The sequence below is a fragment of the Dendropsophus ebraccatus genome, chromosome 7 (genome assembly GCF_027789765.1).
Source record: "Dendropsophus ebraccatus isolate aDenEbr1 chromosome 7, aDenEbr1.pat, whole genome shotgun sequence".
Taxonomy (NCBI): domain Eukaryota; kingdom Metazoa; phylum Chordata; class Amphibia; order Anura; family Hylidae; genus Dendropsophus; species Dendropsophus ebraccatus.
Genome location: NC_091460.1, coordinates 107703170 through 107775258, shown reverse-complemented (window position 1 = coordinate 107775258; position 72089 = coordinate 107703170). Strand labels below are relative to the sequence as shown.

At 48.3% G+C, this 72089-nt stretch overlaps 5 pseudogenes; all 5 read left to right on the top strand.

Moving 5' to 3' along the window:
- The first annotated feature begins 17341 nt into the window (after nt 1-17341).
- Nucleotides 17342-17510, top strand: LOC138797997 (U2 spliceosomal RNA; annotated as a pseudogene).
- A 6149-nt stretch (nt 17511-23659) lies between these two features.
- Nucleotides 23660-23824, top strand: LOC138797998 (U2 spliceosomal RNA; annotated as a pseudogene).
- A 17991-nt stretch (nt 23825-41815) lies between these two features.
- On the top strand, nt 41816-41995 carry LOC138797977 (U2 spliceosomal RNA; annotated as a pseudogene).
- Nucleotides 41996-47799: 5804 nt separating this feature from the next.
- Nucleotides 47800-47972, top strand: LOC138797979 (U2 spliceosomal RNA; annotated as a pseudogene).
- A 1020-nt stretch (nt 47973-48992) lies between these two features.
- On the top strand, nt 48993-49167 carry LOC138797924 (U2 spliceosomal RNA; annotated as a pseudogene).
- The last annotated feature ends 22922 nt before the right edge of the window (nt 49168-72089 follow it).

Below are 72089 nucleotides of genomic sequence, written 5' to 3'. Positions count from 1 at the left end.
TGGTGATTTCCCTGAACCTAGACCCGGAGTGGACACTGTGCCTTAGCACCCCATGGGCAAACTGTATATGTCCAGTTGAGGTGTTAAATGTCTCAACAATGTTTTTGAATTGTTAAGGTTGCCGGATGGGTCCGCGTCAGCGGCTGGGGTAGGCCTGAGCTGGTCACTGGGTGGGACAATGTTAGGAAGCTGGGGTGGGCCTTAGCAGGGCTTAAGATAACTGTATATTTTCTATGCAAAGACAATATAGTAAGGGTTCTTGATAACTGATTGTCGAAATTAAACGCTCTATTAAAAAAAAAAAAAAAAAGACAAGGTAAGATAAGTTTTAATTAAAAATACAGGATGGAGACAACCATCTGCAGCTTCGGCTCGACTGCCCCTTTCCTTTGAATGGCCCCTCAATGTTCTGGAAATGGGTGGAGGACATTGTCTCCATTAGAATGGGCTCCCCTGTGATGCTGAGGCAGTTTGGACTCCACTACTAGAAGGCCTAGTGGGATGGTGATTTCCCTGAACCTAGACCCGGAGTGGACACTGTGCCTTAGCACCCCATGGGCAAACTGTATATGTCCAGTTGAGTTGTTAAATGTCTCAACAATGTTTTTGAATTGTTAAGGTTGCCGGATGGGTCCGCGTCAGCGGCTGGGGTAGGCCTGAGCTGGTCACTGGGTGGGACAATGTTAGGAAGCTGGGGTGGGCCTTAGCAGGGCTTAAGATAACCGTTTATTTTCTATGCAAAGACAATATAGTAAGGGTTCTTGATAACTGATTGTCGAAATTAAACGCTCTATAAAAAAAAAAAAAAAAGACAAGGTAAGATAAGTTTTAATTAAAAATACAGGATGGAGACAACCGTCTGCAGCTTCGGCTCGACTGCCCCTTTCCTTTGAGTGGCCCCTCAATGTTTTGGAAATGGGTGGAGGACATTGTCTCTGTTAGAAAGGGCTCCCCTGTGATGCTGAGGCAGTTTGGACTCCACTACTAGAAGGCCTAGTGGGATGGTGATTTCCCTGAACCTAGACCCGGAGTGGACACTGTGCCTTAGCACCCCATGGGCAAACTGTATATGTCCAGTTGAGGTGTTAAATGTTTCAACAATGTTTTTAAATTGTTAAGGTTGCTGGATTTGTCCGTGTCAGCGGCTGGGGTAGGCCTGGGCTGGGTGCCGGGTTGGACAATGTTAGGAGACTGGGGTGAGCCTTAGCAGCCCTTGAGCTAACTGTATATTATCCATTTAGTTTAGGTGTTAGATCTAGTAAGATGTCCCAACAATGTTTTAGACTTTTTAAGGGTGCTGGGCAGTTCTGGCCTGGGATCGGCACTGACCAGGTTCTCATTATGGGCTGGGAAGGTCCTGGAGCCTTTAAGGAGTTCTTTGTGGGTTTTTACAAACAATAGGTAAATTAATGTTCAGAATGGGGCTAGGGAGGAGGGGCTCCCTCTTGGTGCCTTCACCTTGACGTGGTGAGGGAGCTTGTGTGCCTTGGTGATCCATTGAGCTAAGCTGGTGGGAGTAGTACTCCCGGTGGGGTCACCCGTGCCAGACAGGTCAATGGGGAGAGGCCAGACTAAGAAAGGCACCTTCGCCCTGTCTATTGTTAATGACGAGCGCAAATAATGATCATGATCAATAGATGACCACTTTTTGCCGTTAAATGACGGCACATTCCTGTTGTAGGTACATAGCCTAACAATGTTATGGACTGGCCAGCGATTAAATTGCCTGTTCAAGTTGGAAAAGCACAACAATAGTAGAAAAAATACAGAATGACATTAAAGGGGTACTCCGGCGTGTCAGACACCAGGAAGCGACTAGGGACCGGAGCGCTTGGAATCAGGGAGGTGAGTGGACGTCGTTTCCCTCAGCCACCTCCTCCCCGGCCAGATCCCAAAATAGCCCTTCCGCCGGAGTACCCCTTTAAAGTGTCACTGTTGTGAATTTTTTTTTGCAGAAATCAATAGTCCAGGCGATAATGAATTTTTATCATGAAAAAGCAGTTTGAAGCTCTCCCCCCTGTCTTCATTGTTCTCCTATGGAGAGAGCTAAATAAAACACCAAAACAGGACAACAAAGAATTAATCTACAAATTTATCACCCTTTATCTCCTCTGACAGTCACCACTGACCTCTCTGAGCTCTGATTACAGCGTTCACCCAGCTCTGTGCCTGTAATCCTCTGTTATCTGCTTTCTGCTGTCGGCTAACTCCCCCCTCCCCTCTCTATAGACCAGACTGGGTACGTCTGATGCAACAAGTTACAATTTCCTCATTTTTTGCAGTGGATGAAAAAGAGGAGGGAGGGGAAAGGCTTTTTAAATGCAGATAATGGCATATTTGGCTAATAAACCCAATTACAAAGTTTCTTAAAATGGCCTGGACTATTGATTTCTGCAAAAGAAATAAAAAATACGACAGTGACACTTTAATAAATATTCAGGAGAATTTTCCTGAAACATTCAATATAGTTGGTGATTTCCCTGAACCTAGACTTAGGGTAGTAGGGCTGAGTCAAGCTAATTTGCTACCTTAGAAGAATATTACACGGCCCGATGAGCAAGTGAGCATGTATATATCTCATTAGCGATGTCCGTGCAGCCCTTGCTTTCACATAGGCAATAATAAAGTTTATACTTACTCTGGCTGTTCGGTGTCCTACTGTCTTTTCCCTGCGTTTCCTGCTCCCCGCAGCCACCTCTGACACTTCTATCTCCATGTCTGCAGTGACAGGCAGCTCAGCCTCGCAGCCAGTGATTGGCTGAGTAGCCTGTCAGTATAGATCCGGGGCCAGGGGTGTCTGAGGCGGCTGCGAGGTGCGGGAAACGTCTCGGTCAGTGATTGGCATAGCTGTTGTCACTTCAGAGACCAGCTCAAAAGTTCTAGTGGTGTCTTCGGGCACAGGACAGAAGAAAGGACACCGAAGAGCTCAGAGAGGTATGTATAGGGGGTCAGGTATTGTATGGACTTAATTAACTTCTTTACACAGTCGTCAGCCTTGCATCACTATTACATGTAGCGATACGCAATCGGCGGCTGATGATTTTAGGTCCTGATGATGGTTGTCAGCTAATGATTGTCTTTATAACACTCAGCGGTAATCTGCCAAATCGGTCAATTACTATGACAGTGTACAGGAAATTAGGCACTGTATAACCACAACAGCAGTCATTCCACTCCCTGACCTCGGTATAGAGCTGTCAGCAATTCTGATGCCTCTTTCTTTTTAAAATGACTTCATTAATTTTAGCGAATTTGTTGTATAAACTGTACTGCTGTTTAAAGGGAAAATACCATCAATACATTCACTTTAAAAGGGTACTCTGGGCTAAGGGTATTTTTACGGTATGGCTGGGATATAAACGCTGCCATCCACTTACCTCCCTAGTTCCAGCGCCGGGTCTCGGATCGCACCGCCCCATTCTGCTTCCTGGTATGAACTTGTCACATCTCAAGGCCGCTCAGCCATTTAGGGGTCGTAGCGGGGTCCCGCCTCGGCCGCTGAATGGCTGAGCTGCCTTGAGACGTCACGTCTCAAGCCGCAGCTCAGACCAGGAAGCGGCAGCGGGAAGGGGGAACAGGGCAGCGCGATCTGGGACCCGGCACTGGAACCAGGGAGGTAAGTGGATGGCGGTGTCTATATCCACCCCCTCCCTGGCCATAATGTAAAAATACCCTTGTCCGGAGTACCTCTAAGTTTTGCACATGAATAGAATGGCATCAGCATGGGGAAGACCGTGCCACAGTCCTTTTTTGATTCACGGCCTGAACTCTGGGTCTGCTTACTTGCTGGGTCTGCTTCTCGCTGAAAAATGATGAGGAAACCTTTTCCAGCTCTGAGCTGGTGTAGGTTTCCTCGGCACACACACTGGTGTGCACAGGATTTATCTAGAGGCAGTGCGCCTCTACATAAATCTGCGTACTCGCGACGCTGCGGGGACATTTTTAAGCCCAGCGCAGAAAATGCCGGACTTAATAAATGTCCCCCTATGTGTATGCACTCCGGACAGGATTCCCTCTAGCTGCAGCACTATGTAAGTTCAGTATTACACACCGCCATTGTTGAAAATCGTCAACAACGGCTGTAATTAATGCTAAACTTATGTTGTGTGAACATAGCCTAAGGCTGTATGATATGGCATCATGCCAATAACAGCTTTAAATGGACACATGTCAAAAGTGTTCAAACGTGCATCGATCACTAGAACGAGCAAGGAAAGCTTCTCACTAAGAGCGTTCTCTCCCATTTCTGTGCCATGTGACCGAGATGAACTCCAATTGTAAGTCTATGAAACTATCTTGGTTGCAAGGGGAGAGAAGTGATCCTCAATGATTAATACGTTTGATATGTCTACATTTTTAGGAAGTGACAGGTACACTTTTCAACTAGATACGAAGACAAATATTTTGTTTTTAACACCTGAAATCCATGCAGATTATTTAGTTTTTTTTTCAGAATCGGACTTGGAATTTGCTTTTTAAGCACCTGATGATATCACTGATCCAGTCCTGGATCCATCTTTTTCCAGCACCCAGGGAGGAACAGCAGTGAGCTGGGCAGACTTCAAAGCTCTGCAGCCTGATGAGCAAAATCCCGATAGGAACAAAGCTCTGTGTTCTTACTTTACATTTGCTCATCTCTTATGACCAGCTTTTTTTTTTTTTTTTTATAAAATTGTCAACAAGAGTCGTGGCAGTGTTATTTTTATTCTATTCATTTGTTTTATTTTTATCTTTTATTTACTTTACAGGCTTAGTAGTGGAAGCCGCATGATAGACGACATCCATTACTAAGTCGGAGTTTAGAGTTAGCTGGTATGAAATGGCTAACACTGTGTGTGATCTGTTTCCTAAGAGCACTCCCCCTAAGTGATCGGTATCCTATGAGCCCGCCCTCTGTGTGACTTGTGTCCTAAGAGCTCGCCCCCTGAGTGACCTGTGTCCTAAGAGCCTGCCACCTTTGTGACCTGTGTATTAAGAGCTCGTCCCCTGTATGACCTGTGTCCTAAGAGCTTGTCCCCTGTGTGACCTGTGTCCTAAGAGCTTGTCCCCTGTGTGACCTGTGTCCTAAGAGCTCACCCCGAGTGACCTGTGTCCTAAAGCCTGCCCCCTGAGTGACCTGTGTCCTAAGAGCTTGCCGCCTGTGTGACCTGTGTCCTAAGAGCCTGCCCCCTGTGTGACCTGTGTCCTAAGAACCTGATCCTGTGTGACCAGTGTCCTGAGAGCCCGCCTCCTGCATGACCTGTGTCCTAAGAGCCCGCCTCCAGGGTGACCTTTGTCCTAAGAGCCCGCCTCCTGCATGACCTGTGTCCTAAGAGCCGCCTCCTGGGTGACCTGTGTCCTAAGAGCTTGCCCCCTGTGTGACCTGTGTCCAAAGAGCCTGCCCCTTGTGTGACCTGTGTCCTAAGAACCTGCCCCTGTGTGACCTGTGTCATAAGAGCCCGCCTCCTGGGTGACCTGTGTCCTAAGAGCCCGCCTCCTGGATGATGGGGGAAAAAAATAGTTAAAAAAAAAAACTCAGTGTCAGCAACTTACCTGACCGCACTCCAGCGTCGTCTGGCCCGGCTGGAGCGCAGCGCCGCCCTCCTCGGCCGGGCCGGGTGACGTCACGGAGACCCGACGGCGTCCCTAGTAACCAAGGGAGCCGCGGGTCTCGCGTTAGTAAGCGTCGCCCGGCCGAGCAGCTGAGTGCTGTTGTACTCAGGCTGAGTGACGGATCTCTCTGCCACTCAGCCTGCAGTGCTATGTGGCTGGATTCAGGAGGCCGGACCAATCAGTCTTTGGTCCGGGCTCCTGATCCAGTATAAAGTGTTGTAAGTGCCAGTTGCAAGTCGCTGGCTATTAGTTTACCTGATCCCAGCTCCCCCTGTCCTTTTCCTGCGTATTCCATCCTAATTCCTTCTGCCTGACTACTCGTGTTCTGATCTCCACCTGACCTCCGACCATCCCTTGTGTTACCGACTTTGTACTGCGTTGCCTGTGTGGTTTTACCCGGCTTGTTCTACGATTCTTTATTGTGTTTTGTCTGTCCGTGCTGTTCTGTGTTTCACTTACGCAGTGTAGGGAACGCCTTCGTGGTTGTCCGCGACCGTTTAGGGTCAACCGAGGCAATTAGGCAGGGTCAGTGATGGGTTCAGATTCAGGGCCCACTGTCTCTGTCCTGTCTGTTCTAGCCTGCCCTGACAGAATAGCCAGCCTTTAAAACAGGTTAGTGACGTGTGCCAAGGATTGTTTATTATGGATCCTATAAAAGCAGTAGTGGAACAAATGCAGAACCTGAACACATTGGTACAGAGTCTCGCTGAACGGGTTCAGGAGGCTGCTCCCAGACAAGTAACCATGACCACCCCCTCTCCCCCTGAACCACCTGTACAGCTCCCAGAAAAATTCAAGGGGGATAGAAAGAATTTTCGAACCTTCAGGGAAGGGTGCCGATTGTTCTTTCGACTACGTCCTCGCTCCTCAGGGGATGAGTCCCAAAGAGTGGGAATTATCATGTCCCTGTTGCAGGGGCCACCACAGGAGTGGGCATTCTCTCTCCCTCCCAATGCCATAGAATTAACCTCCGTTGATTATTTCTTTTCAGCCTTGGGACTATTGTATGACGACCCTGACAGGACTGCAGTAGCCGAGCGACAATTGACGTCCTTAAAACAAGGAAAAAGGCCAGTTGAAGACTATTGCGCAGAGTTTCGCCAGTGGTGTATCTGCGATGCCCTGGCCCCTGGGGGCCACTACCGCAGTGCTGGTGTTATGAGCGGGCAATGACCGGGGCAGCTGCAGGGGTTATACTTGTCACGGTATAGGCCTGAGGGCGGCACAGCTGTAGGGCCGGTCTGTGAAATCTGCGGGTGATGATGGGCATGCGATTCTTCGCTGCACCTAGTCAGGGCACCAGTTAGTGGACACCAATGCCAGGGTTCAGTAACAGCGGTTTTATTATAGATGAGGTAACTAGTAGCAACAGTTCTGTCCGGATGCAACCGGGTATATAGCAGGCTTTGACAAATAAAGCAGGAGTGGTGCTGCATAGGCTGTGAGAATACGTGTCGGATGATGGGAGTAGGAGTATGAGAGAAATAGCGTTGCTGGGTGGATTAGCTTGAGAATAATACTTGCTGTGAATCCTTGCAGCGATGATGAGAGATAACGGAATGACACCCAGATGAGAGAGAAGACTCCGGACACTTGAGCAGGCAGATACAGCCGAAGACTTGAATATAGCAGAGCACCTGATCCACACTTCTAGTGGTGAAGTGGGAGCTGCAGAGAAGAAGCCCAACTCCTCTGAGGCAGGAGAGGGACGACACACATCCTCCTTGCTTGGAAGCAGGGGGAAGACTAACTTGTTAGGAGGAAGTGGGAGGTCACATGGTTGTTCCTGGCCAGAGCTAGTCGGCCCTTGGAGGAACCATGGTTACAGGTCACGTGATCAACAGCCTTGCATACCACTCTACAATGCAATAATACACAGGAATACATGAGAATACACATGAGAATGCACATTACCAGAGAATACTAGGGGAAAACCAGCAGCAGTTGCAGTGCAAACACTTACCAGAACAGGCATTGACACAGCAAGAGAAATGGCCATAATAGGAGTAGTCTGCATGTTCTGGGACACTGCATACCTCCCTAGCAAGTTTGAGCTGACCTTGGCGAATCTAGAAGGCAGCAAACATGAATAGACTGGACAATCAAACAACAGGAATGAATGATGAGAGTGAGTGTGATGAGGTGTGTGTTTCCCACGTCCAAGGCACAGGTGAGAAGAGAGAGAGAATGAGAAACCCTAGTGGCAGGACTTCACCTAGGGGTGCCTAACGTACTCTGGCGACCAGGTAGCTAGTGCGTGAACCATCTGACGTATAAGCCAGGACAACTTAACTGCTGGCGGGTGACCCTCAATATTCCAGCCAGTTAGACAGTAGGTTTTCTGTTAAATGTGTTACCCTACTGGAAAAGAGAACTGTGAAGACCTGTGTACTACCTTGGCGTGTCTGAGTAGTGTCTTGGATACCTGGAAGAGAAAAGAACAAAATAATAAAAGCAAACATACATGGGGAGCTCCCTTTCATACCACTCAATCACACACACAAGCACTCCACAGGCCAAACACACGAAAAGGTATCCAAGGTGCGATATGTATGGACAAGTGTGAAGGTTAGGTATGACTATGTGTGATAACTACTGTGTTGGGACAAGACAGAGGTGAACAAATACTGGAAACAAAAGGAAGGGAAACACAAAAGACAACAAATACTGCAAGGTCTTGAGGAGAACTGGCTCACATGAATCTGAATGAAACTCTGAGAAAAATCTGAATGAAAATCTGAGAAAAATCAGAATGAAAATCTGAGAAAAATCTGCATACGAACTGGCTCAACTAAATCTTTCCAGCCATAGATACGATAATAATACACAATACTGAGACTGGATGAGAAAATACACTCCTACATAAACTGGACTTTCTCTGAGGTATATGTAAACTGACTTCTCTTACTCAAAGGAGGAGCTATCTGTCTTAGACACTGGAAAAATATACTGTTTTACAAAAGAGGCACTCTACTCTGAGGCAATCTAAATAACCTTGTGCTTACTCAGAGGAGGAAATACAAAGACTTTGATAACACTGGAATGCAATAGTAGGAAAAGTGCAATAATGAAATAAGTGCAATAATACCCTGTGTGGAACACACAATCACAGGAAAGTGCATTAGGAAGGAATGGGTTAAGTGTCTCTGTTAGGTAGAGTCTCTTTTAGGCAATTAGACATTGTCCATGTAAAAGGCTCTGGGACAGGCACTAGAGAAACTTTTGTTATTGTAAGTGTCCATTAGCTCATGGCTGGTTAGTACAGGGAACTTGGTCAGGAGGACCAGGCACGAACCTTAAATGTTGCAGGAACTGGAACAAAACAGTTAGACAACAAAGTTTAACAGTTTAAGGGCTCTGGTCTCTGTAGCGGAGTGGAGGAATTCCTCTGGTAGAGCGCTCAGACTGTCTCAGCGGAGGATCCTCTTCAACAGTGATTGGTGCAGGTACAGGTCGAAGATCACCCCCAGCATCTGGTTGTAGAGATGGAGTTGTTGGAGGCACAATTGGAAGTGGAGGGGCCACTGGAATGTGTACAGGGACCGCTGGATAGCCTATGGCCATGAGGAACGGTTCAACTTGGAACATTTCTTCCAGAGAGAGAGGTTTAGCTGGAGCTGCTGGGGGAGCCGGAGGCGTGGATGCAGGTACCGGACACGGTGCTGTAAGGCCCTGTAGGTCCTCCTTAGTGCAACGTTTTATCCTATTCTGGTGCACCGTCTGTGGGGCTAGCCCTGGCTTTTTGACTTCATACACATCAGTCTCTGGGTAAGGGATAGAAGAGATGACATAGGGCTCAGGCTCCCAAACGCTTTCAAGTTTGTGAGAGCGATGATATTTCTTTAGCCAAACTTTATCTCCCACTTGTAGTGGTGTGGCATTCGCCCTTTGGTTGTAGGCATTCTCTTGGCGCTGCTGAGCTTCCCCCATCCTCTGGTCAACAATTTCCCGGGCATCCTGGATTCTCCTCTGATGCTCCCGAACCCAGTCAGTTTCAGGTAGGGGGTTGAAGGTGTCAGGAGCTTGGACTCCAAGAGCACGGTCCTGAGGAAGTTGGCCTTGGCGGCCGAACATCAGGTAGAACGGGGAGTAGCCAGTGGAACAATGAGTGGTATTGTTATAGATCTCCACCAGTTCATCCAACAAGTGGGGCCACTCTACTCTCTTCGTCACTGAAGCCGTTCGGAGCATGTTGATAAAGACCTGGTTAACTTTTTCACACAGACCATTCCCTTGAGGGTGATAGGCCGTGGTACGGAGCTTCTTACATTCGTGGTAGGCACACAGCTCCTGGAAAAGTTGCGACTCGAAGGCCGGACCCCGGTCCGTCAGCAGAGACTCTGGGCACCCATAGTGCTTTACATACTCCTTGTAAAAAGTAAGGGCGGTGGTCTTGGCGGTCAAGTCTCTGACAGGTACCACGACTACCCACTTGGAGTAATGGTCGACCATGGTGAGGGCGTAGGTATACCCGCATCTTGTAGGGGCCAGCTTCACATGGTCCAGGGCGACTAGCTGATTCGGCCGGTGGGAGGTGATTGGATGCAAAGGGGCCCTGACTTCTCTTCCCCCAGCTTTGGAGATATTACAGGCAGGGCACTCAGCACACCAGTTCTCGATGTCAGCCCTCATCCGATCCAGTAGAACCGCTGTCGGATAGTGGCCTCCGTCTTGTGTACCCCGAAATGACCGGACCGGTCATGGTAGGCATCTAGCACCATCTTAGCGTCTCGTCGGGGAATGAGGATCTGGTGGCACCTCTCCCCAGAGACCGGGTCAAGAGAGTTCCGCAGGATCAGTCCCTTCTGTAGGAAGAGCCTCTTTCTTTGCCTCCAGAGTCGCCTTAGCTCGACATCAGGATAGGGCCTCTTTATCCGCATGGGGACCCGACCAGTAGAGAGGTATTCATAGATCTCCCCCAGGACACGGGACTCTTCCTGGATGGTCTGCCACCTGGCCAAGTCTTGCGGGGCCCTAGGTGGAGGCAAAGGCGTTTCAGGCCTAGCTGCATCAATAGCACTCTGGGTAGCGAACCTTTGATAGAAGGGAGGCATTTCTACATCTTCCCAATCGCTGTCCTCTGGGGCCTCTTCGCCCTTGGGTAGTCGGGACAGGAGGTCTGCATTGACGTTAGCCTTGCCACTGCGGTACTTAATTTCAAACTGGAAATTGGCCAGTCGAGAAGCCCACCGCTGTTCCAGGGCGCCCAGCCGAGCAGTGTTGAGATGCGCCAACGGGTTGTTATCCGTATAGATGGTAACAGGGGTGGCAGCCAGGTAGTCCTTGAACTTTTCGGTGACGGCCCACACTAGGGCTAGTAACTCCAACTTGAAGGAGCTATAATTGTTGTCGTTCTTTTCAGCGCCCCGAAGACTCCGGCTGGCATAAGCTACAACTCTCTCTTGGCCATCTTGAACCTGGGACAGCACAGCTCCCAGGCCTTGGAAGCTGGCGTCCGTGTAGAGCCGGAAAGGAAGGTTATAGTCCGGGTAGGCCAGGATAGGAGGCGTGGTCAACAGGCGTTTCAGGGTTTGAAAGGCAACCTCCTGCCGTTCGGACCACTCGACGGGGAGTCGTCGGTTGTAGCTTTCTCGAGGGCAACCCCGGAGTAACTCATTGAGGGGCTCGGCCACTTGGGCAAAGTGGGGAATGAAGCGGCGGTAATAGCCGGCAAATCCCAGAAAGCTTCTCACCTCCTTGACGGTCTTAGGGGTATCCCAGTGTTCCACAGCCGAGATCTTCTCTGGATCGGGTCGTATCCCCTCAGCACTCACAACATACCCCAGATAGTTCACTTGGGGTTTGAGAAGGTGGCACTTGGAAGGCTTGATTTTCAGGCCGTGATCGATTAGGACCTGGAACACTTCAGCCAGATGATGGACGTGATCTTCGTAGGTACGTGAATAGACAATCACATCATCTAGGTAGAGCAGGACACTCTGAAAGTTGAGATGGCCGAGACACCTTTCCATCAACCGCTGGAAGGTAGCGGGGGCGTTGCACAGACCGAAGGGCATGCTGGTGAATTCAAAGAGCCCCATGGGGGTGGTGAAGGCCGTCTTCTCACGGTCTTCGGGTGCCATGGGCACCTGCCAGTACCCACTGGTGAGGTCCAAGGTGGAGAAGTAGGCGGCTGACGCCAAAGCAGCAATAGACTCTTCGATCCGGGGCAAAGGATAGGCATCCTTGTGGGTGATTGTGTTTATCTTCCTATAATCCACGCAGAACCGGATGTTACCGTCTTTCTTTTTCACGAGGACAATAGGGGCAGCCCACGGACTCTGACTTTCTTGGATAACGTTAGAGTCTTTCATCTCCTTGAGCAGTTTCTTGACCTGCTGATAGCTGGCAGGAGGGATTGGCCGATGTTTCTCTTTGATAGGCAAATGGTCCCCAGTGTTGATCCGATGCTGGACCAGATTGGTCTTCCCGAAATCGAGGGAGTGTTTGCTGAAGGCCTCGTGATACCTTTTGGCCACCTTGAGGATGCCGTGGAGGTATTCAAGTGGGGTATTGGCATCGCCAATATGGAGCTCGTCCCACCAAGGGGCGAGAGCCCTGTTTGAGTCCCTTTGAGTGCCACGGATGGATCTCTGATAGGCGATGGTCTCCTCACAGACGATGTCCTCAGGATCGAGTTGGTATAGCATGGCCACGGTGGTGAACTTGGGTAGGTCAGCTGGGGAGTCTCCAAGGTTCACCAGACGGACAGGGACCTGACCATTGGAGACGGTCACCAGGCTTCTAGCGGCCCTGACAAGAGGTTGCCCCTCAATTTCAATAGCATCCAGAAGGGCCACATAGTCAGCATTGTTGAGGCCCGGACGGACCCTGCACCAGATGAGGAACTCACTGTTAGCTGGGATGGTGATTGGACGAGCATCTATAGTGCGGACACGGCAGATTTCTCCTCGAGGATTGGCAAACTTCCGCTGAGCGGTGAGCACTTTTATGGTCTTCTGGACGGCTTGCCTGTACTGAGGAGAAGCACAAGACATAGAGGCATTCAAGGCATCCAACACTTCAGTGAATACATGACGGATAATATTCATGCCTAATACCACGGTCCCACTATCTCCCTGAGCCTCAGTAACAATGATACCCTGACGTGCTAGCTCTCGCTTCCCTATGCAGACAGTGGGTTCCCAGTAACCTAGTTGCACAATAGGACGACCATTACTAGCAATAAGTTTCAGACGGTATTTCTCAACTGGACCTAGGGTTCTCAGATCCCAATGTTCTTCAAACACATGCCTCGGGATAGTGGTAACCTGGGAACCTGTATCTACCAGAGCCTCCAGGGGAACTCCGTCCACCCAGAGAGTCACATGCGGGCATTGTGAGAGGAACCTTGAGAACCACTGTGCTTCCTGCGGGCCTGGATCTCGACCTCCTGGGTGTTGGCCCTCGGACCCAGGGGTAGCCCGTTTAACTGATAGCACTGAGAGCGGTAGTGTCCATGTCGCCTACAGTGGCGGCAATAGGGGCGCTCAGGGGATCTAAGTCTCTGTGGAGGAGGCCGATCGGGAACTGAATACTCAGGGCAGGGGTCCTGTGGTGGTGGAGGTGTTGGATAGGCCCCTTGTAGCCCCCTTAGGGCTTGGCAGAGGGAGTCAACCACTTGCGTAAGGAGAGCAAGGATCGCTGGTGAGCTAGACGGGATAGACTGTTGGGCAGCTTGTATAGCGGAAACCGGCGGAACCATAGTGAGCACTGGAGGTGAGGGTATAGGTCCCACCGGGTCCGGGGAATCTGAACCTGGAGTACAGCCGGCACAGGGATTGTCAATGCCAACCACCCTCAGAGCCAGAGTCTTGAAGTCCAGGAAAGGCATTGTAGGGTTTTGGGCAGCTAGCATACGCAGTTGGCTCTGGATGAGTCTAGAGTCCACCCCCTCTATGAAGCGGTCAGTGATCATACTCTCCACAGCCGAGGGGTCTATGGTATCAACCTGTCTCAGGGCCCGGTAGGCAGATTGGAGTGCTAGTGCATAGTCTCTGAGGGTCTCACCTGGCCTTTGTCGTCGGTCATAAAACTTAAGGCGGACCTCCGTGGGTGACTGTACCTCAAATTCTTTACTCAGCCAGGCCAGGATCTGTTGTACATTAGCTTTCTCCGTAGCTGGCCATGACCGCACCTCCTCTGCAGCGGGACCCTCAAGTTGTCCTAGCAGCAACTGCACCTGCTGAGTGGGAGAGAGTGAGACAAGTTCAAGGGTGCCGGAAATTTTTTCCTTGAAAGCAGCCAACGTGTGGGGTTCCCCTTTATAGCTGGGGAGATTGTTGGGCCCAATGAAGAACGGAACCACTGCGGTAGCCATAGCAACGGGAGCTGCGGGTGACGCCCGGGCCATCGGCGGACTGCCGGACCCGTCAGAGTCACTGTGATGGCCGGTGGACATGATGAGGGGTTCCGGTGTAAGGCGCCTGGAAGAAAGCAGAGGCGAGGAGAGCTTGTGGGAACAGCAGGCACCGATAGGCAGGGTGTCCGGGACCGGAGAGGCATAGGGCGGAAGTCAGCACCAACACTTCTGGCGGTCCGGGCACAATCTTCTTCCCTCCTGCAACAGAGGCTTGGGTACTGCAGGGCCGGGGCAGAGCTTGAGCGGAGCGCGCGCCCACGCGAAGACAGTGCGTCACCAGCTGACTTGACCCCTTAGCAGGCCGCAGCGCGCCAATAGCAGAGTCTCTGAGGATGATGAGGGGAAGCAAATATGAACACCGCGGGGTGTACGTGATCCTGTTCGTGACGCCAAAAAATGCGATGCCCTGGCCCCTGGGGGCCACTTCCGCAGTGCTGGTGTTATGAGCGGGCAATGACCGGGGCAGCTGCAGGGGTGTATACTTGTCACGGTATAGGCCTGAGGGCAGCACAGCTGTAGGGCCGGTCTGTGGAATCTGCGGGTGATGATGGGCATGCGATTCTTCGCTGCACCTAGTCAGGGCACCAGTTAGTGGACACCAATGCCAGGGTTCAGTAACAGCGGTTTTATTATAGATGAGGTAACTAGTAGCAACAGTTCTGTCCGGATGCAACCGGGTATATAGCAGGCTTTGACAAATAAAGCAGGAGTGGTGCTGCATAGGCTGTGAGAATACGTGTCGGATGATGGGAGTAGGAGTATGAGAGAAATAGCGTTGCTGGGTGGATTAGCTTGAGAATAATACTTGCTGTGAATCCTTGTAGCGATGATGAGAGATAACGGAATGACACCCAGATGAGAGAGAAGACTCCGGACACTTGAGCAGGCAGATACAGCCGAAGACTTGAATATAGCAGAGCACCTGATCCACACTTCTAGTGGTGAAGTGGGAGCTGCAGAGAAGAAGCCCAACTCCTCTGAGGCAGGAGAGGGACGACACACACCCTCCTTGCTTGGAAGCAGGGGGAATATTAACTTGTTAGGAGGAAGTGAGAGGTCACATGGTTGCTCCTGGCCAGAGCTAGTCGGCCATTGAAGGAACCAGGGTTACAGGTCACGTGATCAACAGCCTTGCATACCACTGTACAATGCAATAATACACAGGAATACATGAGAATACACATGAGAATGCACATTACTAGAGAATACTAGGGGAAAACCAGCAGCAGTTGCAGTGCAAACCCTTACCAGAACAGGCATGGACACAGCAAGAGAAATAGCCATAATAGGAGTAGTAGTCTGCATGTTCTGGGACACTGCAATTATCTACTTACTTATTTATTTATTTTTATATATAGCTTTATACGATGCACAGGCACTTTAAGGGATTTTCTTATATTATTATGTTTTCTTTGTAAGTAGGAGATAGTATTAGATGGATCATGGTACTTTTTATAATTTTGAGATTGATTCTAGATGGAATACACTGTGATTGATATTGACACATGATTATATGATTGAGTTGGCCTTTTCTAATAGTTTTTATGTATTTTTCTTAGGCACTTTAGGAATTTAAATTTTACCTAATGAATTTAATTTAAAAAAAAAAAATATATATATATATATATATATTGCGGTTTCCATGGTGACCGTTATAGTGTGTGGATTGGTAATCGCACTATTATGCAGCGTCATACATAATCATGTGACTTCTGACAGAATCAGGTGACTCCGACGTAATTATGTATTTATTTATGCGCATGCGCTATTGATTTTTGAAGTTCATGATTTTTATCAGTTCCTCTTTCTAAGGTAAATGTGGTGGGGTGTAAGATTAATTGGTCACTTATATGCCCCAGGACAGCCGATTCAGTTTTTCCTGCGAATGATCTATGTTTTATTATCATCATGTGACAGAAGCTTTGTGATCATGTTAGGGTACTATAACACGGAACGATAATCGGCCGAATTGACAACGATCATCGGCTGATCGTTGATATAGGTTAGACCCTATTTTTGTCGGGCGCCGACCGCGCACCAATGCGTGGCCAGCGACTAACGATATACATTACCCATCCACGTTCCAGGGCTGCTCCTGCCGTCCGCTTCTCCCGGGGTCCTGCGCACGCTCTAGCTTCACAGCGGCCTGTCAGCTGATAGGCCGCTCAGTCAATGACAGGCCGCTGTGAAGCTAGAGAGCGCGCGGGACCCCGGAAGAAGCGGACAGCAGGAGCAGCGGATGGCAGGAGCAGCCCTGGAACGTGGATGGGTAATGTATGCCAGTTTAGCAAGGGCTGCAAGGACATCGGTAATGATGTCCTTGCAGCTCTTGTCAAACGATTATCGGGCCGTGTAATAGGCCCAGTAAACCAGCAACGATCTAGCAGATCGCTGCTCATTTACAGGTATTATCGGCCCTGCTCGGCCCGTGTAATACCACCCTTACTCCCAGTAATTACCGGCTCCCCATGTGATCCTGGTAAACATGACGTGTACATCATATGATCGTTCTTAGAATAGGCACTGTACTTATCAGATTACACATTAAGGTAACATATTGGATTATTTTGTAACCCCCGTTGTGCAGTCGCTGATGTATATACTCTTTTGCACTTTTTTGGATCTTTTTTTACATATTTCTTTTTGTTTGATATTGCGCACATGTGACCGGACTTGGCAGCACGTCACTTCCGATTCCGTGCGTTCCACCGTGGCGTGCGTTCCATGGCCGTGCGGGATCCGCAGCAGGTATCCATTTAATTAATTATGCAGTAACATATATATACTGTATACCGACTCCAGCAGTTGATCATCACAACTCCTGATGAAGTTATGGTGGCATAACAGAACGCGTGGGGTGTAGGTGCTGTGTGCCAGGGGAGGTCCTGCCATTGCGGTTACTATTTTTTACATTATGATTTAGGTTATTGTGGTATGATTTGACATATATATATATATTTATTTTTTTTTGAACACGTGTTATATATATTTTGGTATCTTTTGCTTTCATAATGTTTTTCTCTATGTATAGTGCATTATTGGCAGGACATTTATTGTGAGGGTTTTCCCTCGTCTGGCACATTACTTGTTGCCCTAAATATTGTAAGGGCACCTGTGTACTCACATCTTGGCCTATTAGGCCCTTTTAAGTGGTTTCAACAATTTTGCTGTTGTTTGTTGGTTATGAATAAACTATCTTTGATAATTTGATATATTGAGTGTGCATTACTTTTAGTTAGTCTAGCCGCTTTCTTCTCTTGTTTTTTTCATGTCATATTTTGGCTAGCTATTGTTTTGCACCCCTTTTTGCTATTGATATGAGATTGGCAGTGCCCACCACACTTACATACATAGTAAACAGAGACAGGCAGACAGAGGCAGACAGAGACAGACTCTAAGTAATAATAAAAAAAAAATTGTTCTTATTAGTACGTCTCCTATCTGGGGACCACATATTAAATGGAACTTTAGAACAGGGAGATGGTAAAAGAGCTTGCTGTGTCCTCTCCAGGCATTGACCTGGTATTGCAGTGCTTCCAGGTTCAGTGCACCCGCCAAATGTGTTGCCTAAAAACAGAACCCAGACAACCTACAAAGTCCTGCCTACAATATTCTACAGTACAACGAATACACAAAACCAATAACCAAAGAAATTGCACAGTTAGATAGAAGTATACAAAAATCTTTATTACAATAAATCAATTCATATTATTTACTGGGCTTCTTTCTAATTACTTGCTATGAGCCCCCCCCCCCCTTTTTGCCATACAAACAATGACCACTAGATGGTAGTGTTTCATTAACTTCTACCACAGTATATGTATTTCTAATCTCTGTTATACCACACTGATGTCTTCCTCCCCCTCTGGTTTTGACCTCCCATACTTCGTTTTATCTGTTTTTATGAATTGATTTATTGTAATAAAGATTTTTGTATACTTCTATCTAACTGTGCAATTTCTTTGGTTATTGGTTAAAAACAGAACCCCTCAGGGGTGCGCAGCCGCACCTCCAAATAAAGTCAGCAGCACCCGAAACAGCATTGCAAGAAACACCCCCCAAGAGTGGTGCACAGCTGCACCCCAAGATTTATGGCTTGGCATTGTTAATAAAAGTTTGTTTGGTAAACACTTGTTTGTCTCTGGCAGCCTGTTGCCTTGGCAACAAAGTTGTTTACCACTAGTCTGCCAGGGCAGGGCTGGTGATGTCATCAAGGCTGACAGAAAGGCTAGCAGCTCATTTGCAGGCAGGAAACCAAGCAGGTAGGCTGGTTGGTTGCTTGGTTGGTTGCTTGCAAGCAAGGAAGACGCAGGTAGGTGGCGTTTAAACCATGACTTGGTTATAGCTTAACTGCGCCTGACCCTACACCACCCCTTCCCCCATTAAAGAGACGACACATTAATGTGGTGCAAAGGCCACAGCGGCCCAATTTTATTAACAAACATATACCAACAAGATATATATAACCTTTTTCTTTATGCAGTATAAATAACCTTAACCAACATGGTCAGCAATATTACAAATAAATTCCTGAGCTAGTTAAACCCAGTGGGAGAAGAATTGGAAGGACCCTGTTCTTTCCACCTTTTCCATAATCGACCAGGACTTCAACTTGCCCTTGGTCGCAGGAACCTAACCCAAGGGCACCACATGTTGAAGTCATAACCATCCCCTGTGACATTGGCCACAGGATATATCCCCGAGCCGGGTACCCCCCCAGCCTTCCAAATACTGTTCTCCAATTTTAAAACTAACTGTAACCTTAAAGCAGTCACCAATTCTACAGGGTCTCCTCCAATTCCCCTACCCACTCCAGCCACAGCGACCACGTGTGATACCTTACGCGTGGTCGTCCCTCCACAACCTAAGGGCCAGATCCATGGCGAACCACCAACCCGACGTTCCTGGCCACAAAACGACCCACCGTCTTATTAATCTTAGCGCGGGCCCTGTTCAAACCCCTCACTGACCTCCCCTGACTCCACGTTTTCCTGGCCACAATATCTGACCATACAATAATTATGCCAGGATATGCAACCCACAACCGAAGCATATCGAACTTGATATCCCGCACAATTGCTCGAGAAGTGCGTACGCCCAAGTCATTGCCCCCGGCATGCACGACCAGGACATCAGGTGCTCTGTCCATGATCGTGTAAAACTGTACTAAGGGCAACAACCTGGACCACACCAAGCCCCTTCGCCCCCACCACCTGATCTGGGCTTCCCCTCTGGAAACCCGAGCTGGCGCCCTGCCGGCAGCACGTCCGCTCGCAAGCCTCCCCAATAGACATACCAGTGGCCCACGATCCATATCAGGCAAGGGGCGGCATCTGAAAGAAAACAAAGACACAACATCACCAGTAAAGGTTCTTCAAAGCCACCTACTCGAACCCCCAAAAAACCGTTACAACAGCTGGGGCCTAACATAACTACGGAACCGCTCCGACTCCCATCGCCCTATCCTCCGAATGACATCAGGCCCCAAGCCCCAACCAGCTGCCTCAGAGGCCGCCCCAATCCGGAACGAGTGTGAGCTATATTCCGATGCCCGTTCCCCCACTGCTGACAAAAATTTTCGAAAGACCTGAATGAACTGGAATCTAGACAAAAACTGCCCATTCAAGTGTACTAACAATCCGGCCGCCAACCCATAAAAACCCGAAAACACTCGACAGGGCACACCGAAAACCCAGGCAACGCGGCTAACCGCACTACACACCCCCTACACGCCTGGTCAGTCTTGGAGCAACGTAATCTACATTCCAACAACCCCTCCCAGAAACACACATCAGACCCCAGCAATCCCCCCCTTTCTGCCTACTTGAAGACAACAATTTGGAAATCCTAAATGCCTCAAAAAAGGCAAGAGAAAAAGCCAGGTGGAACAAGCTGAGCTCATACAAGGACACACAATTTCCTTTCAAACCGTCCCCCAACTGCAACAACAACTGAAAGGACACCGGCCTACGGGTATCCTTGCGACAGGCCCCCCTCCTAAAACCCTTCAAGGCCTGTCTTACCAAAAAGGACTTAGTGAAGTCCTGCATCTCCCTCAACCTAAACCAGAAAACCAAAGCAGCAATGCGCTGAGCCATACCAGAAGGGGTACCCCCAAGCCAAAAGACCTACCCACATAGTATAGGACATACTCATCCCAACTCCCTAGCTCTCCTCCCTGCGGCAACTCACTCAACACCGTTTCCCACTCACGCCACCACCGAGCATATGCCGACCATGTACCTTGCGACACTGACTGCTGCACAAGACCCAGTGCCACCTCTACACCCACAGCCACAGACTCTCTGGACACGGAACCCCGAGCTCCTCCACCTTCGGTGCCAACTCCAGGAACCGATGCCACTGAAAACGAGAGAGAGAGTCAGCCAAAGCATTACGAACACCCGGGACATGCACAGCGCTGTCTGCGCGTTTATGGCCTGAACCACCCCCAAATTGTCACAGAAAAACTGCACCCGCTTATTGGCCAAAAGTTCACCCCGAATCACCGTGGCCACTATGACAGGAAACAGCTCCAGTAAAGCCAAATTCCGCACTAACCCACGAATCATGCCACGCCGGAGGCCACGCTGCTGCACACCACCGCCCTTGGAGAAACGCCCCAAAACCATGACCCCCCGAGGCATCTGTAAAGAACTCCAGATCAACTTTGACACAACCCTATCCATAACCATTGACCAGTTACGTAACCAAAAACTCCCCCCAAACCGTCAAATCGTCCCGCAACTCACACATAATAATGCGGAGACCGCGCCCCAACTGTGGCAGCAGCCAACCGCCTGCAAAAAACCCGGCCCATCGGAATAATCCGACAGGCAAAGTTCAAACGCCCAATCAATGACTGCAACTCACGCAACCGAAGCTTCCTACACCGGATAGCCGATCCCGCTGCCACCCGCAGTTCCTCCAACTTGTTCTCGGGCAGCCTACATTCCATCCTGTCCGTATCTATCACAATGCCCAAAAACTTTACCACTGTAGCCAGCCCCTCTGTCTTCTCTGGGGCCAGAGGTACCCCAAAGTACCAACAAATCCATTCCATCGTTTGCAGCACAACAGCACACACCCGAGACTCCCCTGGACCCAAAAACAAAAAATCATCCAGGTAATACAACACGGAATCCACCTGAGACTCTGTCTGCACCACCCACTCCAGGAAGGCACTAAACTACAAAATACTGCCCCTGCCACTTACACCCGAAGAACTGAAAAATATCCGGATGTACCGGCAGCAAGCAAAAGGCGGCTTCAATGTCCGTTTTTGCTAACAAACAGCCCCTCCCATATTTCCTAACCCCCTGAACAGCCACATCAAAAGACATATAGGAAACCGCGCACAAGTCAGGCACGATTCCGTCATTAACAGACCCGCCTGCCGGGAATGACAAGTGATGGATAAGTCTAAACTTACAAAACACAACAATCACTGAACTCAGGGAGAACAGTGAAAAATTCCAATGGAGTACTCATTTACGAGCCTCCATTGATTGTCCCATACAAAATTTGAATATGCAAAAAAGGGGTCCGTGGAGCCTCAGTTACAAGTCTCAAAACACGGGAATAGCCAGATATCCCTCTCTCCAGAGAAGGAAGCCCAATGCCAAGGGGTGCCTCCTAGTGGGGAGAGCAACAAACCACCCTGATACGTAGTCCCTCAGGTCCTCACTCTGTTGCGAGCTTTGGGACCTAAATAGGAAAACACCAGGGTGGCCCCTGTGAGTCAAAGTCTAACTCTGTGGCGAATATAACAACATAAGACAAGGGTTATCAAGGCTAGGCATCCATCCACAGACTGCAGTTTCAAGGTATTTGCCCCTCATCAGTGTGGAGCAGGATTCTGGCTACTGGGGCAATGATAAATAGACCAACAAAACACAACAATCACTGAACTCAGGGAGAACAGTGAAAAATTCCAATGGAGTACTCATTTACGAGTCTCCATTGATTGTCCCATACAAAATTTGAATATGCAAAAAAGGGGTCCGTGGAGCCTCAAAACAGTAGCCCCAGTAGCCAGAATCCTGCTCCACACCGGAGAGAGGGATATCTGGCTATTCCCGTGTTTTGAGACTCGTAACTGAGGCTCCACGGACCCCTTTTTTGCATATTCAAATTTTGTATGGGACAATCAACGGAGACTCGTAAATGAGTACTCCATTGGAATTTTTCACTGTTCTCCATGAGTTCAGTGATTGTTGTCTTTTGTTGGTCTATTTATCATTGCCTCAGTAGCCAGAATCCTGCTCCACACTGACGAGGGGCAAATACCCCGAAACTGCAGTCTGTGGATGGATGCCTAGCCTTGGTAACCCTTGTCTTATGTCGTTATACTCACCACAGGGTTAGACTTTGACTCACAGGGGCAACCCTGGTGTTTCCCTATTTAGGTCCCAAAGCTCGCAACAGAGTGAGGACCTGAGGGACTACGTATCAGGGTGGTTTGGTGCTCTCCCCACTAGGAGGCACCCCTTGGCAATGGGCTTTCTTCTCTGGAGAGAGGGATATCTGGCTATTCCTGTGTTTTGAGACTCGTAACTGAGGCTCCACGGACCCCTTTTTTTGCATATTTAAATTTTGTATGGGACAATCAATGGAGACTCGTAAATGAGTACTCCATTGGAATTTTTCACTGTTCTCCCTGAGTTCAGTGATTGTTGTGTTTTGTTGGTCTATTTATCAATGCCCCAGTAGCCAGAACCCTGCTCCACACTGATGAGGGGCAAATACCCTGAAACTGCAGTCTGTGGATGGATGCTTAGCCTTGGTAACTCTTGACTTATGTCGTTGTACTCGCCACAGAGTTAGACTTTGACTCACAGGGGTAACCCTGGTGTTTCCCTATTTAGGTCCCAAAGCTCGCAACAGAGTGAGGACCTAAAGAACTACGTATCAGGGTGGTTTGGTGCTCTCCCCCCTAGGAGGCACCCTTTGGCAATGGGCTTCCTTCTCTGGAGAGAGGGATATCTGGCTATTCCCGTGTTTTGAGACTCGTAACTGAGGCTCCACGGACCCCTTTTTTGCATAAGTCTAAACTTACCCTGCTCCCTCTACGGGACCAACTCCAACGGGGATATGCGCAGCCCAGGAACAGAAGGAGACTCAAATGGGCCTGACATCCGCCCCAAACCTACCTCCTTTATCAACTCTTCTGTCACCAGTTCCGGGCGGGCGAAGGACGAGGAGAGGTTGCGCACATCCCCGGCGGAGGGCCCCGGAGAACAAGGAATCTTAAAGCCTGCGGGGAAGCCATCCCGCAGCGACCTGGCAGCCACCCTATTTGGATAGCGGTCCAGTTCCCCTCTCCCCCAATCGCAGCAAGCCCCCACTCTTCCCCGAACACGCACACTACACGTGCTTGCCCACCTCCCCTAGTCATGGGCTCCCTGCTCTGTTGCACATCGCTCCGGGGCTTGCTTTTAATTTGGATTCTTTGGGGGCCAGTGTATGCTTTCGTTAATACGGCTGCACCGATGAGAATTCACCATAGTTTTTCTTTAATAAATAGTTATCAATGTGTAGCTATCCATGCATAGATTAGATACATAGATGATAATCATGTAGACTGATGGATGCATGGAGAGGCAAACAGATGCAGGTAGACAGAACGAGGCAGGACGACAGACAGGCAGGCAGACAGACAGAGACAGGCAGACATAGGCAGACAGAGACAGACTCTCAATAATAATAATAATAAATAAAAAAAAAATCTGTTTAATATCTGATACATCCCCTATCTGTGGACAATATATTGAATGAATTTTTAGAACAGGGAGATGGTAAAAGATCTTGCTCTGGCCTCTCCAGGCATTGACCTGGTATTACAGTGCTTCCAGGTTCAGTGCACCCGCCAAATAAGTTGCCTAAAAACAGAACCCCTCAAGGGTGCGCAGCCGCACCTCCAAATAAAGTCAGCTGCACCCGAAACGACAAGGGGGGGGGGGGGGGCGCTGCTGCACCCCAAGATTTAAGGCTTGGCATTACTAATAAAAGTTTGTTTGGTAAACACTTGTTTGACTCTGGCAGCCTGTTGCCATGGCAACAAAGTTGTTTACCACTAGCCTGCCAGGGCAGGGCTGGTGATGTCATCAAGGCTGTGCTGACATATACAGCTGACAGAAAGGCTAGCAGCTCATTTGCAGGCAGACAACCAAGCAGGTAGGCTGGTTGGTTGCTTGGTTGTTTGCCAGCAAGGAAGACGCAGGTAAGTGGCGTTTAAACCATTTAATTCGCATTCTTTGGGGGCCAGTGTATGCTTTCGTTAATACCGCTGCATCAGTGAGAATTTACAATAGTTTTTCTTTAATAAATAGTTATCAATGTGTAGCTATCCATACACAGAACGAGGCAGGAAGACAGACAGGCAGGCAGACAGAGAGAGGCTGACAGAGGCAGACAGAAGAGAAACAGATTGCTGAACTCAGGGAGACCAGCCAAACAACAACACTGCTGGCTGCTAGTGAAAGCGTTCAAAGCAGTGAAGTCCTGGGTGCATTGCCCCCTGGGAAACATGAATATGCAAAAGAAGAGCCCATGGAGCCTCATCAAAGAGTCTCGAAACACAGGACTAGCCAGATATCCCTCCAGGAAGGACCCAGCCAAGGGGTGGCTCCTGTAAGGAAACCACCATATTAAGTGGCCCTTAGAGATGAGCGAACCTGGAGCATGCTCGAGTCCATCCGAACCCGAACGTTCAGCATTTGATTAGCGGTGGCTGCTGAAGTTGGATAAAGCCCTAAGGCTATGTGGAAAACATGGATATAGTCATTGGCTGTATTCATGTTTTCCAGACAACCTTAGAGCTTTATCCAAGTTCAGCAGCCACAGCTAATCAAATGCCGATCTCTCGGGTTCAGATGGACTCAAACGCGAACCTGGTTCGCTCATCACTAGTGGACCTATAGGTCAAAGTAATGACAATGGAAAAACCAAGGCCAGGTAACCATCCACATACAGCTGTTTGGGGGGGTTGCCCCTCATCAGTGTGGAGCAGGATTATGGCTAGGTGGGAGCAATGCCTACTAGAGCCATAAGAGAAACAGATCGCTGATCTCAGGGAGACCAGCCAAACGACAACACTGCCGGCTGCTAGTGAAAGCGCTCAAAGCAGTGAAGTCCTAGGTGCATTGCCCCCTGGGAAACATGAATATGCAAAAAAGAGCCCGTGGAGCCTCATCAAAGAGTCTCGAAACAAAGGACTAGCCACATATCCCTCTGGGAAGGACCCAGCCAAGGGGTGGCTCCTGTAAGGAAACCACCATATTAAGTGGCCCTATAAGTCAATGTAATGACAAGGGAAAAACCAAGGCCAGGTAGCCATCCACATACAGCTGTTTCGGGATGTTGCCCCTCATCAGTGTGGAGCAGGATTATGGCTAGGTTGGAGCAATGCCTAGTAGAGCCATAAGAGAAACAGATCGCTGATCTCAGGGAGACCAGCCAAACAACAACACTGCCGGCTGGTAGTGAAAGCGCTCAAAGCAGTGAAGTCCTAGGTGCATTGCCCCCTGGGAAACATGAATATGCAAAAGAAGAGCCCGTGGAGCCTCATCAAAGAGTCTCGAAACACAGGACTAGCCAGATATCCCTCCGGGAAGGACCTGGCCAAGGGGTGGCTCCTGTAAGGAAACCACCAAAACCACCATATTAAGTGGCCCTATAAGTCAATGTAATGACAAGGGAAAAACCAAGGCCAGGTAGCCATCCACATACAGCTGTTTCGGGATGTTGCCCCTCATCAGTGTGGAGCAGGATTATGGCTAGGTTGGAGCAATGCCTAGTAGAGCCATAAGAGAAACAGATCGCTGATCTCAGGGAGACCAGCCAAATGACAACACTGCCGGCTGCTAGTGAAAGCACTCAAAGCAGTGAAGTCCTAGGTGCATTGCCCCCTGAGAAACTTGAATATGCAAAAGAAGAGCCCGTGGAGCCTCATCAAGGAGTATCGAAACACAGGACTAGCCAGATATCCCTCCGGGAAGGACCTGGCCAAGGGGTGGCTCTTGTAAGGAAACCACCATAATAAGTGGCCCTATAAGTCAATGTTATGACAAGGGAAAAACCAAGGCCAGGTAACCATCCACACACAGCTGTTTCGGGGTGTTGCCCCTCATCAGTGTTGAGCAGGATTCTGGCTAGGTGGGAGCAATGCCTAGTAGAGCCATAAGAGAAACAGATAGCTGATCTCAGGTAGACCAGCCAAACACAGCACTGCTGGCTGCTAGTGAAAGCGCTCAAAGCAGTGAAGTCCTGGTTACCTAGCCTTGGTTTTTCCCTTGTCATTACATTGACTTATAGGGCCACTTAATATGGCGGTTTTGGTGGTTTCCTTACAGGAGCCACCCCTTGGCTGGGTCCTTCACGGAGGGATATTTGGCTAGTCCTGTGTTTTGAGACTCTTTGATGAGGCTCCAAGGGCTCTTCTTTTGCATATTCATGTTTGCCAGGGGGCAATGCACCTAGGACTTCACTGCTTTGAACGCTTTCACTAGCAGCCAGCAGTGTTGTCGTTTGGCTGGTCTCCCTGAGATCAGCGATCTGTTTTTCTCATGGCTCTACTAGGCATTGCTCCCACCTAGCCAGAATCCTGCTCCACACTGATGAGGAGAAACACCCCGAAACAGCTGTATGTGGATGGTTACCTGGCCTTGGTTCTTCCCTTGTCATTACATTGATTTATAGGGCCACTTAATACGGTGGTTTTGGCTATCTGGCTAGTCCTGTGTTTTGAGATTCTTTGATGAGGCTCCACGGGCTCTTCTTTTGCAGAGGCAGACAGAGACAGACTCTCAATAATAAGAAAAAATCTTTTCTTATCAGTTTAATATCTGATACATCCCCTATCTGGGGACAATATATTGAATGGATTCAGGGCCGGACTGAAAATTAGCCCTGGCACTCACACTCCTCCAGCCCACACACCATATCACACTTAGGTCGTATTGTGTTGTGTTGTATTGCAACTCATTTTTATTTAAAGAAATGGTGCCAAGTCTATCTATCTATCTATCTATCTATCTATCTATCTATCTATCTATCTATCTATCTATCTATCCATCTATCTCCTATCTATCTATCTATCTATCTCCTATCTATCTATCTATCTATCTATATATCTCCTATCTATCTATCTCCTACCTATCTATCTCCTATCTATCTATCTATCTATCTATCTATCTATCTCCTACCTATCTATCTATCTATCTATCTATCTATCTATCTATCTATCTCCTATCTATCTATTATGCAACAACAGGCTACAGCAGTGATAATATATATAAGTAGGGTCCTAGGGAAATTTTTAGGATATGTAAAATAATATTACACATTTCCTGTATAATGTTAGCACTGGTAAGACAATTTTCTATGCATGATAATACTGTATATCTCTAAATAGCTATTATAGTTACCAAAAACACCAGTATACAGGAAGCGAATATCATCATTACTGTTACTGGCCAATCTATTATAAAGAGACTGATACTACCATTATTACAGTATACAAGTAAAAGATAATACCTCAACTATCATCATCACTACAACATGACTAATACCACTATGCTGTCACTGAACAAAATCCACTACACGAACACAAGTATTACCAATAAAATGAGTATACACAGGACAAATACTACCAGCACACCATGACCACTGCCGTCATCACCATACAGTGACTGGATAATACTGCTGTACTGTCTATTAATATTCCCTTTATACCATCAATATATAAAATGCAATATTCTACCTCAGCATTGACTAGAGATGAAGTTCAGAGCATTTGGGTTCATGTGAACCTAAACTTACTGTAAGGTCTCTCATCCAGGCTCGGACTGGGCCACCGGGGAGCCGGGGGTTTCCCCGGTGGGCCCCTCCCTCTCCCTGCTTGTTGGTGGGCCCCTGCAGAGCAGCGTTAGGCAGAGCAGCCTTAGGTGTGTGCTGCTGTCATCTGACTGGGCCCTGGGTGATGTTTCCCAGCCAGATGACAGCAAGTTCCAGGGCCCCCTGATACAGGCAGATCCGTGGGCAGCTCTCCTAGGGCCCTCAGTGGGCCCCAGCACGCTGGTCCTCCTCACCCTGGGCCTGCCATAGATGCTGGTGTCAGGCTGTGCAGGAGGAGCAGGAGGCTGCAGCTATGACAGGAGCTCTGGCTGCGCTTCTCCTCACCAGCCTCCTGCTCCAACTAAAGGGAAAGAAGACTGCCGGCATCCCATTGCACCTTGGCTATCTTGCCTCTGAAATGCAATAATCCCAACTTATGCTACTTAATTACACACTGACAACTTTGTTCTTTTTAAATGCGTGGGGGTAGGCCACAGCTTTTTTAATTTTCTTAGAACTATTTAAAACTTTTAACATATATTTTTGTACTGTGAGGATAGGACCTTGCGCTGTCGCCTTCCTGGCGAGGACACCGGAATGCCAGGCCACCGCTCCGGCGGTGGGCATGTCTTAGTTGTTCTGCCGGGTGCCTCGCCGATGCTTCTCCTTCCTCCTCTGCAAGGTCCCCCCCAGCGCCAAGCTGTGACAACAGTATTAAACAGTCAATAAACACATACAAACAAATAAACTTCTTTCACAGAAAAAAACATTAGGGAGGGTGGGTGGGAAAGCTGTTTAACCTCTGCCTGTCACGCTGGTGTGGTGTTCTGCCACTTCCTGCCAGTTACTTTTGTTAGGCTATTTCCCCGCCCCCAGACCGCCCCCAACATGGACCGCCTTCTAGGTGCTTGCTACGCCCCTGTCCCCGTCAGTCACAGTCACCGGCTGCTTAGCCAGCACCAGTGACCCAGATCTTATCAGCAGCGTCCAGGAGGTCAGATGTGGCTGCCACTGAACAGTCAGGCAGAGGTCAGTCAGCTCCCCCTCCCTCCTCTGCTGTCCTGGGTTCTGAAGAAAAAAAGCTCCACAGGTATAGTGGTAATGGGAGGTCTGACTGGAGGTGCAGGGTGACTATACTGTATGTGTGATGTGTGACTGACTCCGCAGTGTGTGTATATGGATATAATAGTGTGTGAGGTGCAGTGTGTGGGGGGTGCAGTGTGTGTATATGGATATAATAGTGTGTGGGGTGCAGTGTGGGGGGGGTGCAGTGTGTGTATATAGATATAATAGTGTGTGGGGTGCAGTGTGTGTATATGGATATAATAGTGTGTGGGGTGCAGTGTGTGGGGGGTGCAGTGTGTGTATATAGATATAATAGTGTGTGGGGTGCAGTGTGTGGGGGGTGCAGTGTGTGTATATAGATATAATAGTGTGTGGGGTGCAGTGTGTGTATATGGATATAATAGTGTGTGGGGTGCAGTGTGTGGGGGGTGCAGTGTGTGTATATGGATATAGTGTGTGGGGTGCAGTGTGTGTATATAGATATAATAGTGTGTGGGGTGCAGTGTGTGTATATGGATATAATAGTGTGTGGGGTGCAGTGTGTGGGGGGTGCAGTGTGTGTATATGGATATAATAGTGTGTGGGGTGCAATGTGTGGGGGGTGCAGTGTGTGTATATAGATATAATAGTGTGTGGGATGCAGTGTGTGTACATGGATATAATAGTGTGTGGGGTGCAGTGTGTGTATATGGATATAATAGTGTGTGGGGTGCAGTGTGTGTATATGGATATAATAGTGTGTGGGGTGCAGTGTGTGTATATGGATATAATAGTGTGTGGGGTGCAGTGTGTGTATATGGATATAATAGTGTGTGGGGTGCAGTGTGTGTATATGGATATAATAGTGTGTGGGGTGCAGTGTGTATATGGATATAATAGTGTGTGGGGTGCAGTATGTGTATATGGATATAGTGTGTGGGGGGTGCAGTGTGTGTATATGGATATAGTGTGTGGGGTGCAGTGTGTGTATATAGATATAATAGTGTGTGGGGTGCAGTGTGTGTGTATATAGATATAATAGTGTGTGGGGTGCAGTGTGTGTGGGGTGCAGTGTGTGTATATGGATATAATAGTGTGTGGGGTGCAGTGTGTGTATATGGATATAATAGTGTGTGGGGTGCAGTGTGTGGGGGGTGCAGTGTGTGTATATGGATATAGTGTGTGGGGTGCAGTGTGTGTATATAGATATAATAGTGTGTGGGGTGCAGTGTGTGTATATGGATATAATAGTGTGTGGGGTGCAGTGTGTGGGGGGTGCAGTGTGTGTATATGGATATAATAGTGTGTGGGGTGCAGTGTGTGTGGGGTGCAGTGTGTGTATATGGATATAATAGTGTGTGGGGTGCAGTGTGTGGGGGGTGCAGTGTGTGTATATGGATATAGTGTGTGGGGTGCAGTGTGTGTATATAGATATAATAGTGTGTGGGGTGCAGTGTGTGTATATGGATATAATAGTGTGGGGGGTGCAGTGTGTGTATATGGATATAATAGTGTGGGGGGTGCAGTGTGTGGGGGGTGCAGAGTGTGTATGGATATAATAGTGTGTGGGGTGCAGTGTGTGTATATAGATATAATAGTGTGTGGGGTGCAGTGTGTGGGGGGTGCAGTGTGTGTATATAGATATAATAGTGTGGGGGGTGCAGTGTGTGTATATAGATATAATAGTGTGGGGGGTGCAGTGTGTGTATATAGATATAATAGTGTGGGGGGTGCAGTGTGTGTATATGTATATAATAGTGTGTGGGGTGCAGTGTGTGTATATGGATATAATAGTGTGTGGGGTGCAGTGTGTGTATATGGATATAATAGTGTGTGGGGTGCAGTGTGTGTATATGGCTATAATAGTGTGTGGGGTGCAGTGTGTGTATATGGATATAATAGTGTGTGGGGTGCAGTGTGTGTATATAGATACAGTGTGTGGGGTGCAGTGTTTGTATATAGATATAATAGTGTGTGGGGTGCAGTGTGTGTATATGGATATAATAGTGTGTGGGGTGCAGTGTGTGTATATGGATATAATAGTGTGTGGGGTGCAGTGTGTGTATATGGATATAGTGTGTGGGGGGTGCAGTGTGTGTATATGGATATAGTGTGTGGGGTGCAGTGTGTGTATATAGATATAATAGTGTGTGGGGTGCAGTGTGTATATAGATATAATAGTGTGTGGGGTGCAGTGTGTGTGTGTATATAGATATAATAGTGTGTGGGGTGCAGTGTGTGGGGGGTGCAGTGTGTGTATATGGATATAATAGTGTGGGGGGTGCAGTGTGTGTATATGGATATAATAGTGTGTGGGGTGCAGTGTGTGGGGGGTGCAGTGTGTGTATATGGATATAATAGTGTGGGGGGTGCAGTGTGTGTATATGGATATAATAGTGTGTGGGGTGCAGTGTGTGGGGGGTGCAGTGTTTGTATATGGATATAATAGTGTGTGGGGTGCAGTGTGTGTATATGGATATAGTGTGTAGGGTGCAGTGTGTGTATATAGATATAATAGTGTGTGGGGTGCAGTGTGTGTGTATATGGATATAATAGTGTGTGGGGTGCAGTGTGTGTATATGGATATAATAGTGTGTGGGGTGCAGTGTGTGTATATAGATACAGTGTGTGGGGTGCAGTGTTTGTATATAAATATAATAGTGTGTGGGGGTGCAGTGTGTATATGTGTGACGGAGTCTGCAGCGTGTGTATAGGTATAAGGTGTGGGGGTGCAGTGTATATATATGTGTATGTGACTGAATCTGCAGCGTGTGTATATAGGTATAAGGTGTAGGGGTGCAGTGTATATATGTGTGCTTGTGTGACTGAATCTGCAGTGAGTATATAGGTATAAGGTGTGGGGGTGCAGTGTATATATGTGTATGTATGACTGACTCTGCAGGGTGTGTATACAGGCATAATGTGTGTGGGGTGCAGAGGGTATATATGTGTGCATGTGACTGACTCTGCAGGGTGTGTATATAGGTATAGGGTGTGGGGGTGCAGTGTATATATGTGTATGTGTGACTGACTCTGCAGGGTGTGTATATAGGTATAATGTGTGTGGGTGCAGAGGGTATATATGTGTGCATGTGACTGACCCTGCAGGGTGTGTATATAGGTATAGGGTGTGGGGGTGCAGTGTATATATGTGTATGTGTGACTGACTCTGCAGGGTGTGTATACAGGCATAATGTGTGTGGGGTGCAGAGGGTATATATGTGTATGTGACTGACTCTGCAGGGTGTGTATATAGGTATGTGTGTGGGTGCAGAGGGTATATATATGTATGCGTGACTGACTCTGCAGGGTGTGTATATACAGGTACATACAGCAATGTAGTGCTGGCCGATATATATATATGTATGTATATATGTACATACAGCAATGTAGTGCTGGCCTATACAAGCATATATGTACCATGCAGCCTACAAACAGGATACATATATGCTTGTATAGGCCAGCACTACATTGCTGTATTGGAGTAGTACATTGGTAATAACATTGGTCTTTTTTTATTTTTATTTGGTCAGTAACAGTGTGACTGTATGGTCATAATATAGCAACAAGATTATATATATATGTAAAATATGTGTGTGTGTGTGTGTGTGTGTGTGTGTGTGTGTGTGTAATTTTTTTTTGTTCTATCCCCTATTAGTGCTATTAGTGCTGGGGTCACTTCCATACACTCAGCCACCACAGAGCTATTCTGTGTATTCTGGTCTCCCACTCAGCATCCAGTGTACAATGCACCCAGGATCCTCCTACTACAACAGCTGCAAACACTACAACTCCCAGCATTTACTGACAGCACACAGTCCTCAGGATATGGTAGGAGTTGTAGTATATCTGAATAGAAAATCCCCTAATAGCTGGTGCTGTAGATTTATTGATGGATCTTCAGTTGTTAAAGGATTCTCCTCTCTGGAACTACAACTTCCAGTATACCCTGAGAGCTTCATAAGTGTAGGGCATTCTGAGAGTTGTAGTTTGACTAGTTGTGGACACGGATCAATCAGCATAGAATTGGGTCAGCACCAATGGTTCTTCATTGGTGGGCCCCCAGGATAATTTTCCCTGATGGGCCCCAAGTAGTCAGTCCGACACTGCTCTCATCTCTAGCAGTGACCAAATAGAGGTAGAGATCCAGCTATACAAAGGATCTACAGACCTTAAAGTGTCACTGTCGTGAATTTTTTTTTTTTGCAGAAATCAATAGTCCAGGCGATTTTAAGAAACTTTGTAATTGGGTTTATTATCCGAAAAATGCATTTTTATCATGAAAAAGCAGTCTGAAGCTCTCCCCCCTGTCTTCATTGTTCTCCTATGGAGAGAGCTAAAGAAAAGACCAAAACAGGACAACAAAGAGTTAATCTACAAATCCCTCACGGGATATCTCCTGTGACACTCACCAGTGACCTCTCTGAGCTCAGATTACAGCTGTCACCCTGCTCCGTGCCTGTAATCCTCTGTTATCTGCTTTCTGCTGCCTGCTAACTCCCTCCTTCCTCCTCCCCCCTCCCCTCTCCCTAGAGCAGACAGGGTACGTCTCCTGCAACAAGTCACAATTTTCAGATTTTTCAGAGTGGATGAAAAAGAGGAAGGAGGGGGGACCTGGGAAAAGGCTTTTTACATGCAGATAATGGCAGATTTGGCTAATAAACCCAATTACAAAGTTTCTTAAAATCGCCTGGACTATTGATTTCTGCAAAAAAAAAAAATATGACAGTGACTCTTTAAGAGTACGTTCACACATACAGGATCTGCAGCAGATTTGATGCTGCAGATAGCTTTGTTACTCAATGACGGAACCAAGCATCAAATCTGCTGCAGATCCTGTACGTGTGAATGCACCCAAATTTAAAAGTGATTTTGCACGTTGTGCAGTTACATCCAGTGACTTACAGGAGGCGTCTTCCTACATGAATCATAAGTGACTTTTTGGTAGTCAAAGTTGTCTGTTTTTTATTTTCTTTCCATCTGGCTCAGCCCATCATGAAGATTTCTCCAGCCATGACTTGTCTCCCCAGAATCTGCGAGACAAACACTTTAGGCTCCATGCTCCAGCATCATCCTAACCTTATACCTCATCATAACCTTATATTCCCCATTGCTTTACACAGTAACAGTGCCCCCTCTGTGCTCCAACATAAGCAGTCAGGCCCAATATGTGCCTCCAAATAGTAGTCAGGCATATAGCCCCCCCACAAATAATATAGATGCCCTGTGCAGTCCCACATAATATAAGCCCCCCCACATAGTATAGCCCTTCCCCCTGTGTAGCGCCCATAGTATATCCCCCTTTGTAGCCCCCACATAGTATAGCCACAACATATTATTCCCCCCTTCTTGTATCCCATCCCCCAAATAGTATAGGTCTCTGTGTAGCCAGCCCCCACATAGTATAGTCACAACATACAGGGATGTCACTCAGTATATGCACAGTGTACAGGGATGTCACTCACTATATACACAGTATACAGGGATGTCACTCAGTATATGCACAGTATACAGGGATTCCACTCAGTATATGCACAGTATACAGGGATGTCACTCAGTATATGCACAGTATACAGGGATGCCACTCAGTATATGCACAGTATACAGAGATGCCACTCAGTATATGCACAGTATACAGAGATGTCACTCAGTATATGCACAGTGTACAGGGATGTCACTCACTATATACACAGTATACAGGGATGTCACTCAGTATATGCACAGTATACAGGGATTCCACTCAGTATATGCACAGTATACAGGGATGTCACTCAGTATATGCACAGTATACAGGGATGCCACTCAGTATATGCACAGTATACAGGAATGCCACTCAGTATATGCACAGTATACGGGGATGTCACTCAGTATATGCACAGTATACAGGGATGCCACTCAGTATATGCACAGTATACAGAGATGTCACTCAGTATATGCACAGTATACAGGGATTCCACTCAGTATATGCACAGTGTATAGGGATGTCACTCACTATATACACAGTATACAGGGATGTCACTCAGTATATGCACAGTATACAGGGATTCCACTCAGTATATGCACAGTATACAGGGATGTCACTCAGTATATGCACAGTATACAGGGATGCCACTCAGTATATGCACAGTATACAGGAATGCCACTCAGTATATGCACAGTATACGGGGATGTCACTCAGTATATGCACAGTATACAGGGATGTCACTCAGTATATGCACAGTGTACAGGGATGTTACTCAGTATATGCACAGTATACGGAGATGTCACTCAGGATATGCACAGTATACGGTGATGTCACTCACTATACGCACAGTATACAGGGATGTCACTCAGTATATGCACAGTATACAGGGATGCCACTCAGTATATGCACAGTATACAGGGATGCCTCTCACTATAAGCACAGTATACAGGGATGTCACTCAGTATCTGCACAGTATACAGGGATGTTACTCAGTATATGCACAGTATACAGAGATGTCACTCAGTATATGCACAGTATACGGGGATGTCACTCACTATATGCACAGTATACGGGGATGTCACTCACTATATGCACAGTATACGGGGATGTCACTCACTATATGCACAGTATATGGGGATGTCACTCACTATATGCACAGTATACGGGGATGTCACTCACTATATGCACAGTATACGGGGATGTCACTCAGTATATGCACAGTATACAGAGATGTCACTCAGTATATGCACAGTATACGGGGATGTCACTCACTATATGCACAGTATACGGGGATCTCCCTCACTATATGCACAGTATACAGGGATGCCACTCACTATATGCACAGTATACGGGGATGTCACTCACTATACGCACAGTATACAGGGATGTCACTGACTATATGCACAGAATACGGGGAGGTCACTCACTATATGCACAGTATACAGTATTGCAAGAAACACCCCCCAAGAGGGGTGCGCAGCTGCACCCCAAGATTTAAGGCTTGGCATTGTTAATAAAAGTTTGTTTGGTAAACACTTGTTTGTCTCTGGCAGCCTGTTGCCATGGCAACAAAGTTGTTTACCACTAGGCTGCCAGGGCAGGACTGGTGATGTCATCAAGGCTGTGCTGACATATACAGCTGACAGAAAGGCTAACAGCTCATTTGCAGGCAGGCAACCAAGCAGGTAGGCTGGTTGCTTGCTTGCTTGGTTGCTTGCAAGCAAGGAAGAGGCAGGTAGGTGGCGTTTAAACCATGACTTAGGGATAGCTTAACTGCGCCTGACCCTACACCACCCCTTCCCCCATTAAAGAGACGACACATTAATGTGGTGCAAACGCCACAGCGGCCCAATTTTATTAACAAACATATACCAACAAGATATATATATAACCTTTTTCTTTATGCAGTATAAATAACCTTAACCAACATGGTCAGCAATATTACGAATAAATTCCTGAGCTAGTTAAACCCAGTGGGAGAAGAATTGGAAGGACCCTGCTCTTTCCACCTTTTCCATAATCGACCAGGACTTCAACTTACCCTTGGTGGCAGGAACCTAACCCAAGGGCACCACATGTTGAAATCATAACCATCCCCTGTGACATTGGCCACAGGATATATCCCTGAGCCTGGTACCGCCCCTGCCTTTCAAATACTGTTCTCCAGTTTTAAAACTAACTGTAACCTTAAAGCAGTCACAAATTCTACAGGGTCTCCTCCAATTCCCCTACCCACTCCAGCCACGGTGACCACGCGTGATACCTTACGCGTGGTCGTCCCTCCACAACCTAAGGGCCCGCTCCATGGCAAACCACCAACCAGCCGTTCCTGGCCACAAAACGACCCACCGTCTTATTAATCTTAGCGTGGGCCTGTTCAAACCCCTCACCAACCTCCCCTGATTCCACGTTTTCCTGGCCACAATATCTGACCATACAATAATTATGCCAGGATATGCAACCCACAACAAAGTATATCGATCTTGATATCCCGCACAATTGCTCGAGACGTGCGTACGCCCAGGTCATTGCCCCCAGCATGCACAACCAGGACATCAGGTGCCCTGTCCATGTTCGCGCAAAACTGTACCAAGGGCAACAACCTGGACCACACCAAATCCCTCCGCCCCAACCACCTGATCTGGGCTTCCCCTCTGGAAACCCGAGCTGGCGCCCTGCCGACAGCACATCTGCTCGCAAGCCTCCCCAATAGACATACGAGTGGCCCACGATTCATATCAGACAAGGGGCGGCATCTGAAAGGAAACAAAGACACAACATCACCACTAAAGCTTCCTCAAAGCCACCTACTCGAACCCCCAAGAAACCGTTACAACAGCTGGGGCCTAACATAACTACGGAACCGCTCCGACTCCCATCGCCCTATCCTCCGGATGACATCGGGCCCCAAGCCCCAACGAGCTGCCTCAGTAGCCACCCCAATCTGGAACGAGTGCGAGCTATATTCCGATGCCCGTTCCCCGACTTATGACAAACATTTGCGATAGACCTGAATGAACTGGAATCTAGACAAAAACTGCCCATCCAAGTGTACTAACAACGGGCTCTCGACCTCCGGCCGCCAACCCATAAAAACCCGAAAACACTCAACAGGGCACACCGAAGACCCTGGCAACGCGGCTAACCGCACTACACACCCCCTACCCGCCTGGTCAGTCTTGGAGCGACATAATCTACATTCCAAAAACCCCTCCCAGATACACACATCAGACCCCAGCAATCCCCCCCCCATTCTGCCTACTTGGAGAGACCAATTCGGAAATCCTAAATGCCCCAAAAAAGGCAAGAGAAAAAGCAAGGCGGAACAAGCTGAACTCATACAAGGACAAACAAATTCCCTTCAAACCGTCCCCCAACTGCAACAATAACTGAAAGGACAGCTGCCTATGGGTATCCTTACGACGAGCCCCCCTCCGGGCCCCCCTTCAAGGCCTGTCTTACCAAAAATAACTTGAAGAAGGGGAATCCTTCATCCCCCTCAACCTAAACCAGAAAACCAAAGCAGCAATGCGCTTAGCATACCAGAAGGGGATACCCCCAAGCCAAAAGACCTACCCACATAGCATAGGACATACTCATCCCAACCCCCTTGCTCTCCTCCCTGTGGCAACTCACTCAGCACCGTTTCCCACTCACGCTCACCGAGCATACGTGGACCATGTACCTTGCGGCGCTGACCACTGCACAAGACCCAGTGCCACCTCTACACCCACAGCCACAGACTCGCTGGACACAGAACCCCGACCTCCTCCATCTCTGGTGCCAACTCCCGGAACCGATGTCACTGAAAACGAGACAGAGAGTCAGCTAAAGCATTACGAACACCCGGGACATGCACAGCCGTAAGATGAGCGTTTAACTCCAACCCCCGCAGGACCAGCTTCCTCAACAACCGCACCACCGGCGGGGACCTCGCCCTCTGCGCGTTAATGGTCTGAACCACCCCCAAATTGTCACAGAAAAACCGCACCCGCTTTTTGGCCAGAAGTTCACCCCAAATCACCGTGGCCACCACGATAGGAAACAGCTCCAATAAAGCCAGATTCCACACTAACCCCGAATCATGTCACATCGGAGGCCACGCTGCTGCACACCACCGCCCTTGGAGAAACGCCCCAAAACCATGACCCCCCGAGGCATCTGTAAAGAGCTCCAGATCAACATTAGACACAACCCTATCCATAACCATTGACCTGCCGTTGTACGTAACCAAAAACTCCCCAAACCGTCAAATCTTCCCGCAACTCAGCCGAAATTCGCACATAATGATGCGGAGACCGTACCCCAGCCGTGGCAGCAGCCAACCGCCTGCAAAAAACCCGGCCCATCAGAATGATCCGACAGGCAACGTTCAAACACCCAATCAATGACTGCAACTCGTGCAACCGAAGCTTCCTACACCGGATAGGTGACCTGCCGCTGACCCTGTACCGACGGCTAACTCCCGAAAGGGCTGTCCCCCGCCCGCTCCCTTTGGTGCAGATTTAAGCTTTACACAGAGGCTAATATCTTTGTGATCCCACCGGATAGACGGGAAGATCGCCTTGCGCTGCCGAAATTGTTCATCGTAGCGCAACCAGGCATTCCCCCCGTAAACCCGGTACGCCTCACAGATGGAGTCTAAATAGCAAAGTAACATCAGGCTTGAGTCAATCGAGATTAAATTTCTCAAGGGGGAGTAGGGAAAAAATTTCAAAGTACTCCCCCTTCCATATCTTCTTGCGAACTTCCGGTTTCAAGTGCGCGCCCAGCAGCCCCTCAAAACACACATACACTTCCCCACAGGCAGCATCCGACAACCTCACATCCTCTACCGCCTTAGTAGAAACACCCACCACCTGCAGACTAGAACCCAGCACTGGGGACCCACCTGATGCACCCCCAGCAATCACCCCCACATCACCATCCGCTGATATACTTGCCCCCGCTACTGACTGCAACCCAGACCCCGTCCACACTGTTGCAGGCGCAACACTCCCTCCCACCAAACTCCTTGCCAACAACTCCTGCATCCCCTGAAAAAACTGCTGCAAACCCGCTATGCTACCCACAGCCGCCCCCCCCACCCCCCATGTTGGTGGAGAAGGTGGTAGACTCACCCAGCCTCGCTGAATGGGGACATCCAGTGGCCATTTCTCTGCTGCGTCCAGGAACCGACACTGCTGACTGGATCACTGCTGCTGACGAGCCTAGGTCCTGCCGGAGCACACCCACAGGCAACGTAGATGACATACTAGGCCCCTCCCCTCCGGACCGTCTTGGCTGCTGCACCTCACTGCCTCCGACTTCTGGAAATGACGTCATAAGCGGTGCAAGGGCCCCTGCTCCGCCGTCCTCAGAATCCCCTGTAGCAGCGCAGGAGGCAGGATTTAGTGCCTCGCGCCCGTACTCGGGATCCTGGCGCCGCCGAACGCGGCTCCTTCTCTCAGGCTGCTGGACCTCCCGTCCACTGGAGGCCGCAATGTCACCCCACCAGCCCGCTGGTACATGCAGACCTCCTACTAGGCGCCGGCAAAGGGGGTGGGGAAGGCGAACTCTGCTCTCGCCGCCTCTGTCCATGCCGAGCTCTTCCGCTGCCTGGGGCATCAGCAGACAGGGAGGCCGCATCTTCCACCTCAGGATGGCGCTGACCGGGGGCGAGGGAACGGGAAGGAAGTACCCCTGGAGCCTCCGCTCCCCCCCGCACCTGGCGATTCCTACCTGACCTCCGGGCCGCAGGGCAGACATCGGCCTGGGCGGCAGGGGCAGGAGGGTCCCTGATGGGGCTGCACTGGCGGCGATGGGAGCGAGGGAATTCATCTGGTCTCAGCCGAGCCAGGAAACGTGACCTGCGTGGCCGCGCCAGGACCACCTCCTCTTCCACCGGAGCCACAGGGGGAGGGGGAACCCCCTGTAGTAGCTGTTGCTGGAGCCAGCCCCGCCCGTGGACCAGAGCTGCTTCCTGGACTTGCCGCAGTAAAGCTTCCAAGTCAGCCAAGAGGTAAGGCACGCTTTGCACAGACCAACTTCTCTCTGTGCTGCTCCACTTGGTCTGACCTCCTTAGGACCGCCCAAACCTTTTAAAGCATAGCAACCCCCCACCCCCAATCGCAGCAAGCCCCCCCACTCTTCCCCGAGCACGCACACTACTCGTGCTTGCCCACCTCCCCTAGTCATGGGCTTCCTGCTCTATGTTGCACATCGCTCCAGGGCTTGCTTTTAATTTGGATTCTTTGGGGGCCAGTGTATGCTTTCGGTAATACGGCTGCAACGATGAGAATTCACCATAGTTTTTCTTTAATAAATAGTTATCAATGTGTACCTATCCATGCATAGATTAGATACATAGATGATAATCATATAGACTGATGGATGCATGGAGAGGCAAACAGATGCAGGTAGACAGAACGAAGCAGGAAGACAGGCAGACAGAGGCAGACAGAGACAGGCAGACAGAGACAGACAGAGACAGACTCTCAATAGTAAAAAAAAAAAAAAAATCTGTTCTTATCAGTTTAATATCTGGGGACCATATATTGAATGGATTTTTAGAACAGGGAAATGGTAAAAGAGCTTGCTCTGTCCTCTCTAGAGATGAGCAAACTGCTCGGACTTTTGGTCCGACGGCATCGGCGCTCTCTAATCATGCCTTTGATCCCGGCCGCATACTTGCGCTCACGAGAATATGCGGCCAGGATATTCCAGGGAATCCCTGTTGAATTCCCTGGAATATCCTAGCCACATATTCAACGGAGCGCAAGTATGCGGCCGGGATCAAAGGCATGATTAGAGAGCGCCGATGCTGTCGGACTCAAGGTCCTATGGTCCGCTCATCTCTAGTCCTCTCCAGGCATTGACCTGGTATTGCAGTGCTTAAAGGTTCAGTGCACCCCCAAATGTGTTGCCTAAAAACAGAACCCCTCAAGGGTGCGCAGCCGCCCCTCCAAATAAAGTCACCTGCACCCAAAACGGCATTGCAAGAAACACCCCCCAAGAGGGGTGCGCAGCTGCACACCAAGATTTAAGATTTGGCATTGCTAATAAAAGTTTGTTTGGTAAACACTTGTTTGGCAGCCTGTTGCCATGGTAACAAATTTGTTTACCACTAGCCTGCCAGGGCAGGGCTGGTGATGTCATCAAGGCTGTACTGACATATACAGCTGACAGAAAGGCTAGCAGCTCATTTGCAGGCAGGCAACCAAGCAGGTAGGCTGGATGGTTGCTTGCTTGGTTGCTTGCCAGCAAGGAAGAGGCAGGTAAGTGGCGTTTAAATCATTTAGTTTGGATTCTTTGGGGGCCAGTGTATGCTTTCATGAATACGGCTGCTCCGATGAACATTCACCAACGTTTTTCTCTAACAAAAAGTTATCAATGTGTAGCTATCCATACATAGATTAAATACATAGATGATAATCATATAGACAGATGGATGGATGTGGAGGCAGACAGATGCAGGTAGACAGAAAGAGTTAGGAAGACAGACAGGCAGGCGGACAAACAGAGACAGGCAGACAGAGACAGACTCTCAATAATAAAAATAAAAATCTGTTCTTATCAGTTTAATATCTGATACGTCTCCTATCTGGGGACCATATATTGAATGGATTTTTAGAACAGGGAGATGGCTAAAGAGCTTGCTCTGTCCTCTCCAGGCAGTGACCTGGTATTGCAGTGCTTCCAGGTTCAGTGCACCCCCCAAATGTGTTGCCTAAAAACAGAACCCCTCAAAGGTGCGCAGCCGCCCCTCCAAATAAAGTCAGCTGCACCCGAAACGGCATTGCACGAAACATGCCCCAAGAGCGGTGCACAGCTGCACCCCAAGATTTAAGGCTTGGCATTGTTAATAAAAGTTTGTTTGGTAAACACTTGTTTGTCTCTGGCAGCCTGTTGCCATGGCAACAAAGTTGTTTACCACTAGCCTGCCAGGACAGGGCTGGTGATGTCATCAAGGCTGTGCTGACATATACAGCCGACAGAAAGGCTAGCAGCTCATTTGCAGGCAGGCAACCAAGCAGGTAGGCTGGACGGTTGCAGTATGGTGCAGGACCAAAATATCCCATACCCCTACCCGCAAGCCCCCAAAACCTTGCCCACCTTAAATAATGACACGTCACCAGCATTTTGGCTAATTATGGCCACAGCAGCCAATATTTATGTAAAACAATAAACATACAAATATTATTAATTCAAACATTTATTAATTGTAACCTTCCTAAAGTGTACCCCTACTCTAAACCTGAGGTCCTTGTAGCTACGTAAGCCTGACGCCCACACTAAACATTGACCAATTGTGTATTGCCTCCAGCCACCCTGCCAGACTCGGAGACACCAAGCCAAATATGGCTACAATCCAAGCAGTGTTCTCTGGTGCTACACCCCTTTAATCGAGAGCTAATAATCTGCCAGACTGCCAGTAACTGAGGAGGAGGGTCCTATCCAGGATGATCCCCCCACCAATTTGACCTCCAACTAAATGGACCCCACCCCGCCAAGCGAAACAGGCCTTGACCCCCTCACCCCAAAGCTTCAGAGCCCTTTCCACACTATCCTGTAAGGCAAGGGCCCAGATATCGGTACCCACGGCGTTGAGGTACACCCCGTCCTGTAACCAGAACTCCTCCCAACCCCTATCTAGGTCTATATGTCGCACAGCCAATCCCCCATTCTGTATTACAAACCCAGACACAGCCCTGTTTACCTTATTTCTGGCTTTGTTAAGCCTGTCAACCGATCATGCTGTGCGCCTAGTTGTCCTCGGGACAATCTCAGACCACACTGTGATCAGGCCTGGATATTGGGTCCAGAGTCTTAGAAGGTCATTCCTTATGTCCTTAATTAACTGGCGCATTGGCTGGACCCCCAAATTATTGCCCCCAATGTGAAGCAGCAAAAATATGGAGGATCCTGTCCAACGTCGCAAAACGATTAATTTCTGGCAGAACCCTGCTCCAAACCCAAGCCACCTTACAATGGCCACGTACCTGGGAAAGCGGAGCTGTCTCCTGTTCGGGTGGACATCCGCTTGTTGGGCACCTCTAGCCACGTATGAGTGGCCGAATATCCACACAAGGCAGGGATCTCTCACTGAAACAAGAGGGAAGGAAAAAAAAACCAACATAATCACAACCACACCTTGGTATCCCCCAGACTCCCCATTTTTCTAAACCATGTGAGGCCGAATGTATGATCTAAAACGCTCGGAGCCCCATCTCCCAATAGGCTTAACTACATCAGCCGCCAGGGTGTAAAATTTAGACTGGTGCAAACTACCCACAGCAACCAATCACAGCTCAGCTTTAGGCAGTGCTGAAAGGAAAGCTGAGCTCTGATTGGTTGGTGTGGGCAGTTTGCACCAGTCTAAATTTTACACCCTTTGATAAATTTCCCCCAGGATGTCAAAACCTGCTACTACTCCCAAAACCACACGCCTTCCTTTCCCCGCCTGATCCGTTTTAGATTTCCTAATACAAAACTCGACACTATCCCTATGTAAAACTACATCCTCTCTAAGCAAACCGCCCACCCTACTAGCACTCGGGGCCACCAGCTTGCTCACCCATAGAGCCCCGAAAAAGGCTAATGAAAAACCTAAACGAAAAAGAGCCGCCTCGTAAGGAGAATGGCAAACGCATCCCGCTCGCTCCCCCAAACGCTCCAGCAATTGAAAACAAAGCGGTTGATGGCGATCCCAAGATAATTTTCCCCTCCTAAAACCTTTAGCTGCCTGGACCACCAAAAAAATCTTTAGTGATATCCCCCCCACATTTTCAAACCAAAAGCCACCCCCGTCAACACTTTATTTAGTTTAGCTACCGACCACCCTGAAACAGACATTTCCCCCAACCAACACAGCAAGGCCATCTTCCTATCCTCATCCATTATTACCCCTCCTAATCTCTCACACCAGTCCAACCACAAATTCCAAGCGGACTCATACGACGCCCACATACCCGTAGCCAGGAAAGCCTAAATCTAATGCCCCGCCACTTGAAGCCCAGGTCCCACAGATGTCTCGGGCATACCAGTCCGCAGGTCTCCGCTCGTGGCGCCAGCTGCCGAAAGTGATCGAACTGTGTGCGGGAGAGAGAATCAGCAATTGAGTTAAGGCTTCCCGGCACGTGCACCGCAACCACCCATGCATTCAGCTTTAAGCATTTAAGTACCAGACAACAAAGAAGTCTGACCACTGGGGGGGATGAGGCTGACAAATTATTTATGGCTGACACCACTGCCATGTTGTCGCAGTGGAACCTGACCTTCCTGTTCCTAAATTTGTCACCCCAGAGAAACACTGAGACAACTATAGGGAACAACTCCAGGAAGGCCAGGTTCCGAACCAACCCAGATCCTTCCCACTCAGCCGGCCACGGCTCGGCGCACTACTGAACCTGGCAATAGGCTCCAAAACCACAACCCCCCGCAGCGTCAGTGTATAGGTTGAAGTCAGCACTGTCCATGACCTCCGACATAACCAACGATCTGCCATTATACTGCCCCAGGAAGCTATCCCACACTGCCAGATCATCCCTATGTTCCCTGGTAAGGCGAACATAATGATGAGGGGCAGCAATACCCGAGGTGGCAGCCGCCAACCTCCGGCAGAACACCCTCCCCATAAGGATAATCCTGCATGCAAAATTCTGCTTCCCCAGTAAGGACTGCAGCTCTCTCAGTTGTACCTTCTTCTAGCGACCTACCCCCTCAATAGCCTGCTGTAAAGAATGCAACTTATCTTCTGGCAGCCGACACTCCATGGCCCTGGAATTAATGGTGATTCCGAGAAAGGACTATACCGATGCGGGGCCCTCCGTCTTCTCCGGTGCCAAGGTAACCCCGAAGCTTTTAGTTACCCACTCTACCGTGCCCAGCAGAGACCGGCAGATGGGGAAGTCAGCAAGGCCAATGCATAGAAAGTCGTCCAGGTAGTGGATGAGGGACGCAACACCTGCCACGTCCCTCACCACCCACTTGATAAACAAACTAAAAGCCTCGAAGTATGCACATGAGATAGAGCATCCCATAGGCAGACATCGATCAACGAAATATGCACCGTCTCAATGACACCCCAAAAGCCGGACACTCTCAGGGTGAACCGGTAAAAGTTAAAAGGCCGCCTCCACATCCGTCTTTGCCATCAAAGCCCCCCTACCATAGAACCTGACCCAATCTAGTGCTGCATTAAACGACGTATAGACAATGGAGCATAGCTCTGGGTCTATACCGTCATTAACTGATGCCCCCTGGGGGTAGGATAGATGGTGTATAAGCCTAAATTTATTAGGCTCCTTCTTGGGTACTACCCCTAGGGGAGAAACAATCAGGTTGTCAATGGGAGGGGAGGCCAACGGGCCTGCCATGCGTCCCAACACAAATTCCTTGCCCAGCTTCTCACTAATAACCCAAGGGTACTGGTATGCTGATTTCAAATTCTTTAAAGAGGACAGAACATGATGTGGAGGGGACAGAATAACAAATCTATCCCGAAACCCCTCCACCAACATCTCCGCTCTCCGCCTGTCCAGGAATCTACTTAGATGCGGAAGCATCGCGTGCAGATTCACCAGTGTCACCCCCATTGGTATTACCCTGTACCACGGGCCTCCCCCGACCTTTTCTAAAACACTTCACGGCTCCGTGGGAGGGATTGTTACAGATGGAGAACACATGTTTAAATCTGCAGCTAAACCCCCATTTACACTGACTGTCGTTGAATTGCCAGCAGACGCCGGACTTCTGTCCGGCCTGCTGCCCACCCTGTGAAGAGGATGCTGAGGAGCTACCATGGTCGGTTTCAACGCCCCCCCCCCCCCCCCCCCCGAAAAGGATGACCATACCAAGAAGAGGCCATAACTCGAAGCCATCGAATATTTGGTCTTATGACTTTACACTGTTTAAATTGCTCATCGTAGCGGAGCCAAGCCTGGCCTCCGTACGTACGATGAGCCTCCCCAATGGCGTCCATGTAACAGAAAAGCCCAGAACAGTCTTCTGGTGCCTTTTGCCCTATGACGCTTGCCAAGATGGCAAATGCTTGGAGCCAATTACTAAATGTCTGTGGTATCAATCGCCACCTCCTTTTCTCCTCCTCCTCTTTTTTGCTATCATCTCCCTTCCCCTTATCTAAATCTAAATTTTCCAAAGGAAGGAGCGAAAATATTTCTATGTATTCGTCCTTCCAAATCTTGTCCCGGACTTCCATCTTTAAGTGTGAACCTAAAGGGCCTTCAAAGCAAACATACACCTCCCCTTTTGCCCTATCATCTAACCGTACCTGATCTCCCTTCTCCTTCTCAGTCTGTACAGAAACCGTCACCCCACTACACCTTGGAACCACTGACATCTGACTAGTCCCCAAGGTGCTGCTCCCCCCAACCCCAACAGTCTGCTCCTGAACCCACGCTGCTACTGGGGACACCCCGACCCTCTCCCCTGATCCCTGCTCACAGCGGGTCAATAGTTCCTGCACACTGCCTAGCAGTTCACTAATATTGTCCCCATACCTGCTAGCCCCCTCCCCCAACCCGCCAGCAAACGGTACAGGTGAAGCTGCGGTAAGGCTAACATCCCCCCCTGAGACATTAAAATAGTTGGATAAGGAAATGACAATGACAAACTCTCACCAGGCTGCGCAGGTGCTGTGAGCCCGCCAGCCGGCTGAAGGGAATCCATACGACGATCCCGAAGTTCAGGCTCCTCCTGGACGGCCTTCCCTCTGAAGCTCTCACACGCTCGACATGATGAACAGGAAGATCTCCGCCCGACAGCCTCAGGGACTACAGGAACAAGGGGGTGTGGCCTGGTTCCTGAACATGTTGGTGGAAGGCTGCCCGGTCTGGCACCCCGTGCTGGGGAACCCTCATCCGGTGGACCTGTGATCTGGGCCTATCTCTCCCTTCTCTCCCCGGAGGGTCCCTAGAGGGGCTCTGCGGGCGACGCCTGGCTCAGGACTCAACCTTACCGGAGGCCGGGTCCTTCTAGTGCCATGCTGGGGGAACTGAGAGGGAGGAGGGGAGGATCCTCTTCCAGGAGACCCATCAGCCTCTCCTGCAGCCATCCATCATCTCCGGTGCCGGCAGCAGCACGGAGCTGCTCCAGGAGGTCTCCGATCGCCGACATGACCGCAGAGGGAACGCACGAGGTGACTAACTGCTACTGCTTCGGCTCCTCGCGCTGGACTGTCTTCCCGCCCAGCCCTTGACCCTTATATCACCTAAACTCCGCCTCCCCTAATGTCTCCCTGTGTCCCTACCTTCCTACAAACTCCAGTCATGCGGGCCTCCGCACATTCCCACGGTCACCGCTTCGGGCCTCCTTTTAATTATTTAATTATTAATTAGTTATCAATGTTTAGCTATTCATACATAGATTAGATACATACTGTAGATGATAATGATAAAGACAGATGGATGGATGGAGAGGCAGACAGATGCAGGTAGACTGAAAGAGGCAGGAAGACAGACAGGCAGACAAACAGAGACAGGCAGACAGAGGCAGACTCTGAATAATAATAAAAAAAAAAAATCTGTTCTTATCAGTTTAATATCTGTTACGTCTCCTATCTGGGGACCATATATTGAATGGATTTTTAGAACAGGGAGATGGTAAAAGAGCTTGCTCTGTCCTCTCCAGGCATTGACCTGGTATTGCAGTGCTTCCAGGTTCAGTGCACCCCCCAAATAAGCCTAAAAACAGAACTTCCCAAGGGTGTCAGCTGCACCTGCAAATAAAGTCAGCTGCACCCAAAACGGCATTGCAAGAAACACCCCCCAAAAGGGGTGCGCAACTGCACCCCAAGATTTAAGTCTTGGCATTGTTAATAAAAGTTTGTTTGGTAAACACTTATTTGTCTCTGGTAGCCTGCTGCCATGGCAACAAAGTTGTTTACCACTAGCCTGCCAGGGCAGGGCTGGTGATGTCATCAAGGCTGTACTGACATATACAGCTGACAGAAAGGCTAGCAGCTCATTTGCAGGCAGGCAACCAAGCAGTTAGGTGGGTTGGTTGCTTGCCAGCAAGGAAGACGCAGGTAGGTGGCGTATAAACCATTTAATTTGGATTCTTTGGGGGCCAGTGTATGCTTTCGTTAATATGGCTGCACAGATGAGAATTCACCATAGTTTTTCTTTAATAAATAGTTATCAATGTGTAGCTATTTATACATAGATTAGATACATAGATGATAATCATATAGACAGATGGATGGATGGAGAGGCCCACAGATGCAGGAAGACAGACAGGCAGGCAGACAAACAGAGACAGACTCTCAATAATAAAAAAAAAAATCTGTTCTTATCAGTTTAAAGAAGCAGTTCACCAAAATAAATTTTTGGCCCCCCTGGTAGCCGCTGGCATGTATACTCACGGAAGATGATCGATGTCCGGCGGCGTAGCTCCGTTCCCGTCCCGTGGTGCTGTTCAAATCCGGCGCATGCTCACTTCCGCCAGCGCTGTGAGTCCTCTTCTCTGAGCTGTCATTATACGCCAGAAGTCACTCGCTTCCATGCATTCTCTATGGAAGTGCGTGACTTCCAGTGTTCAATTTACAAAGGAGAGAAGAGGAGTCACAGCGCCGGCGGATGTGAGCGCGCACTGGATTTGAACGGCACCGCGGGACGGGAACGAAGCTACGCCGCGGGACATTGATCATATTTCGTGAGTATTCATGCCAGCGGCTACTGGGGGGTGGGGGGGGGGGTAGTTGGGGCAAAAAAAAATTTTGTGAACTGCTTCTTTAATATCTGATACGTCTCCTATCTGGGGACCATATATTACATGGATTTTTGGAACAGGGAGATGGTAAAAGAGTTTGCTCTGTCCTCTCCAGGCAGTGACCTGGTATTGCAGTGCTTCCAGGTTCAGTGAACCTCCCAAATGTGTTGCCTAAAACAGAACCCCTCAAGGGTGTTCAGCCGCACCTCCAAATAAAGTCAGCTGCACCCGAAACGGCATTGCAAGAAACACCCTCCATGAGGGGTGCGCAGCCCAAGATTTAAGGCTTGGCATTTCTAATAAAAGTTTGTTTGGTAAACACTTGTTTGTCTCTGGCAGCCTGTTGCCATGGCAACAAAGTTGTTTACCACTAGCCTGCCAGGGCAGGGCTGGTGATGTCATCAAGGCTGTGCTGACATATACAGCTGACAGAAAGGCTAGCAGCTCATTTGCAGGCAGGCAACCAAGCAGGTAGCAGGTTGGTTGCTAGTCCCTCCTGCTGAAAACACCCCCACAACATGATGCTACCCCCCTCGTGTTTCACAGCTGGGATGGTGTTCTTAATCTTGCAAGCTTCTCCCTTTTTCCTCCAAATGTAACGAAGATTATTATGGTCAAGCAATTCATTTTCAGTTTTCTCAGAACACAGGACATGTCTCCAAAAATTAAAGGAGAAGTCCGGCCAAAATTTATTTTTTATATGTTATTACTGATGGAAAGTTATACAATTTTCTAATGTACATTAATTATGGGAAATGCTCATATACTGCTATTTCCCTTAATTTAGTGTATCAGGAAGTGTTAGAATTATCTCTGAAGCAGTGATGTCACGACAAAAGGTGTAATTCCTATGGAGTGTCCAGCAGGGAGCGCACTATATATAGAAGTCAATGAGTACCATTGACTTCTATATATAGTGCGCCCTTGCTGGACACTCCATTGGAATTACAATGGATGTGTATGTAAATGTAGTATACAGTGTTTTTGATTGAATACATTTATGAAATACTTTGGGGAGCAAGTGTCCTTGCTCCCCAAAGTATTCCGTAAATGTAAGCAATCAGTACATAACAGTAAGCCCGCCGAACCGCCGCCGCCCGCCGCTACTGAACGCCCGCCGCTCTGGACTACTGAACTACTACTCTCCCCACCTGCTCATAGCATGAGCAGGTGATGGGAGAGTAGTAGCTGGGTTATATCTCCGAGATTGCCGCCTCCGCCGCTGATGCCGCGCAGGGGAGCCGCTAATCACTGCAGCCATCATCCCCCTCCTGCTGCTTTACTCTATCTCAGAGATATAATCCGGCTACTACTCTCCCATCACCTGCGCATGCTATGAGCAGGTGGGGAGAGTAGTAGTTGAGATCGCCGCCGCTGATGCTGCCGTGCAGGGGGAGCCGCACATCACTGCAGCAATCATCCCCCTCCGCTCCCCCCTCCTGCTGCTTCCTTACACTATCTGATGGCTGACTCCCCACACGTGTCGGCGGCCGGGCGGGGAGTCAGCCATCAGATAGTGTAAGGAAGCAGCAGGAGGGGGGAGCGGAGGGGGATGATTGCTGCAGTGATGTGCGGCTCCCCCTGCACGGCAGCATCAGCGGCAGCGATCTCAACTACTACTCTCCCCACCTGCTCATAGCATGCGCAGGTGATGGGAGAGTAGTAGCCGGATTATATCTCTGAGATAGAGTAAAGCAGCAGGAGGGGGATGATGGCTGCAGTGATTAGCGGCTCCCCTGCGCGGCATCAGCGGCAGCGGCGATCTCGGAGATATAACCCAGCTACTACTCTCCCATCACCTGCTCATGCTATGAGCAGGTGGGGAGAGTAGTAGTTCAGTAGTCCAGAGCGGCGGGCGTTCGGTAGCGGCGGGCGTCGGCGGCGGGCTTACTGTTATGTACTGATTGCTTACTTTTATGGAATACTTTGGGGAGCAAGGACACTTGCTCCCCAAAGTATTTCATAAATGTATTCAATCAAAAACACTGTATACTACATTTACATACACATCCATTGTAATTCCAATGGAGTGTCCAGCAGGGGCGCACTATATATAGAAGTCAATGGTACTCATTGACTTCTATATATAGTGCGCCCTCTGCTGGACACTCCATAGGAATTACACCTTTCGTCGTGACGTCACTGCTTTAGAGATAATTCTAACACTTCCTGATACACTAAATTAAGGGAAATAGCAGTATATGAGCATTTCCCATAATTAATGTACATTAGAAAATTGTATAACTTTCCATCAGTAATAACATATAAAAAATAAATTTTGGCCGGACTTCTCCTTTAAGTTCCCTGTTTCTGTGTGCATTTCCAAATATTAATCTGGCTTTTTTATGTTTCTTTTGGAGTAATGGCTTCTTCCTGGCACAGTGTCCTTTCAGCCCATGTCCATACAGTCCTCTTTTCACTGTGGATAGTGACACCAGCTTCAGCCAGCATCTTTTGCTTTTGTTGTTGGGTTGATATGCACATTTTGTACCAAAGCATGTTCATCTCTTGGACACAGAACCCGTCTTCATCCTGGGCGGTATGATAGCTGGACATTCCCATCTTGTTTGTGCTTGTATATAATTGTTTGTACAGATGTCAGGGCCGTCCTAACAGCATTATGGGCCCCTGGGTAGAGCACCCCCCACCCCAAACCTTAACCAAACAATGAACTGCCCCCCCCCCTTCCTTAACCAGGTCCCCAGCACACAGTATAATATGATAGGACTAAATAAAGCAATATGGTGGACAATATCTTACTGAATAGGATTAGATACACGGCTCAGCAGAAAGTATCACATTACAGGAATAGATACAGCAGGTCAGCAGACAAGATACTGAATAGGATTAGATACACATCTGAGCACCCAGTATAACATGACAGGATCAGATACAGCAGTTCAGTAGACAATATCATACTGGGTAGGATTAGATGAGATATAGTGGCTCAGCAGATGGTATCACCGTTGATAGGCTTAGATACACAGCTCAGCAAGAAGTGATACAGTTGTAGCTGGTAACATGGCTGCTGTGGAGACACTGAACCTTTGGCAGGTATGGTCACCCTCAGAGCAGCATGCAGGCTGTGGCCCAGAACTAACCACTCTACTGACTGACTATATACTGGTACTTAGTGCCCATATGATGTCACTGCATCCAATGTCATCATACTACTACCCCCTTCATCACCCTTTACCTCCATCATCATCATCATCCTGCCCCTCCATCATCATACTACTACCCCTTCATCATCCTGTCTCTCCATCATGATACTACCACCCCCTTCCTCCTCCTGCCTTTCCATCATGCTACTACCCCCATCATCATCCTGCCCCTCAATCATCAAACTACTACCCCCTTCATTCTCCTCCTGCCCCTCCATCATACTACCCCCTTCTTCCTCCTGCCTTTCCATCATACTACTACCCCCATCAACATCCTGCCCCTCTATTATTAAACTACTTATATCACCAGTCTCACATCACCAGGTACAGCTCTGATTACTAGTCTCTCCTGCCGCCTCTCACCCCGGTATATATAGCTTATTCCCCTTTATCATAATCCCCCTCATTTGGGCACCTCATTACCTGGCTGCATGCAGCACAGGGACCATCTTCAATTTCTTCAGGCTCTTCTAGCAGAGAGGTAGGAGTGATGTCCCTGCCAGGCCCTGTACAGGAGGGAGAGATTGGCCTCTAGTGGCTGGGGGCAGAATATACAGCCTCCAACCAAATCTAGCAAGTTTGCTTTTCTATAATGCCTTGGAAGCTGTTACAGGGGGAGGGCCTTGCCTTGCTTCTGGAGGTGTTTCACTTACTGGAAAACTGAAAAAGTGAAATCACACATGAGGTAAGCATTGCCGATATGTGCAGAGCTTTGGGATAAGGCCATATCAGTATTATATGTACTCGCATGCACACAATGTTCCGAGCAGGGGCGCCGCAATCATGAGGCGACCTGAGTCGTCTGCCTCAGGCGGCGCCACCAGCTGTCTTCATGGGGGCGGCATTCAGTGGCAGATTATAATATGAGCGGTTCGGGCGGCCGCCCACATTATAATCCGCCACTGATCGTACCATGTACCGGAGTCCCCCCGCGCCCGGACAGCATCTGTAATGAGATGCTGTGAGCAGGGGAGACTGTATTCATAAGCGCCGCGCTGTAATGAATCAGCCGCGCGGCGCTTATGAATACAGTCTCCCCCGCTCACAGCATCTCATTACAGATGCTGTCCGGGCGCGGGGGGACTCCGGTAAATGCATTCCACGTCCGTGATCCGTCAGGATCACGGAACGTGGGAATGCAGCCTTAGTCCCCCGGCTGATGTGCGGCTGCCGGAGGTGTCCCATCCTGTCTCCGGCAGCGCGCGCATCAGAGAGATCCCCGTGCGCCGGAAGTCACAGCCACAGGCACACGGGGAGCTCTCTGATGCGCGCGCTGCCGGGGACAGGACGGGACACCCCGGGCAGCCGCACATCAGCCGGGACCAGACCAGAGAGGCTCGACGGGGGAACGGATGGCAGGTGAGTTGTGTGCTGTTTTTTGTTTTTGTTTTATCTGCTGTGCAGGGGGGGGGGGAGAGGGGGACCATCTATAAGGTAGGGGGGGAAGGGGACCATCTATAAGGGAGGGGGGGAAAGAGGGGGACGATCTATAAGGTAGGGGGAGAGGGAAGAGGGGGACCATCTATAGGGGGGGGGGAAGGGGACCATCTATAAGGGAGGGGGGAAAGAGGGGGACCATCTATAAGGGGGGGACCATCTATAAGGGAGGGGGGAAAGAGGGGGACCATCTATAAGGGAGGGGGGAGAGGGGGACCATCTATAAGGGGGGGAAGAGGGGGACCATCTATAAGGGAGGGGGAAAGAGGGGGACCATCTATAAGGGGGCATCTATAAGGGAGGGGGGAGAGGGGGACCATGTATAAGGGGGGGAGGGGGACCATCTATAAGGGAGAGGGGACCATCTATAAGGGAGGGGGAGAGGGGGACCATCTATAAGGGAGGGGGAGAGGGGGACCATCTATAAGGGGGGGGAAGAGGGGGACCATCTATAAGGGGGGGGGAGAGGGGGACCATCTATAAGGGGGGGGAGAGGGGGACCATCTATAAGGGGGGGGAGAGGGGGACCATCTATAAGGGGGGGAGAGAGGGAAGAGGGGGACCATCTATAAGGGGGGGGGAAGAGGGGGACCATCTATAAGGGAGGGGAAAGAGGGGGACCATCTATAAGGGAGGGGGGAGAGGGGGACCATCTATAAGGTAGGGGGGGAAGAGGGGGACCATCTATAAGGGGGGGACCATCTATAAGGGAGGGGGAGAGGGAAGAGGGCGACCATCTATAGGGGGGGGGGAGGGGACCATCTATAAGGGAGGGGGGAAAGAGGGGGACCATCTATAAGGGGGGGACCATCTATAAGGGAGGGGGGAAAGAGGGGGACCATCTATAAGGGAGGGGGGGAGAGGGGGACCATCTATAAGGGGGGGGAAGAGGGGGACCATCTATAAGGGAGGGGGAAAGAGGGGGACCATCTATAAGGGGGCATCTATAAGGGAGGGGGGAGAGGGGGACCATGTATAAGGGGGGGAGGGGGACCATCTATAAGGGAGAGGGGACCATCTATAAGGGAGGGGGAGAGGGGGACCATCTATAAGGGGGGGGGAAGAGGGGGACCATCTATAAGGGGGGGGGGAGAGGGGGACCATCTATAAGGGGGGGAGAGAGGGAAGAGGGGGACCATCTATAAGGGGGGGGAGAGGGGGACCATCTATAAGGGGGGGGAGAGAGGGAAGAGGGGGACCATCTATAAGGGGGGGGAAGAGGGGGACCATCTATAAGGGAGGGGAAAGAGGGGGACCATCTATAAGGGAGGGGGGAGAGGGGGACCATCTATAAGGTAGGGGGGGGAAGAGGGGGACCATCTATAAGGGGGGACCATCTATAAGGGAGGGGGAGAGGGAAGAGGGGGACCATCTATAGGGGGGGGGAAGGGGACCATCTATAAGGGAGGGGGGAAAGAGGGGGGACCATCTATAAGGGGGGGACCATCTATAAGGGAGGGGGGGAAAGAGGGGGACCATCTATAAGGGAGGGGGGAGAGGGGGACCATCTATAAGGGGGGGGAAGAGGGGGACCATCTATAAGGGAGGGGGAAAGAGGGGGACCATCTATAAGGGGGCATCTATAAGGGAGGGGGGAGAGGGGGACCATGTATAAGGGGGGGAGGGGGACCATCTATAAGGGAGAGGGGACCATCTATAAGGGAGGGGGAGAGGGGGACCATCTATAAGGGGGGGGGGAAGAGGGGGACCATCTATAAGGGGGGGGGAGAGGGGGACCATCTATAAGGGGGGGAGAGAGGGAAGAGGGGGACCATCTATAAGGGGGGGGGGGAGAGGGGGACCATCTATAAGGGGGGGGGAGAGAGGGAAGAGGGGGACCATCTATAAGGGGGGGGGGAAGAGGGGGACCATCTATAAGGGAGGGGAAAGAGGGGGACCATCTATAAGGGAGGGGGGAGAGGGGGACCATCTATAAGGTAGGGGGGGAAGAGGGGGACCATCTATAAGGGGGGACCATCTATAAGGGAGGGGGAGAGGGAAGAGGGGGACCATCTATAGGGGGGGGAAGGGGACCATCTATAAGGGAGGGGGGAAAGAGGGGGACCATCTATAAGGGGGGGCCATCTATAAGGGAGGGGGGAAAGAGGGCGACCATCTATAAGGGGGGGACCATCTATAAGGGAGGGGCGGGAGGGGGACTGTCTATAAGGGGGGGGAAGAGGGGGACCATCTATAAGGGGGGGAAGAGGGGGACCATCTATAAGGGAGGGGGAAAGAGGGGGACCATCTATAAGGGGGCATCTATAAGGGAGGGGGGAGAGGGGGACCATCTATAAGGGAGAGGGGACCATCTATAAGGGGGGGGAAGAGGGGGACCATCTATAAGGGGGGGGGGGAGGGGGGACCATCTATAAGGGGGGAGAGAGGGAAGAGGGGGACCATCTATAAGGGGGGGGGGAGAGGGGGACCATCTATAAGGGGGGGGGAGAGAGGGAAGAGGGGGACCATCTATAAGGGGGGGGAGAGGGGGACCATCTATAAGGGAGGGGAAAGAGGGGGACCATCTATAAGGGAGGGGGGAGAGGGGGACCATCTATAAGGGAGGGGGAGAGGGGGACCATCTATAAGGGAGGGGGGAGAGGGGGACCATCTATAAGGGGGGGAGAGGGGGACCATCTATAAGGGGGGGGACCATCTATAAGGGGGGGAAGAGGGGGACCATCTATAAGGGGGGGAAGAGGGGGACCATCTATAAGGGGGGAAGAGGGGGACCATCTCCTAAAAGATCAGCACCCTCCTCTCCTGACATCCTCTGTGCTGCTGTGACCTCTCCTAAAAGATCAGCACCCTCCTCTCCTGACATCCTCTGTGCTGCTGGGACTTCTCCTATAGGATTAGCACCCTCCTCTCCTGACATCCTCTGTGCTGCTGGGACCTCTCCTATAGGATTAGCACCCTCATCTCCTGACATCCTCTGTGCTGCTGGGACCTCTCCTATAGGATTAGCCCCCTCCTCTCCTGACATCCTCTGTGCTGCTGGGACCTCTCCTAAAGGATTAGCCCCCTCCTCTCCTGACATCCTCTGTGCTGCTGGGACCTCTCCTATAAAGTCAGCCCCCTCCTCTCCTGACATCCTCTGTGCAGAAAGGGACCAAACATTATGTTTATTGGGGACAGCAGTGGGGGGGGCAGTAGTGGATTATAATGTGGGCGGATTGACGGGGGGGGGGGGGGGCGTCATTCTATAGTTCGCCTCGGGCAGCAGAGAGGCTAGAATCACCCCTGGTTCCGAGTAGCCTTGAAGTGGTTTACATCAATGTGCAGATCTGTACAAAATAAGGACAAAATACTTGGAAAGTGGCCTTGCAGAGAAAAATATAATTAACTGGAACTGAAACACCAAGTAATGTTAATTCAGTACTCATGGTTAGGATGCCTTTACACACTTTGGTATGGCGGGTTTACTAGCCTAGTTAAGAATATATCTTAAGGTAAGTTGCAACAGAATACACAGCCTGAGAACAGGTATGGTTGGCCATTTGGATGAAAACGGACATTTTTTTCTAACCCAGGATAACTTCCATCATTTTTTCTTTTTTTTAAAATATGTGAACAAGTTATATGTAACAGTTACATATATTTTATTTGGCTTTTTGATATTTATTGATATTTATTGATATTCATTTTCCCTGTAAATCACGTCCTGGTCTGGGACTTAGGATCCTATTACACGGGCCAATGGGGGCCCGATTATAACTGTAAAAGAGCGCCCGATAATCGTTTAACAAGGGCTGCATGGACATTGTTACCGATGTCCTTGCAGCCCTTGCTTAAACTCTATACATTACCTGTCCAGGCTGCGGGGCTCCTCTTGCGGTCTGCTTCTCACCGGGTCCCGCGCACTGCAGATCCAGAGCAGCCTGTCTCAGCTGATCGTTGTCATCGGCTGATCGTTGTGTTTATTACACGGAGCGATAATTGGATGACTGAGCAGCTGATGACACGCCAGAGGGGGCTGGCATGAAGGAGGGCTGGAGCGGTCCGGCCGGCCTCCTGAAGATTACGTCATTGTCCCAAGATGGCGGCCTGGGTCGACAGTAATTCGGTGAGTATAATGCACCACACTTCCGGGGGAGGAGGGAACACGGGGAAGGGGGCCATTCACTTAAATAACACACATTACAAAGTTGTATAACTTTGTAATGTGTGTTATTCAGTGAATAAATGTGTAGCACCGCACTACCCCTTTAAGTATCATAATTAGAACACGTGATGGAGGCGACTCACCAGCCAATGGACGGATGGAAAAATAAATGGTAAACAATGTCACCCTGTTGCATGATATGTCTCGTGAAGATGGAACGCCCGCCACAGTGAACACAACAGTGTGCGTGTCTGTAGACATGCGCGGGATATAGATAAGTGTCACGATGACACAGGAATATATATAAAATGATAAAATGAATAAAAAACAAAAAAGAAATTCAAAACTAGAATAGAAAAAACAGTAGCATGTGTATTACATCCCTGGAGCCAGGCAAGGTGCCACTCCTGACGAAGTCAACGGAGGGTGACGATACGCATGGAGTCTTTCTCCAGGGATGGCTGCTCCATGATCGCTTGAGTAACTAGGGCATTGTGATTCTTTATGTGACAGGTTACTTTGTGTTTTTTGCATATATGTATCACGCGTAGTTTCATTTTGGTGGTTTATTTGGTATACAGTGTATTTCATTACAATGTTTTTGTTATTTGTCTGTGTTATGGTCAGTCCTCTGGTGTTGGATATACCTTAATGTTATACAATTTTGGACATTGTGACGTCCTCATTGAGCAAATTGAAAAACGGACCAAAACGTATATTTTTTTAGCATACACAAAAATGCGGTCAACCATGTTTTTTGTGTATGCTAAAAAAACTGATGCATTTTGATCAGTTTTTTGATCTGTTTTTTGTTATGGAAGTTAATAAACGGAAAAAAAAAAAACGGACTGCCTTAGTTGCCCCTAGCAGATTTCATGTTTCACTCCTCACAGATGCTTTGGAAAATAAAAGGTGGAATCTGATTGGTTGCTAGGGGCAACTGGGCCAGTTTCATTTTACACCATGTTTGATAAATCTCCCCCAGTGTGAACCCAGCCTAAAACAGCTTGGCTACAAAGGATGGGCTACACTAGGGTAGGATTTTGCCCAAAAAACAAACATTTGCATGTGATAAATCTAATGAAAAGTTGGTAATAGAACAACCCCCCACCGTGCAAATATTGCAAAAAGGTGCAGGCAGTGGAAACTGATATAAAATAAAATGTTGAAAAATTAAGTAATTCTTGTGTATATCACTCAATGCTACTGATTTCATAGGGGTATATAATGGCCTGAGGGGGTATGAATTACCCTAGGCCAAAATATACCACAGGGTTTAATCTAGTCTAAACCAAAATATACCCGGGGTATAATCCAGCCTAGGCCACTTTAACCCCAAGTATAGTCTGGGCTGGGGTTTATTCTGGCCTGCTATACCGGAATAACAATAACTACAACTCTCACAATGCCTTACACTTATGAAGCTCTTAGAGAATGCTGGGAGTTGTAGTTTCTGAGCGGACAACCCCTTGTAGTGTTTGCAGCTGTTGTACTTGGAGGGTCTTGGGTGCATTGTACACAGGGTGCTTTGTGGGAGATTAGAATATATAGCTCAGAGTGTGACCCCAGAACAGCGCTAATAGGGGATAGAACAAATGGGCCCTTAATCACTGTTGGGGCACTGGAGGGGTATATGTACTGTATGTGGCTGAAAGAGAAAAACAACCATGCTGCAGGGGGGAGGGGGGCACAGTTATTGGCAAAAAGGCATAAACTTACAATCAAACATCAGCATTAGAGGGTGGGGGGCTCTGTGCTTTCTCTTACACAGTCCACCCTCTGTCTTACAACTTTCAGCGGCCTGACAGACACACTGACAATAATCACTCACTGTCAGAGCTGCTGCTGTTGCTTCTCTTCACTGTACTGTCCCTGGCAGCCATAACCCTGCAGGATCCCTCCAGCCCCTGTCATCACATGCACTCTCTTCTCCTCCTTACACAAGGTATGCCGGACAGTGGAGTACAGGAGGGGGAGGGGCTGTCAGCAGCAGTGTGCAGGAGGAGAGAGAAGAGCCAGCCCCAGCCGGGCACAGCATCCAGTGACTAAGTGGGCCCCGCAGGAGCAGGGGGCCTGCACTTCCCAGGTGCTGATGCCGCCTGGGGGGCCCACTACAGACATGTACCATGCTGAGCTGACACTTTTGAGTCTGAGCCTGGCAGGCCCCACTATTGGCCTGGGCCCCTGTGCAGCTGAACAGGCTGCACAAGTGATATGTCCACCACTGTCTGGAGCTGAGCAGATTGATATTTAATTTTGTTGCAATAAATTCAGTTTACCTAGTAATCTGTTAAAACATCTGGTCCTACTAATTGCTATCTGTGTCTAACAGGGAAGGCTGTCAATCACAGAATAGGACCGCCCACTGGTCTCCGAAGCCCAGGATTAGCAGATGCAGAAATAAGTAAATGACTACATTACTGCATTCTTTATTGAAAATGAAAATGTATGTGTGCATATATATATTCTATATAATTTACATGCTCTAGGTGTCAGTGTTTCCCAGTTTTCAGTGAGTGTGACTGGTGACACGTCTGCTGCTGAAAATGTCCCATAGATTTGCCATTTTACAAAATAAACTGGTATAAGTAAAAGAAAAAAAAGGAAAAAAAAATATATCTAACAAAAATAAACAAATCATCTGGTATACTAGCCAAATAAATATACTAATTTGGTGTAGCTCACTATTTCCTCAGTGCCAAGGTTAACTAGACTTGTGATTACCCCTTATAACTGGACTAGACAGAACAGTTTGTTTTGTTTCACCTATGGTATACTAGCCAACTGATAAAAACTGCAGAACTGCAGCGAACGAATGTGAAATTACAGCAAACGATTAGCGAACGATTAACAATGATTTTAGTTTCAGATCTAAATCAACAATCAACGACACACAAATGATTTTACACAGGACGATTATCATTCAAATTCGAACAATATAACGCTTTTTCACACAATAATTGTTCCGGTGTAATAGGGCCCTTAGGCTTTATTAGTATCCAAGCAAATACAGGCATTGGGTTTCTCAGTTTCCAGGCATCATGTAGGCGAATTTAATTTCACAAAAGGAATTCACCTTTTCTATGTCCCCTCTTCCATCCCTACCTTAAACCATGCACTCAGCTGTCACAGACAGCAATTACAAACACAGACACCGACATATACTCCAGTGACACAGATACACAGACAAACTGGCTGACACACAGACACGTTAAGTGTCAGCCTGGGGTACCTTGGGCCCAGAAGGGAATTTAATTCTAGGGGCCCATCCTACATGTACCAAATATAACCAGTGCCAAACCTTTCATATTACTATAGAGACACAGCGCTGCCTTAACGATATCCGAGAGACACCAGCCTCCTGCAGCTCCTCCAGCTGCAACGTCACATACGCTGCACCGTGACATTGCAGCAAAAGACCCAGGGCTGAGACGTTAACTGAACCCAAGCAAAAATTACTTCTGGCGGCTGTGAGACCCGAGAGCAGCGCACCCCCCTATCATTTACCAAGACACCTCATTTAGGGAATCTGTCAGCTGTAACTTATGTTCCAAACTGCTGCCACTGTTACCGTGTTTCCCCAAAAATAAGACATCCTCCGAAATTACGGCATGGTGAAGGATTTGCTGCACAGTTTGAAATAAGGCGCCCCCGTAAATAAGGCATTACCCTTAAATAGGACCCCCGCAGCCACTTGCCGACACTGCTACCCTCTTCCACCCTCCAGCTACCCTCTGCCACCCTCCATTGACGCAAGCATACTGCTTCCAGGCCGCAGGTCATGTCCAGGTGGCGCCAGCACGTCCAGGCTGCAGGTTCCGGCGTCTCGTCAGAGGTCTCGTCCAGGCTGCAGGTCCTGCTGTCACGTCGGAGGTCACGCTGCACATCAGAGGTCACTTTCCAGCAGCACGTCCCGGTGATGATGCGCGTTTTATTCTCTGGTACAAAGAGTCAAAGAGGTTTATCCCCTTAAGGACCCATGCCATACCCATACGTCATGGAGTCTGGTGGTGCTTTGAAGTGAGCTCAGGAGCTGAGCTCACTTCAAAGCACATGGGGAACGGCTGCTATATGCAATCAGGTCCTAACTGTTAATAATGGGCCACCGCGATCACGCCACGGCCCGCCATTAACCCCTGCAGTGCCACGGCACTGCAATGTGTGAGGAATGAAAGGTGGAATCTGATTGTTTGCTAGGGGCAACTTATGCTGCGTTTTCACGGAACGATTATCGTTCGAATTTTCGCAGAAACAATCGCATTTGAACGATAATCGTACCGTGTAAACACAGCAAACGATCAAACGACGAGCGAGAAATCGTTCATTTCGATCTTTTAACATGTTCTTAAATCGTCGTACGTCATTCGCTGAAAATTTGCAGATCGCTTCGTGTAAACAGTCTATTACCGATTTACCCTATGTAAAAGATGGGCTTAAGCGATCTTAAAAATGATCGCAATAAGGATTTTTCTTACAAATTTTCAAACGATTTTTCTAACGATTTATTCTTCTAAACGCTGATTGTTATAAAAACCAAATCGTTGCTTCAAAATCGCTAAATGATCGATTGGGCGAATTATCGTTCCGTGTAAACATAGCATAAGACAATTCTACTTTTCACCAGTTTGATAAATCTCCCCATAGTCTGCTACGATTTAAAAAAAAAAACACACTATAGCAGAAAAATGTCCTATGGGTATTTCGCTTTTCTGCATTGACTAATCCCTAAAAATGCTATATGACATATTTCTGAAAAACGCCAGTCCAGCCACATAGTACCCAAGAACATTCCCACATTCTCGTGACCACTAGAACTCGTACCAATCAGCTTGATATCCCCTATCTTGTGGATTTGGGGGGGATGAGCAGCTACCTAGGCCACACCTGGATGTATGTGTGAGGGGGCGCAATACTTTGCCTTGCCCCTGATGCTGCTCACACACACCAGAGCCACTTGGTTGTGTATATTTGATGTATATTTATGGTGGTGTCCATGTTGCTTTGATATGCTATGATTGGTGTGACCCTGTCACTTAAAAAAAAAACTTTTTACAAACCTTGCAGATGTAGGTATAAACCTTGCGATAGAATACAACAAATGATCCAGCAAACTTGATAGTAAAAATCCAGTCCCATTTATTGCACACATCACCTGGTGGTACAGACGGACATCAGCCCCCAGCACAGATAACGCCGACGCGTTTCGAGTGCGATATTTGCACTCTTACTCAACAGCCTTGAGTAAGAGTGCAAAAACCGCACTCGAAACGCGTTGGCGTTATCTGTGCTGGGGGCTGATGTCCGTCTGTACCACCAGGTGATGTGTGCAATAAATGGGACTGGATTTTTACTATCAAGTTTGCTGGATCATTTGTTGTATTCTATTGAAGTTCGCTTTCCATTGGAGTGGATCCGTGCAAGCCGATTGATTTGCAGCAATAGAGGTGAACTGGCTACTTTTTTTTTCTAATAAACCTTGCGATGTACAGTATGTTTTTCCTTTAATCCAGGGATATGCACATACATGCAGGAGTTATACTATCCACTGCTCCATCCTACTTGTGTAGGCAGATGTCCAGCTTTATGACTCTGTAATATGTAATGGATCCCCAACTCCCAAGCATAATAAGTTAAACTAAAGAATGCAAAATAAAGACACAACACATTGTAATTAGGTATCAAAGGGTCACAATTTTATTTAAAATTACATGACATCAAAAATGGCAGACCCCCGACTCACAAAGAGTCACCCTCCAGCACTCAGGCGAGGAAAAACCCCTGTGGGGGAAACCTCGAGGGAGCCATGGCTGGAGAGTTGCCCCTCCCCTGGGCTTAGAGGGTAATACCATACTATAAATATAATACACTGGATGGGAGAGAAATCTGGCTGCAGTATCTGTCACCTTATTGATGGCTAGGCGGATGTATCTCTTCTCCCTCACAGATCCAGGTCCACTTCTCAAGAAGATGGAGACTCAATGAAGGGGTAGTCTAAAGCAGACCACCCCTTTTCCCCTGCTAGAACCTCCAAATTACATAAAGGGTAGGGGGCAGTAAAGTAGTCAAGCTCAAGGTCCTCTGGCGCATCCAAGATGGCACTGATCAGGGCGCGGTGCATTGCTTTATGGAACCTTCTTTATGACATAAGCGTGTCATCACCAGGGGCAGATTAACTTTACCATAGGCCCCAGGCTGTTCACCAAGCCTGGGCCCCCCTACCCCACTGTGGCATGTAAAACTACATTTCCCAGGCTTTCATAGGAAACTAGTAATCACCCGATTAGTTGATCACTGGAGAAATTGCACTGACTGTATGAAAGGGTGCCAAAAATTTGTAATTTACTGCTATTAAAAAATCTCTAGTATTTCAGTACTTATCAGCTGCTGTGTGTCCCGCAGGAAGTTGTTTATTACTTCCATTGTGACACAGTGATATAGAGGGTTCTGTTGGGTTGTCCCCATCAATAGAGGACTTAGACGGGGATGCTTCTGTGCTGTGCAGATCTCAAATGAACGCAAGAGGGAATGTAATCCCAGAAGCCCTGTCGGCCATTGGATAGCAGGCAGCCTTAGTATACAGGGGTTTGCCACATAATATGGACCCCGGTAAAAAGTCAGGTCACTTTACTGACTATAGGCTACCAGTACACACAGGGGTAGTGACGCTGGCCAATGCTATAGTGCTATAGCAGCCAGTATGGGGTCATCTCAAAATTTTAGGTTCAACGTATAGTTCCCAACACTTGCGATTTGCCTGTACCAGTAGATCAGAGTCAGATGGGAGTCAGAGACTGGAGTGCAGCTTCTCAGGCCTTTGTGTCTTTCCAAATAATCCAAGGCACAGAAGAAGCCAGGCTCTAGGAAGGTCTCCAAGCCAGGGAGGAAGTATGGCCTTACCATCTGAGACCGAACCAAATATCGAGGCCATGACATCACCTGCGGCACTAGGCTGCAACTTTTCACCTGCCATTAAACAACAAAATCGACCCATGCAAACATTCAGGGAAGGATACTGAGCATCACTGATGTGTATTTGGGTTCAGAATGACGTGGAGTGAGAATGACGCTGAAGGGGGCTCGATTCACACGTTGTAAGAGTGCGGCTGTATTTGCGGCTGTAATTGTGCGGCGGTATTTTTGGTGGTTCGTGTGTATGCTTGGAAGTATAGGATATGCGGCTGCACAGTGCACACTATCTCTGAATCTACGGCCCTATCGTAAACGGACCCGTAAAAAATGAACAAGACCATTGTTTGCGGCTGAACATGCGGCCGAGGATTGACAGGCGGTCCGTACGGAGTACTTCAAAAATAGCCGGCAATGATGCCGAATGCCGATGCCTCTAATAGTTAATATATTAAATTAATCAAACACATTTTCTTTGTAATCAAGACACTTTCGTTGATCAATAATTTATTTCTAACGAATCCATCATTTTGCAATTAAATATACTGTTAAAAAAAATAGATATATAAATAAATGTATATTTATCTATATATTTATTTTTTGACAGTATATTGAATTGCACAATGATGGATTCGTTAGAATTAAATTATTGACCAACGAAACTGAATTTATTTCAACGAAAATGTGTTTTATTCATTAAATATTAATTAGTACAGGAAGCTCTATAAGCCGTTAATTCATATGCCGGCAATAGAGCATTCTGTACTAATCATCACTTTACTTTAATGAAAACATCAAATGTTTCTTCTAATTATGTTATGACAATAGCATTATTAGAAGAAACATTTAGAATTATATGTGCGCTCAGCTGATTGGCTGTTCGGCTGAGCGCACATATAATGAGCCGGTCCGCAGTACAGTGACTTCATTGTGCTGCGGACCAGCGAAGAGGACACATCGGGGTGAGTATAGAGCTCTCCCCACCCCCTCCCCGGCACTGCACCCCTCCCAGCAAGGAAGGGGGTCACTTAACCCCTTCCTTGCTGGGATGGGTGCAGTCTGACATCAGTCTGGCTCCCAAGGGGTTAAGGGGGATGCAATACATCCTCCCTTAACCCCTTGGGGGCCAGACTGTAAGCAGCGATCTGTAAAGATGCTGCATACTGTAAGGAGCACAACACCGCTCACAATGATGGGTGTTGTGCTCCTGTTTGTGTGTTTTTTGTGTGTTTCTCCCTTTTTGTTTTTCAGATATCGGTATCCTGGGGATTACGTCGGATTCCATGGACTACGTCGATGACCAGCGGTTTTTCTTTGAATTTTTTTTAATAAAATGGTCAATGAGGGGTGTGGGGGTGTTTTTATTTGAATAAAAAAAATTGTAAACTTGTGTCTTGTCTTTATTTCTTTACTTTATAGACTTAGTAGTGGAAGCCGTCTAATAGACGGAATCCATTACTAAGTTGGTGCCTAGTGTTAGCCGGTATAAAATGGCTAACACTAACCCCCTATTATTACCCCAGTACCCAATGCCACCAGGGGTACTGGGAAGAGCCGGGTGCCAGTGGTCCCGGAGCGTCAATATTGGCGCTCCTGGACCGGGCGGCAGCAGGCTGGTAAGATTTAGGCTGGGGAGGGCCTAAAACAATGGCTCTTCCTTCCCACACGCATAGGGTCCCCCCTATTTTTATAACCAGCCGGGTTAAAAACCAAACGACAGAAGCCTGGTAACACCAGGGTGGGAAGAGCCATTGTTTTAGGCCCTCCCCAGCCTAAATCTTACCAGCCTGCTGCCGCCCGGTCCAGGAGCGCCAATATTGACGCTCCGGGACCACTGGCACCCGGCTCTTCCCAGTACCCCTGGTGGCATTGGGTGCTGGGGTAATAATAGGGGGTTAGTGTTAGCCATTTTATACCGGCTAACACTAGGCCCCAACTTAGTAATGGATTCCGTCTATTAGACAGCTTCCACTACTAAGTCTATAAAGTAAAGAAATAAAGACAAGACACAAGTTTACAAATTTTTTTATTCAAATAAAAACACCCCCACACCCCTCATTGACCATTTTATAAAAAAAAATTCAAAGAACAACCGCTGGTCATCGACGTAGTCCATGGAATCCGACGTAATCCCCAGGATACCGATATCTGGAAAACAAAAAGGGAGAAACACACAAAAAACACACAAACAGGAGCACAACACCCATCATTGTGAGCGGTGTTGTGCACCTTACAGTATGCAGCATCTTTACAGATCGCTGCTTACAGTCTGGCCCCCAAGGGGTTAAGGGAGGATGTATTGCATCCCCCTTAACCCCTTGGGGGCCAGACTGATGTCAGACTGCACCCATCCCAGCAAGGAAGGGGTTAAGTGACCCCCTTCCTTGCTGGGAGGGGTGCAGTGCCGGGGAGGGGGTGGGGAGAGCTCTATACTCACCCCGATGTGTCCTCTTCGCTGGTCCGCAGCACAATGAAGTCACTGTACTGCGGACCGGCTCATTATATGTGCGCTCAGCCGATCAGCCAATCAGCTGAGCGCACATATAATTCTAAATGTTTCTTCTAATAATGCTATTGTGATAACATAATTAGAAGAAACATTTGATGTTTTAATTAAAGTTAAGTGATGATTAGTACAGAATGCTCTATTGCCGACATATGAATTAACGGCTTATAGAGCTTCCTGTACTAATTAATATTTAATTAAGAAAACACATTTTCGTTTAAATAAATACAGTTTCTTTGTTCAATAATTTAATTCTAACGAATCCATCATTGTGCAATAAAATATACTGTCAAAAAATAAATATATATATAAATATACATTTATTTATATATATATTTATTTTAACAGTATATTTAATTGCAAAATGATGGAATCGTTTACATTTAATTATTGAACAATAAAAGGGACTTTATTACAAAGAAAATGTGTTTTATTAATTCAATATATTAACCATGAGAGACATCGGCTATAGTGCAGAGGATCGCAAACCCCGGTAATAGCGATTCATGTAAACTGTGTTCCCTGCTTTCCCAGATGCATCCAGAGGTGTTTGCATCACTTTCTTAACATTTTATTTGTTATTTTTAGTTGAACCAGATTTCCAAGTAAATGACCGTATGATTTGAGCCGCATGTCTATTTTTTCCCACGGCAGTAGTTTCACCCGCACATTTACAGCCGCATAAAAAATACAGCCGCACAGTTACAGCGTGTGAACCCAGCCTAAAAGTGGAGCTCTGGAGGTAACATCTGCTTAGCACCATGGGTAGCCTCACCCACAACAGTATTATCTTTAGCAAAAAATCCAGGTTCTGCTTAGAATGCAACAGTCAGGTTTGAGAATGGAAATCTCATGGTAAATTCTTTAATTCTGTCTTTGTTGTGAAGCGACACACAACCCCAGCTGCTGTCATGATGATTCGGGAAGCCCTTACATGCAACAGGTGGTTATATATACAGTATCATCGTTCCAATCACACTGCAAATTTTCCAATGATTGTATAAGAGTGTTTAATGGTGCGTTTACATGGAACAATTATCGTGCGAATTTGCACGATAACGGTCGAATTCGAATGATAATCATACGTGTCAACGCAGCGAACGATCAACCGACGAACGAGAAATCGTTCATTTTGATCTTTCAACATGTTCTTAAATCGTCGCTGATCGTTCGAAAAAAAATTGCAGATCGTTCTGTGTAAACGGTCGTCGCAAAAGTCCGGCCGCCCGCAGCCTGGCCCCCAGCCCGCAGCCCGGCCCCCCGCTCATCCACAGCCTGGCCCTCCGCAGCCCGGCAACGCATCCTACAGCCCCCTGCGCCGCCCCGATCGGCACCCCGCTGCCCTGGATGCCACCCCCGCGGGGGTGGCAATCAGAGCGGTGGGGGTGACGATCGGAGCGGCGGGGGAGGCCATTGGGGTGGCGATCGGGCCGGCGGGGGAGGCCATTGGGGTGGCGATCGGGCCGGCGGGGGTGGTGATCGAGCCGCCAGGGGGGGGCTGTAGGATGCGTGGCCGGGCTGCAGATGAGCAGGGGCCGGGCTGCGGATGAGCGGGAGGCCGGGCTGCGGGCGGGCCGGGCGATCTTAAAACAATCGCAAAACGATTTTTCCGTATGATATATCGTATCGTCTAAACGCTGATCGTTATGTAAAAAAAAACTTTACTCCGACATAGTTAATCGTACGATCGGGCGAATTATCGTTCCGTGTAAACGTAGCATAAGGAACTGGTACACTGATCTCTGGCTGACCCCTCTTCTCAGGCAAGTCCACCTTCAAATCCAATACATTATGTTTTTGATGGCATCAACCACCAGCTGTGACTTAAATGGCCAACTACAATATAATGAACCAGTTGACAACATAGGACGAGCATGCTCATTCTGGTGCCATCAACGATGTTTAGAGCGGACTCAGGACTCAAGCCTGCTCTAAACATGGCACCTCCTGAGTGCTATTGTGGTGTCCCACCACTGGTGTTTCTTTTTCTTTTATGCACCTGTCAAAAAGTTCTCACTTCAGGTTAAAGAAGTCTGGCAAAAATTTTTATTAAAGTATTGTATTGCTACCCCAAAAGTTATACAAATTACCATTATACACTTATTACGGGAAATGCACATAAGGTGCTTTTTTCTCTGCACTTACTACTGCATCAAGGTTTCACTTTCTGGATAAAATGGTGATGTCACGACCAAACTCCCAGAGCTGTGCGGGCTGTGTCTGCTGGGGAGGATGATGGCAAGGGGATACTGAGGGACACAGGGCACTGGAGGGACACTGAGAATCCCTCTGCCATCATCCTCTCCAGCAGCCACAGCCCACACAGCTCTGGGAGTCAGGTTGTGACATCACCATTTTATCCAGGAAGTGACATCACCATGTTATCCAGGAAGTGAAGCCTTGATGCAGTAGTAAGTGCAAGGAAAAAAACACTTTATAAGCATTTTAAATAATAAGTGTATATTGGGGATTTGTATAACTATTCGGGGGGCAATACAATATTTTAATAAAAATTTTCGCCATACTTCTCCTTTAAGTGGTGGATGAAGTATATTAAGTTTCCCCACTAGGTGTCACTTTTTTTATGTACTTATTTCTATGCACAGCTGAAGAAGGTCATGGGTTAATGTTTATGCGTGTACCATGTGTTCTGTGCTGACCACTTGGAGGTGTTCTTTTCTTCTCTACCTATCCTCTTTCTTCTGCACACACTCATCCCCACCACTCACAGGCAGGCACACAAAAAGCCCCTGTAGGAGGAGTTTCACTGATTGGAGGAAGTGCAGGAGAGTTCTACTTAGATTCTCAGTGAGAGAGGACTCACAAAACCAAGTTCCTGCAAAAGCTAAGCCACAGCCTGGCTTATGCCAGGACCCTTGTCAGGGACACTAAAGGCCCTATTACACGGAACGATTATCGGCTGTATTCGGCTGATATCGGCTGTTACGGACGATAATCGTCCAGTGTAATAGAAGGCAACGATCAGCCGACATGAATTATGTCGGCTGATCATTGGTGTCATTTGTCTTTCAACGTGTTGAAAGACAAACGACAATGATAGCAGCGATCTGCTGCCATCCTGAAACGATAGGAACTAGCCTCAGCAGGACAAAGCAACCAGTATACAAAGGTCTACGTATTCTACTGCGGAGTGCAGGTAATTGGGAAGACTCGGACACCTAGCTACATCTAGATAACCACAGCTGGGGCTCGTATTACACTACTGGGACTGGTTCTACGCTACCAGAGGGCAGAAGGCAGTAAGAAGTTGTCTAAACGTGAGTAGGAGTATCACTTCACTCAAGATATATCTTAAGGTTCTGGCAGAGTACAAGGCTACATTGGATTAGGGCTCCTCTGTCAAACTCTACTCTCTGCTCTCTACTCTACAAGCACTGCTGCAACTCTTCTCAAGCACCTACCTCCAGCATTTAGGTCAAGCATTCAAGTGTGTGTAAAGATTATCCGCTATAATGTGGCCTCTACCAAGAATAATCTGTAAAACAGTATGGACATACATTATTATTATTTAAACACTGTATTTATATCCATATGCATTTCAAATGAATTTACTGAATTTATGACAAATCTCCATAAGCGGTACAGAGGAATTTACAGTCTGACTTCTGAGTTGACCTCCATGGGAAAAGAAAAGCTTAGACTTTGAACCACAGCTGAGGTATTTACCAGCTGTTACCTTCTGAACAGCTGGGATCACATAATGCATTTTCTCATGAAATTAAACATTTTATACTATATTATGTATGATGTGATTAATATGATGACATTATGATTTATGAAGCAGATCTGAAACTCAGTCAGATATACCAAATATGGAGAAGCAGAGAATATGGCTTTCCTGCACCAAAACGTAAAAAGAGAAAATGTTAAAAACAATCCCTTTTTGTTAAAAGAGCCTTGAAGCAATAAGCTGATCTCAAGTTGGAGACCCCCCCAGCAAATGGCTTTATTCTGCATGCAAACTGCGTCGGTAAGTGTTCGTTTCTCCTCCACCACCACTACATTGAAATTAATGGGCTGCCTGTGTAAAGCACTGAAGAACTGGGTACTCCAGAGAAAGACAATACACGGCTTTTGTTGGTAATCAAAGTCAATGTCGATCATGCTGCCGTCCACCATTAACCACTTAGATGCCGGGGTTTTCAAAGGAATACTCTGGCAAAGTTTGTTTTCTTTCAAATCAACTGGTTTCAGAGGGTTATACAGATTTGTAATTTACTTCTATATAAAAATCGCAAGTCTTCCTATAGTTATCAGCTGCTGTATGTCCTGCAGGAAATGTTTTTTTTTTTTTAGCCTGACAGAGTGGTCTCTGCTGCTACCACTGTCTATGGCAGGAACTGTCCAGAGCAGTAGCAGTAGTGTCACACTGGAAAGAATACACCACTTCCTGCAGGACATACAGCAGCTGATAAGTATCAGAAGAGTTAAGATTTTTAAATAAAAGTAAATTACAAATCTATATTAATTTCTGAAACCAGTTGATTTAAAAGATGCAGTGAAAAGTGCCTAGAGCTGAGGTAGAGAATGACCTCCTCGTGAAAGGATAACTGATCCATATCCCTTATTTTTTTATTTTGTTTATAGCCTTTTGAGTACTTTCTTCCCACTGCATATACTGAATAGCACAAGGCTGCACGAGAACACAGTAAGTGCCTTATCATGGGACCACACTGTTCATATGTATATAGGATATACATCAGTGACTCATTTGTGTATTCTTTTTATCATTGTAGAAAAGTGTAGCAGCCTTCTGTTGGAGGTTCTGGTGATGGTCCAGGGGGGGCAGTGAGTAGCCGCTTGGCAGAATGGTGATGTGTAATTGTTGTCTGACCAAGCTGTGTAAACTACTCCTACCACGTACACTACAAAAACTATAATCACTGCACCCCTGATACGAACTACATGGGTTGGTTTCTCCACAGGCCGTCCTATCCTTTACC